Raw genomic sequence first — 71401 nt, forward strand, 5'->3', positions numbered from 1 at the left:
TCAAAATATATATAACATATGAATTTGGACATATATAGAAATGCTTATATTATGGGACAGAGGGTGTACAATTTTAGTTATATATGTCACACATTGCACATGAGTTGTGTCCAGACATCATATACCGAATCTCTATATGGCTATCACACAACGGCGTCTAGATAGTACTATTAAAGACGGTTAACTTTTAACCATATCTCTGAGGAGCATAACGAAATTAAATGCAGCATTTGATTACACATAAAGGAAATTGCATGCACCACTTTGTTAATTAGAATCAGATAAGGTTGAGTGTGTGCTAGCTACCAGACACACCGGGCCTTTTGTGCCCAGCTCCAAAGCTATGCCGGTGATCAACAAATGAAAGGTATATAGCACCCTATCCATATTCCTATCATACAAATTTAAATCATGCATGAGAAAATAATTAAGAACATATATAAACCAGCTAGATGACGTGGTACGTACTGGTGGGTACAAAAACACACAAGGGATTCAAAACTTAGAGCTTGTGCAAAGGAGGAGTCACTTTATATTAGAAGGCAAAGGAACAATCTCCCCCTTAAGAAATGTAACAAAAGGGCACTTCTTTTAATGGTAGACGAATGTGATTTAGAAAAGGGATCCCTGCTTCCTTTTGCTTTTCTTTTTTTTTCTTTTACAATTCTCTTGCCTTTGCTTTAGGTTTTCACAAGCCCAACATTCTCATGTTTGGAAAGTAGTGAGGTGTGTGAAAAGCTTAACATAGACACAGAAAAAAAATGAAGATATAAGCATATATGCCTCTTGGACCCTAAAGTCTGTTGCTTTAGGATCATTTGGAAAGAAAGATCTTCTATCATTTCCCTCCATCTGAAGATGAACCCTAAAATTAGTCTGGCAAAGAGGACAGTTGTAAATTGTTAACTTGTCGTTAATACTAGCACTTTTCACTTTTACACAATATTGTACTCAATGTGATTTTTGCACTCCTTTTTTCTTATGTTATTTATAGACGAAAGAAATTAATCCGTACCTGGTGAAACTTTGGTGATCATGTAAAGAAACATAATAGTGTTGTTGCAAATACATTACTACTAACTATCAGAATCCAAAATTTTGTTGTTACCAATTAATTTTATGGGGAGCTCAGTGGTTTGAACCGCAAATATATTAGCCTAAACCACAAAAAAGGTTAAGCTCGACGGTGCCAACCGACAATGAAAAGACGAATTGCTTGGTGGTTGGCGCCTCCAACAGGACTTATCGCACTCAATGACATGTTACCTTGAGTGTGTAATGGATATTGAATTAGTGGTTCAAAGCACCCCCAAAGGTAATGTGTATTCTTGGTGGTTTCAATCGACAAGTATTGATTTCTTGTCGTACTGGAAAGTTTGAAATGGCTATAGTTTTCTGTATCGAGAGCGGACCACCAATTAAGCTTTCCCCAATGGTTAACCGCAAATGAAATGGAATTAATTTCTTTTGCCCTCTAGACTTGGCGAGTATTCCTTGAAGATTGGCCAACAAATTTGTTTTCACTAGCGCGGTTATCATGGTTTCTTGGCAATTTGTGCCTCTTAGGAAAAAATGTGATCCTTGTAAAAAAAGTTGTAAAAAAATTGAGTGAATAATACATCTTTGAGGAAAATTCTCGTGCACACAACACAAAGGGGACGCATGCATGCTAATTAACCTAGAAACTTTAAACGACATCCATTATTTTTTAAGAACAAAACCAATTGGTATATACTTATATTTTTTTTTAAAAAAAAAAAAAAGCACAGATGGCATACTTATTAGAACGAGTGTGTTTGCTTTCTTTGCAACCGTCCTAGCTAGCTAACCATGCATATGCATGATATAGCTAGCATGGGCTAACGTTGAACAGCATCTAGCTCCTTTTATCATCAGACATGCATATATATTATGTGCCTTCAACCGCCGTCTCTGGCCTTCTGCCCCCTCCAATCTGTGATCATGAGACAAACCTGGAATGGGACTTTGATCGGCATCTCTAGGGATTCTACATCTTTTTGCGAGATGGATGATGAATTTTGCGTCTTGATTGTAAGTAGTATATATATAGTGTACTACTACTCCTGTCCTCCTGCCCTTTTCTCCTTTTTCTAAAGTGCATGTTGCAAACGCTTTTTAGCACCTCAAGAGACTCTCTTCAATTCCCTTTAGTACACTTGTGGTACATATGCTCAATTTATACGTGGAAGTTAGGAATGGGAGCAAAAGAATGTGAACCGAAAAACCGCACTAATTTAATATTCTTTCAATATATAACACACTACTGGTGCCATGTTGAAAATATAATTCTCCGTAAAAAAATATATGGTGCTTTTTATTTCCTTAGCACAAAATTTTGACCACCAATTGCTCTGTTAGAATATTTTTATGACACAAAATTGATGTTATTAGATTTATATTTAAAAGTACGGATTACACTTTTGTATCACATAAATGATACTCTTGTTTCATATTATAAGTTGTTTTGATTTTTTTAGTCAAATTTATTTATGTTCACTAAGTTCATAAAAAATTTAGCAACATCAAATTAGTTTAATTAAATATAATATTAAATATATTTTGGTAATGTGTTTGTTTTGTGATGCAAATATTGCTATATTATTGTACAAAGTTAATTAGTTAAACTTAAAAAAAATACTATAAAAAAGTCTTATAATATGAAACGGAGGGAATATATTAATTAGTAAAGCAACTACTTGTTAGTTAATTAAAGCCTTGTTATAACAAAACAAAACATGCCTTACATTTTTATATGGAGGTAGTAAGAGAAAAGATGTATAGTCCATTTGTTCAGATACACCACCTCCTTTCTCATATACTTATTTGAATATATGGTTTTATATTCATATACATATACATTGAATAGACTGTCAACATGCAAAACATCAAGTAAAAAACAACGGATGTAGTAACGATATTGTTTTAATTTGTGTCCCTGAATATATAATTCCTTCCCATTCATTACATGAATTTGTGATCGATCGCCTACTTTGTGATTAACTAACTGATATTATACTTAAATTTCATCAGTTAATTAGTTAAGCTTTATCGGTAGAGCGATATGTTTGAACAAAGCTAGCTAGCAAGCTAATTGTGAATGAAAGATATCGAGGCGTCATGGAGAGACAAAGTTTCCACAGCTCAGAGGCTTTTGCTAGAGACTTTCGAGGAGAAACTCTCTCTCTCTTCTTTTCTCTTTTGATCTGCTCCTCTTTTCATGTGTATGTGAGGATCATATGAGAGAAGAAGCTAAAGCATATATGCATTGCATATGCACATCAGAGACGATATGCATGGCAATATACATGCATATATACGTTCTGCTCTGCACTTCTGCAGCATCAAAGTGAGGGCTTTGCCTAGTTCTTGGATCTCTCGCTGCCTAGTGATCATGGCAAGCATCTTCACTGACACCTAACTGTGCTAGCTATATATATAGCTAGCTAGGAACCATGATATTCACATACAAATGCTTCCAAACTATAGTGTGTATACGTAGGCACGTGTATAGTAATATAGCTTTTGTATGGATAATGCATGCATGTAGGTGTCAAGAAATACTCCAACCATGAACCACCCCCATGAATTTGGTTATTTCTAAATGAGCCATGAATTAAGGGAATAATGAACATACCTTTTCTCCGTAATAAATAGAATAGACATAAGAAGGGTCAAAAACCGCTATTTCATATAAAGCCATCGATCGAGCCAACCCAACCAAAAACTAGAACTGTGTGCATTATATGCATCGGAAGCAATCGACTCGGATAATTATTCAATACAACATTATGAGAACAATACCAACTCAAACCCATGGGAATACTTCTTTAGCAAAGAAAAATAGACACCTAATTGAGCTATCATCGATCAAGTGGTAGCTATATAGAGAGAGTGGTCACTGATGGCATGGGGATCCAAGGTACATTGTTGGCTTTGATTTCGACCTCTTTCCCATGCATGTAGCATCATGAGCTACCATGATGCGCTATACCTGCAGCAGAAAGACCAAGATAGACAGCAAACCACCAAATACTACCCTGATGGCCTGATACCCTCTTCTTCCAAAGCATGTGCTCTCCCTTGCTCCTTTCTGTCTTTTTGGTATTCTTTTTTCTCCTTTCTTTGATGTGCTACCTTGCCAGTAAAAGAAGAGCAAATTAAAGGGGAAAGGGTTCATTTGGTCTCATAGTTAATTTGGTGTGTGTTTTGGTATAGCTAGCTAGATGCACTGTTGGACTGGTCAAAAAGAGGTGAGAGAGAGAAGGAAAAAAACAGTAGAAGGGTAGTGTTACAGGAGAGAGAGAGAGAGAGAGAGAGGAAAGAATGCAATGTGGGAGCTTTTTGTTTCATGTGAGATATGGATACGTTTTGGGAGGACAAAGCACGTAGCTTTATGCATGCATGACAGGAGAGAGGGTTGGCAATCCCAACACAAGCCTAGAGATTATATTGAGGGGGACCCCCAAAAAAAGGTGGGTATTTTACAGCTTTTATGAAAGGCCGGCTTAATAGGAATACTATTGCAACTTGCTTCTCCAACTATTGCTAAGACTTCGTTGAAGGGGAGCTGAATTCTTGTTAATTATCTCGTTTGCATCTCATTTCTTAAATGTTAATCAGACAATTATAAAAGTAGCTTAAAATTTGAATATAACCTACACACACACACACACACACACACACACACACACACACATATATATATATATATATATATATATATATATATATATATATATATATAAATACAATAGGCATGCACCTTCTTTAAAAAGTTCAAATCTAAATTCGATCTACATCAGGAGAAACAAAATACAAATTTAGTTATAAATAGCACTAATAATATTCATAGCCAAACAGGGGTGCAGCCAAAATAACCTACACATGTAGAGCTGAACTAATGGGAGTTTAAATATTTTCAGAAATTACATGGCATTTTTCAATATTACAATGAAGATCATGGAGCTTGGCATGGGGCTGCCCCATGCCTGCTTCGCCCCTTGGCCAAACATGTACTATTCGTAACCAAATCTATTTTTAACTTGTTTCTCCAAGGATTGCAATAAATTTCCACAACTCGAGTGCATGTGTACTTAACAGTTTGCTTCTCATTTATAAATGTCAATCAAATAGTTAGATTTATATAATAGAATAGGTGTCTATCTTCTTGCCTAAATCCAAGTCTAAATTCAATCTTATAGAAACAAAATAAAAAAATGTTATAAATAGCACCAACACAATTCATAGCCAAACATGTACTACGGAGTACTTTTTTTGTGGGATGTGCAATAAATTGAATTTAGCATCGCATGTTCATGGAGAGGCATAACATTGTAATATGTGTTATACTCCTTCCGTCCCAAAATAAGCACAACCATGAGTTTTCGTGTCTAATTTTGATCGTATGTCTTATTTAAAATTTTTTATAACTGGTATTTTTATTGTTATTAGAATATAAACCTAAATAGTACTTTATACGTGACATATTTTTTAGTTTTTTTAAAAAAAATTAAATAAGATGGACGATTAAAGTTAAGCACAGAAACTCATGGCTACGCTTATTTTGGAATGGAGGGAGTAGAACTTTTTTTTTCAAAAGTTTTCATAATTATTTAGATAATATGATATTGATAAGTGCACGCGCACTTGAACTGCTAATGGACTTTCTCATTTGAAGGAGCTGAACATCCTGCATTCCTACTATTTAGTGTTCAGTACTATTTAATATAATTACTCTTTAATTTCATTCTCGTATATATAATATTGTTTTAGAATACTTGTAATCAAAACCAACATCTAGATCGCAATACTTAAAATAAGTTTGATATGTGAAAAAAGATACTCCCTCCGTTTCACAATGTAAGTCATTCTAGCATTTCCCACATTCATATTGATATTAATGAATCTAGATAGATATATATGTCTAGATTCATTAACATCAATATGAATGTGGAAAATGTTAGAATGACTTACATTGTGAAACGGAGGAAGTAGTAATAAGCTGTTAAAAAAATACTTCCGTAAATTTGTATTCTTAATTTTTTATATATAAATAAATGATTAAAAATGTATGGGCAAATATATACACAATATAGACCATGTCAATTTTCTAAACGATGTAATTAAGGGATGTGTTTTTTTAGCAAACTACTCCTTCATACACTTAAATGCTACAAATACATCTACACTCGAATTAATTTGTTATAAAAAAAACCTCACAATTAATTTGTTCTAAACAAAAGTAACACACTACTGTGCTTGGTGGAGTCAGGTGGTGTTTGGGAAGGGGCTAGCGGGAGTCATCGTGATAGGGCTATTGGCGAAGAGATGAAAAGGATGGGCCTATAGGAGAGAAGACAGACGGTGGGGACGAAGATGGCTAGCAGCTAGAGCATCGAAACTCGAAAAGAGGAAGAACAAGGATCCAGTGTGAATAAAAAGAGGGAATAAAGAGGTCTAAAACAAAACTTAGATAAAACTTATATGGTTCATTATGTAATTCACTCTTTTTTTTCATTCCTGAACAAAACACACATGTTTTCTTACATATTTATCCATAGGGTCTAACCTAAATGGAAAAGAACTTAAGCGTTTCACCGGGGAAGGAAAAAGCTATTGTTACCCTTCAACATGTCATACGGTCATAGAGCCTGTTTGGTTGCTACCCTGAGCAAACCAGCCTGGCCTGAGCCCAAGCCTGTAATCTGCCTGAGACGTGTTTGGTTGCTACCTTGAGAATTTTAGCCTAAGGAATCTTGCCTGACGAAACTCGCCTGAGTCAGGCGTAGCAAAAAGGTCGCCTGAGTCAGGCGTAGCAAAAAGGCCGTCTGCTTCCTCCTCCACTAAAATCTCCTCCTCCACTAAAATCTGGTGCCATCAGTTGGAGCTCAGCTCTATGCGTGAGAGCTACTAGAAAAAAGAGAGCACTTTTTCAGAGAGCATGTTCTCAGGGCTTTAACCAAACACTACCTTAAATTTAAGCCATGCCTGGTCAGGTAACTCTTGTAAGCAAGCTCAGGCTATCCTCAAGCATGAAAAATACTCAGGCATCTTGCTCATGGTAGCAACCAAACGGGCTTACCTAATATCTCAATAATGCAAGAGTGCTGTACAGCAGTTGTAACGGAGAGCCCATTAGGAAGCTAGCATCAAATGTGATGCAGCCGGTATTGTACCTGATGAAGTGATGATATCATCGTACGGACGTACGAGCCACCACCAAACATCATCAGCTCCATTTGTTCTTTCATGTGCATTTTTTTTTAATTAACCACGATTGTGCATATGTATCTAGTTGTATCAAACGTTTCAAACTATATATATGGGCAATGTGACTCTAAATTGTACATGAAAACCATGGAGAACAGACGCCTCGAAGCTAGCGATCGAGAGAACCCATGGGCACATAAAACCTTTGATTTAGTATACCAGGACATGGGGTAACCCTTTGATGAAAAACAAACACAACATCCAGCTCTTGATAGTGTTGTATCAAGCTTAGATCGTGCTATTATAGGAGATGACCAATGGGGCAGAAGCAAATGTAAATGTAACGGGGGAAGTGGTTAGCAGATTTGCGAGAACAATATGTGCATTTTAAAGGCCCTTCTAATCTCTGTCCAGTATATTACCAACATTAGTATCATTTGTCAAAGAAAGTGACAGTATAATATGGACACTATCAAAATGGGCAGTAGTGATTCTCTTTAATCGGGCAAAATAAACACAAAGCTAGCGAATCAATACATCCCACTCACGTAAACAGCTCACCTACAGGACCCTTTGATAACTTCGCCGCAGGATTAGTTGTGATACATTCATGGTTAATCACAAGAATATTGGAGCCATCACTAATGTGATTGTAGCGAGCATCTTAATAAGAACATGGATGGAAGGCCCCGCCGTGTCTTTAAATGGATCTCCAACCCTGCAGCATAACAAACTCCTATAAGTGTATCTATCCCATATTTTTGGAGATTATTATTATTCAGAAAAACAACAAAATGGTCCCAAGCCCTGATGACAAACATTGTCACTCCCTCTGTTTCTCTGTCTTTTAGCCTTCTCAACTATTTCCTAAATCCATATTTCCTTACTTGTTTGCCCCTGCTAAGTAAATAATACACCTATCACAAATACATGACTCTTCTTGAGCTACTTTCTTAATTCTTGTGCACAAGTTTAATATGACTAACATTCGGAATATTGCTACATATTTTTGATGAAATGTGTGAACATAGTCCTAGAAACAACCCCCAAAACAGAATTTGAAAAGTAGAGCATAAAAGATAAAACACTTACGTATCACCAGTAACTGCAGCCTTGTGAGACTCACTGCCTTTGCCACCAAGAGCGCCAGTCTCGATGTACTTCTTAGCATTATCCCAGGCACCACCAGCAGTGTTCAAGAAGAGTGCCATGAGAATACCAGCAACAGTTGCAAACATAAGCATAGCGGCTACAACTTTGGCTCCAAGAAGAGGCTGGCCAGTAGCGTGACCCAACATACGGAAGATAATACCTGCAAACCATGATTGGTTTCCCCATTTTCAAAAAAAAAAAAAAAGTACCCAACGCTAGAACAAAAATGCAATAACCCCCATATCTATAGAACTTACCAACAGCCATGGGTGATATAATGGCTAAAGCCCCCGGCCTTATCATTTCCCTCAAGGAAGCAGATGCCACAATTGCAACACAACGACCGTAATCAGGCTTCTCATTGTAGTCCTGCATAACATTATATTAGAAGTTAGCATTAACTTTTATAGGCATAAGAAAAATGACAAACTTAATTATATGCATGTACTCACCATAATGCCAGGCCTCTCAATAAACTGTCTCCTGACCTCGTTAACAACTTCTTGTGCAGTTCTGCCAACAGCAGAACAAGCCCATGCACTAAACAGGAATATAAGCATTGAACCAAGTAAACCACCAACAAAAACCTCTGGGATTGCTATGTCAACCTGCAATCCATTACACAAGACCATTATATATGTTATAAGCACAGAAAGTAAGTATTTTGCGTGTCTAAGTAATAAAATACCTCTTTGAATGGCAATTGTGCGAAAGCAGCTACTTCATCCATATATGCACTGAACAGGAGAAAGGAAGCCAGTGCTGCTGACCCAATAGCAAATCCCTTTGTAGTAGCTTTTGTTGTATTGCCCACAGCATCTAGAATGTCTGTGATTTCTCTTACACTTTCAGGCTGCACAGTTTGCTCAGTTAGATGGTTGGGAGAACACAGAGATTCAAATATCACATGTAAATACAGGCTACAACTACATGTTAAATTTTATTTAATAGAAGCTTCTTATGGCGGAACAGTTTAGAGCAATTTGAAATTGCAAAGGAAAATGAGTAAAGCATATTAACAGAAACGGTATATAAGAACCTACAGCAAAGACAAAATATTGGTTTGAACTGCTATATACATGGGAAAAAATATGAGTGTATTACCTGCTGACTCATCTCCACAATACCACCAGCATTGTCAGCTATTGGACCAAACATGTCCATGGTGAGAACATATGCTGCTGTGCTAAGCATCCCCATTGTAGCTACAGCTGTCCCAAAAAGACCACCAGTTGGGTTCCCAGATTCATCTACTAATCCAGATGTATGCCCCAACCAAAATGCTGATATGATGGCTACACTTATCACTAGAACTGGTAACGCTGTTGATTCCAGTCCCAAGCTTACTCCAGCAATAATATTAGTTCCATGCCCTGTGGAACTTGAAAGAGCCAAAAGGCGGACAGGCTCATGTTTGTAATCTGTGTAATACTTAGAAATCCAAACAAAAGCATATGCTGTGATGATGCCCACCAAGCCACACAAGGCAAAATTGAGCCATGCAGAAGGTGCTTGTTCAGTGTACAGGAGCCACCGGGTAGACTGAAAATGTACACAGGCCAATTATTATAACAAACTTCAGAGAAAAAAGAATTTGATGTTTACTGCAGAAAAGGAAGAACAAGACAACACCAACATAACCCAGAGTAACTGCATTGGGAAAATGTTTTTGTGTTTCAGTTCTTTGTTACATAATTAGTTCTCTTACTTCCAACACTCCTGCTATGCATGCAATGGTTATGATCCCATGGTTTAGTCAGAACTTTCCTGGGCTAGATTTTTTTTGTTTTTTCAAAACTTTATGTTTCTATTCTCCCCCGAAATTTAACCATGTACCATCAATTTTTTACTTTTTCTGTAATTGAATACAGTAATAGAAAGACATTTCAACCTTTCATAATTCATTAAAAAATGATACTACCTCCGTCCTAAAATATAGCAACTTTTGGCCATGTATCTGGACATACCCTTATCCAGAAGTTGTTATATTTGGGGACGGAGGTAGTATTTAAAGACATGCCGATGAGAATAGTACATGAAAGAAATTACACAAACCATGCCAGACACATTTTGCATCTTCTGACCCTAAAGAATATCTACATCCAAGCCCATGGAAACAAATGAAGTATTCTCGCCAGAACTTCTACTGCACTAGTACTCAAGGAAGACACAGTAAATTAATGACAAAAATAACTAGATTTACCACTCCAAAGGTAACAACAGCGAGCAGTATAGTGATAGAATATCCTTTCTGCATGATTGCCATCGGATCTTCAATAGGGGATATTAACCCAGAGTCACGTGTTCCCCGAATTGAGAGTATTCCAACTGATGAGATCACCAGATCAAATGAATGAACAACAAGAGGAAACAGTATAAAGCCTGAGGGATCTGCATTAGCAAAGAATGCTGATTATAAAGTAGAAATATTACCAAAAAAAAGTTATTGCAGAAGAAAAGATGAATCTCGATTTTACTCAAAACCAGGCACTGCCCATGAATAAAGATTTGTTGAAAGATCATGTTATTACATAACTAAAGTATTATATATACTCATATTAACAATATCATTTGACGGCTGGCTCTTCAGTGTTCTTAGGCTGCGTTCGATTCTGTGTTGGGAACTCATTCCCTCCGCACAAAAAATGGAACGGTCCATTAGCGCGTGATTAATTAAGTATTAGATTTTTTTTTCAAAAATGGATCAATATGACTTTTTAAAGCAACTTTTGTATAAAAACTTTTTGCAAAAAACGCACCGTTTAGCAGTTTGAAAAGCGTGCGCGCGGAACACGAGGGAGAGGGGTTGAGAACACTGAGCAAAGAACACAGCCTTAGGAGCTCACAGGAATTGTCACTGGACAATTTCGCATTCTTATCAATGATGTTGCATGACAAGCAAAAGAGACTTGCCTTCAATTTTGCAGCGCTGTGCCATTGTTCCCCCGAGTATCATTGCACTGATAATTTCAGCTGCTATGCTCTCAAAAAGGTCAGCCCCTCGTGCGGCACAATCTCCAACATTGTCACCAACCTGAGTAGCCCTCTTTTAGTATACTACTGATGTATACATGTGTTACAGAGCATAATAGGATAATAATAATAATACAAAGTGATTTTCGAGATGCATCTCTAAGTTGTGAGGGGAGGTAGTGGGAGGGATGAGGATGTAGAACTTATCATTACCACCAGTCCACCACCAAACTGAAATATTTTTACTGAAGAGCATGTATAAGTAACAGATAAAATATAAGCTAGCTATAACCAGACAATTCGTTCTGAATAACAGATATTATATATTCTATGAAGAATTATCCCCAGCCTTGGGAAACAATGCTAGTCCATCACCTATGGAGGTTTTTTCTTTTGGAGTGGGGTTGGGGGAGTTACGTAATGAATTGAAAATACAAAGAAATATTATCCTTGATAGAACTTAAGAATCATATGACTTATGTCTAGGCATATCCAACAAGAAAAAATCATATGTTTATGATAGAAAATAATAAAAAAATACAACAGGCTTCAAGAGAAGTATCAATACCAAGTCAGCAATGACAGCAGGATTACGAGGATCATCTTCTGGTATTCCCTGCTCAACCTTTCCCACAAGATCAGCTCCGACATCAGCAGCTTTGGTGTATATTCCACCACCCAACTGAGCAAAAAGGGCGACAAAAGACGCACCAAAACCATATCCCACAAGGAGAAGAGGCACTACAGGAAATAAATGTGAAATTGACAAAAGAAATATTCCATTTGAATAAAAGAACTAATTGCAAACATATAACCATAACCAGTGTTATCAACCAGGAAAAGCACAAATTTGGCCAGGGCCCTAAACCTGTTATCGACCACCGACCACGCTTATATATATTTTTTAACAGAGAAGAGGACCTTAGCTTTTTGAATAAGCTGTTTTGTTTCCTCCACTTTCTGTTAGTCCCATTGTGGTCCTTCAACTTAACTAATTACTCCTACTTTTTATTGATGTTTTAGAAACTGTGGTTAGATTTTTAAATAGCGATGAACTTCGTGTCAGACAGACATTTGAACCAGGCCAACCTGTCAGTGCCATGGATAGCTTCTCCAGGACCAAGGATCAGATTTCACACGATGAAACAGCTGTTACAGAAGATAGCCCTTACAGACCAGATGTGAAAGTTAAAAGAAAAAAACAGTACTCCGTCTGTTCATCTTTATTACCTAGTACTATTTTTTCTCATGGCTGTTCATAATTATAGGTTGCACACCTCTTTCAAGGTAACTGTATTTTTGTTTCTCTGAGTCCCTAGTTGCAGCTACTAAACTGTTTATTGAATGGAAAATAAATTTTCCAACTTCCAAAGCAATCCGTATCAGATAACTGGATTCATGGAAAGTATGTGTATTGCAATTAATATCAGAGGTTTGGCTCAACATGCATATCCTTGTGGATTTGAATTGCTCTTTGATCTTCAAGCCCAAATCAAGTGAGCGTATTCTAATATAAGTGAATGGACAAAGTACTTCTCTTAAGCAGGACATGTTTTGAAAAAAGACAGGTTTAAGAGAAACTTACGATCAGTAACCTTCATTGAACCAGGTGAATCTACTTCAAGCCAAACATAGAATGTTGCATACAGTATTGCCACACCAAAAACAGCCATGCCAACAACCACAATGGCTGAGAAACCACCAGCGCGGACAGCAATCTGTTTAGAGAAATTAGTCACAATTTGAAATTCTATTGTGGAGGGACAAACACATGAAATGTATAGTATATCAAGAGTATAAAACAAAACCTGCAGTGCTTCTCTTGCAGACCGCCGAGCAGCACTTGAAACTCTAACATTTGCACGTACGGATACCCACATCCCAACAAAACCAGCAATCCCAGAACATAAAGCTCCAAGGAGAAAGGAAGCAACAGTAATATATGCCGATGTTGTCCTATATAACCATGATATTCATGAGATGTCAAAGGATGGGCACAAATAAGATTTCAGAATAAGAATGGGAAATCACCTTCCAACACCGGATGCCTCCTGCTGTGGGGTGGTGGAACGAAAGAGATAGATGCCAAGAATGACAAGTGCCAGGATACAAGCCATTTTAGAAATAGTCCCATATTGTGTCCTAAAAAATCCTTCAGCACCATCTCTTATGGCATCAGATATCTGAACATCAAGAAGGCACCCAATAAAAAATACAGCATAAATCTGACAGGTAAAGATGTCAATATACTAAGTACAACTCTCAAGAACAGTAGGATGTAGGATATATAATATCAACATCATGACATCAGATTCAGTTCACTGGTCCAAAAAAAATTATTTATATAACTGTAGTTCACTAGCTAACAACATCAGCAGGTGAGCAAGAAATACTGTAGCATTATACCTGTGTTGCACCATGCATGCCAACAAATTCATATCATAAAGCCAGTGCACAACAGCACTAGAAACATGTAAAATACGAATTCTTATACCACAACTATTTGGTCAGTTAATTGATACCCTGATTTTGTGGGTACTGGACAAGCTCCTGTGGTATGAATAAAAATTGCTCTAACATAGAACCAATGTTCACCTTCTCTATAGGAAAATTGTGTGCATTCAGGGGCCACATAGATGCCTAATTACTACATTACAAATGCATGCACCCAGATTTCCTTATTCTATATGGTAGAAAGTTGGTTTGTTTAGTTGGCTGCCTGCATTAACTCTTCTATAGTAATCTCCAGAAACTAGTGAATGGGCCCATATTACAGTAAATTGTGATCCGTCTGATATGATGCCATACGATGATGTGGCATAAGTTTCCAATTATATTGTACTAAGCAACATGCAAACATAGTAAATCAGCTAAACACCATTCTGCAACCCACACCAACAAAAACAAAATATAACTAAAAAAGAAAAGAAAAGATAACTAAACATTAAAACCATAAATGTCAAGAAGAAAAAGAAAATATGTCCAAAAATCTAGCATCCCTTTTGAAATAACAAAATATAACTAAACATTTAAACCATAAATGCAAAGCTGCAGGACAAAAGAAAAGAGCATTTACAGTCTCCTAGGTGGAAGTGTTAATTGAATAAAGCAAAAGATGCATAACACCAATAGTATATTGCATTTGCACACAACGAAATAGCTAGTTACAAAAAACAAAGAAAAACAGTATACAGCAATGAGCATATAGAAAATATGAAGCATCAGTATGTCATCACATAATTGAACATATGACATTGTAATACCTCAGACATTTCTGGAGGACCTTCATCTTTGGCAAGAACCCACTTTGTGAGGTAGAGAGAGAAGAATAAACTTAGAGTACATATGCAGAACACAAAGAGCACAATTGGTGATGTACTGGCTCCTACATAGAGCACACCACTGAATACCAAAAGAAGAAGAACAATGAAAGCACGGGGATTTATCCTCATCAACACACGGAAGATCTGCATCAAACAAAACAAGAGAATGAAGAGATGCAAAATAAGAGATTAACTGTTGCTGATGCCATGTTAAATAAACTCTACTTATAGGTAAGTAAACAAAAACATTTATCTGTTGATATTTGCAACTTGCGAAAATATTTTCATATAACAAACATATGTAGCTTGAAACTTCGTAGCATATATTATGCAGATCTAGATTGAAACGTCTAGAGTCAAACATATGAACCTGTGGGAACTAAAGTTCTTGTAGTTTAGAATTTTCTTTTAACCTCATAACAACTTTAAGCAAAATTATGCAAAACAGTGATAGAAATGTTGAATAATTTGAGCTAATAAACATATTCTTCTAGTATGAGCAGAGAGAGCTATCTTTGATTACTAATTACATGTTTTTCAATAGTGAAAAGCTCCAAAAGAGCGAAATACTACAAATGTGTGTAAAACAGATAGGAGGTGCAAAATTCGCAATGCAGCATTCGGTAGTGCTATGTTGATCTTTGGCTCTTTGCCATATATTTGCAAGAAAAAACAATGTACACAAAAGAAATGACACATTTCATCAAAATCAAAAAATACATATGTACCATACCATCGCACTAGTACAACATATAAGGATAAAACAATGAACGAAAGCTAAACCCATACTCTTCCTAGTCACCTACAAGAAGTTAAATCTATCTAAAAGGCGGAGAAATTCATACCGGTGGCAGAGATGATTTAGTTCGTACGGTAGAGAAAGTTCTGGGTCTCTCCGGATACAACCTCCCGTTCTCCATGTCCGCTTCCATCATGGCTGAATAAGAGTTCGCCCTCCTTGTCACAGGAAAAGGAGCGATCTCCCCACTCTGGGGCAGGTCGCCCCCGGATCCCGGTCGCTGAATTTTGGACGGTCCCTACCCAGACAGCTTTGGAGCCAAGAATACCAAGTGGATCCCCCTTTAGCCCTAGCTCCGCAACTTTCACTTCTCCCTTGCAATGCCACGAGATCAGATTAGTACTAAGGTTTAACACGAGGAAGGGGAAAAGAAAAAAAAAAACAAACCTAGCTTCCAGATCTAGAGGAAAGGTTCGAGGCGAACTCGAAAGGAAGAGGGATGTGCGCGCGTGCGGCGGCGCGGGTGTGCTCACCGGAGGCGGAAGCAGAAGGGCGACGTGCAGCACGGCCACCCACCGCCGCTCCCGTCGCGGGGATGGATGGATGGAAGTCGAGGTGCGGTGGGGGGCGAGGCGAGGCGGGAGAGCTAGCGAGCGAGGAGAGACCTCCGGGAGTCGAGGCCGAGAAGACGAGACTTGGGGCCCGGCGCAAGGAGGAGTAGGAGGGGGGAGTGTGTGCGGCGCAGCGCCGGCGCCGGCGCCGCTGCTCGTCGGCGGCGGCGATGGAGATCGGCGCGGCGGCGCAGGCAGGAGACGGAACGTGGGGAGATCTTCGATCCCGCGAGCGCTAAGGACCGATTTAACCTCGCGTGGTTTTTAGCCTAACACCATATAACACACGAGATAATAGTATAATATTATCCAGTGGTCACTCCTGTGGAACTACTACTGCCGTGCAAAAAGCGCAAACGGATGTCAAGAAAGTAAAGGGCAAAAAACTGGAATAATTAGAGCAAGTTTAATAGTATAGCCCACTACTACCTCTAAATCATCTATGGTCCTGTTTGGATCCGGAGGGCTATTAAATAGCTCTCCGGAATCTTGCTATTTAGGAGTATTAAACGTACATTACTGACAAAACCCATTCCATAACCCCTAGGCTATTTTGCGAGACGAATCTAACAAGGTATATTAATCCATGATTTACTACAGTGATGCTACAGTAATCAGTCGCTAATTATAGATTAATATACATCATTAGATTCGTCTCGCAAAATAGCCTAAGGATTATGGAATCGGTTTTGTCGGTAATCTACGTTTAATACTCATAAATAGCAAGATTCCGGAAAACTATTTAATAGCCCGGAGGATCCAAACAAGACCTATATCTAATGTAATAGCCAATTCTTACAATAGTTGTTTACTATACTATTAATACCTAATTTTACCTGTAATACACACATTACGTTTGGAGTCCGTGCTGCAGCTGGCTACAAATCTGTAGCCCGCTGCTATTCTCTCTCTTCCTTTATCTCTTTAAAATATTGTTTATAGCTGGCTTATAGCCTGCTATTGTACCTGTTCTTAACTATTTGCCACTCTTACGAGTGGTGATAAATTATTTGCCACTGGACCCACATGTCATAGACACATGAGGGCTCACATGTTATAGACGGCGAGTGACAAATAATTAATTGCCACATCGTAAAGTGGCATAAAGTTAAATGTCAAAAAAAAAAACTACCGTGCAAACTAACCCGATTGTACCAATTTAATTTAAAACAAGATATCGATGGAGATGGGTCATCAACATACGGCCTTATCTTCTCGCTTCTTATGCGTATCAGCCAAAAATTTATTTTTTTTCAACCTTAAATTTAAATTTGATTTTATGTTTTTTTTCATCGAAGTTTATTTTTCAACCTTTATTTTTAGATCGCTAAGAGCACGTATATAAAAGTTTTATTTACAAATTACTTTTTGTTTGTAAATATGTCATTTGGGCCGGTAGTATATCCGAACAATTTAGTCATGTATCGTGCATGCGATGTACGAAATCCACCATTACACGGTACACTCTCATTTTATTACGTAATATTAATTACTAATAACTTGACCATATAATTATTGAAATTCATAATTATTAATAGAGTAAATTTCACAAAAACTACAGATAAAGATATATTGACCAAACTATCGCAAAACTCGCAAAGTAATAATTTGGTTAAAATATAAGTACTTTATTAATACCAGTTCAGTTTTGTACCATAGTGCATATAATCAAAATTTCACCCATTCTTTCCCCTTTTTTACATCTTGTTATTTGTTTTTTCACCATTCTCCATCTTCGATAACAATAACGTAAGCTTCATTTGCCAACTCCTTGCAATTAAGTTCTACTGGCTATGTGTGTGTTGGAGCTCTCTAGTTATTAGAATTAATATATACTATTTTGGCTTTTTAATATTATTTTATCTTTTTTTTGTCAGGCCGATGGAATATCGACTGAACTATATTATGGAAAGAAATGCACAAATAATAATACAAAGATTAACAACAAACATGGTTGTTGCACTTGACTCTATGGCTTTACACCATGGTTACACAAGGAGAAAGGGGAACTATAGGGCAGAGCCTGAACTCTTACACACAGTCGAGTAGCAGTAGATAGTTCTAGTACAATCTCTAAGTCCACCATTCTTCCATGATTACTTGAGCTACTTTGCAACGCCGCTTTGCATAGACCCTGAGTGTGGCACCATCTCCACACCATCCATGATATTAGGATAAGTGTTGCATAAAATGCATGATGACTGGCTTCGGGATGCTTCGGTGAGCCTCAAACCACTAGGATGCTAAGTCATCCGAGTCAGGATGCAAGGCGATCTTCATTTTCTAGCGAACATTGTCCCATACCTGCCTGGTGTAGCAACATATGAAGAAAGGGTGGTTGCGGATCTCAGCTACCACGCCGCATAGCAGACATGTTGTCATCGAGCATGGTATGTGCCGACGCATGAGATTGCCAGCTGTTAGGCAACTTCCTCGGAACGCCAAGAAGAAGAAGAAGTACTTGCACCTAGACGATACTTTGGCTTTCTAAAGAATACAGACAGAGATTTTGTCATACCTTCAAAGAATATGTCGTACAACGAAACACTGTAATAGAGGCCTCACTTGAGAACTTCTAGATTATCTCATCTTGTGCACCGGTGTGTAGCTTGTCCTAGGTGACAATTTCCCAATGTGCAAGTATTCTAAGATAGCCCGGGGGACAGACTTCCACAGATGTCCCGCACCCATCAATTTATCTTGCAACGCCGTGGCAACCTTGCAACGACGATATTTGACGAAGGATCAGTCCAAAACGTTGTCTTGGATCCATCCCTTACCACTACTATGGTGGTAATCGTGAAACAGGGAATCGAGAGCGGAGTCCTTTGCCAGATGAAGCGCTACCCATGGCCAATCTGGTTGGGTTTATTGGTGCCATGGCCAGCAAAGCTGCAGTGCCACACCTAGTAGTATGATGTTTTTCATGCATAGCCCTCCGACCTCCTTATGCATACAGATCTATCCCATGCCACAAGGCAATTTCCCCCATTGATCTCTTCTTCCCCTTTCCATCGAAAAGCACAACACTAGCACTTGATTAGATCAACTGCCCGTTGGGGGCAACTCGAATACGGTCATAAGGTAGACCGGTAGGACCATCAAGCGCGTGTCGATGAGAAACTAGGCGGTGCACAGGAAACCAAAAGGATTCGGTTTCTAGCCTACCATCTTCTTGGAGTACCGGCCAAAGAGGGGGTAGGAGCTCTACTTTGCTTGGATGCTGCGTCGAGAGCAGGAGGCCAAGGTAAGTTATAGGGAGGTTCTTCACAGCACATTGCAATAGATCAGCCACCAGTTGGACTTGCTCCTCTGAACATGCAATAGGGGAGAGAATTCTGTTACTCCCTCCGAGCTGATAATACTTATCGTTTTAGACAAGGTGAGGTCAAACTTTACAATCTTTGATTATGAATCATTTTTAAAATATTTGTCTTTCAAATATGGTGATTACATGTATAGATTAGTTTTAAAAAGTAATTTAATAAAAACATATATTTGTTAACACTTTTATACATATTACAATGAAAAATAATGGTCAAAATTGTTTTCTAGAGACCATGCTATTATCCAAAACGACAAGTTTATCAGCCCGGAGAGAGTAGTATTATTAACTACTATCAAGCTTATAATATTGTCTTTTGGGACATTACAAATTATTTTCTTCAAGTTTTTTTAAGTTTTTTTTATTTTTTTTTCTCCGCTGCAACGCGTGGGTAACCACTAGTTTCCTAATGAATTCGTTCCTACGTGCGAATTCAAAGCCAGGCCCCAGGCAAGCATCTCTACCTTTGAAAATAGTTATGACCTGGTGGAAATAGTATATGAGCCTCCCTAATGTACAAAAAAAGAATACTGGACATTTGTTATATTGCAAAACACGGCGATGGCAATTATGCACAAAATTATTTGATCTGCTCTTCCAGACCTCAGTTGCTAACTTCTTCTAGAGCACAGCTGCTATATCGTGTATGTGCACAAGATCTAATACTCTACAATATCAACTGCTCTTTAGCATATTTAAATGTTCATAGTGAAGAAGATTTGTTCGCAATAGCAAGTTGGATTCTGCGAAAGAATTCATCCACAGGCATAGTACCAATCTCCCCACTATGCCTGGACCTGATAGTGAGGGTCCTGGCTTGAACTTCTTTAGGCCCAACGACCGCCATGAGCGGCACTTTCTTCGTTTCGGCATTCCGTATTAGCTTTGGTAGACGCTCGCCATGACATACCTCAGCTCGAATGCCTTTTGATTTCAGTTCTGAAGCCACCTCGTTACAGTATTGCAGCTGCAAATGTGAAACAAGATGCAGCTGGTTTACATCAAATACCTGGAAATATCTCCTGAATGGAGCCAAAAGTAAAAGTACAAAAAAGATGCTAGGTTGAAGTCTTAAACAGATTTAATCTACACTAATAAAATCAACCAGGATCCAGATGCAAAAGAACACTGATGTCCTGACTTCGGTTGTTCAGATAAATGATGCTGTTACGAACTGAAGTTGGGTGCTTTTAATTTAATAGCACATGTAGTCATGCATCTAGATGATCAAAGTAAATGAAGCAAACCTCATTGTCTGTCACAGGTAGAATACGAGCTTGGATTGGTGCAAGCCAAAGTGGAAAATCACCAGCATAGTGTTCAATGAGGACACCAAAAAATCGTTCCAAAGACCCAAGGATAGCTCTATGAATCATGATAGGCCGTTTCTTCTCGCTATTTGAATTGACATAAGTAATGTCAAACCGCTCAGGTAAATTGAAATCGACCTGTAATGTAGTAAACTGTTAACGTGGTCCATTGTGCTCAAAGATTTTCAATAAATATACAACTGACCTGCACAGTGGAACATTGCCATTTTCTTCCAAGAGCATCCTCAATTTTCAAATCAATTTTTGGGCCATAGAAAGCGCCTCCACCTTCATCAACCTTGTACTCCCAACCTTTGTCTTCTAGTGCATCTTTTAGTGCAAGTGTTGCTTTTTCCCATATGTCATCACTGCCAACAGATTTTTCTGGCCTTGTTGAAAGGTTTATCTCATAATACCGAAAGCCAAATTGGCCCAGTATTTGCTCAGTCAGATCAAGAACACCTCTAATTTCATCTTTTATCTGGTCCTCCAGACAAAATATGTGGGCATCATCCTGCACAAATAGACCTATTTTATAACAATAACAAGAAAGGTTATGAAATCAAAAGGTAGTACTTCCTCCGTTTCAGGTTATAAGACTTTCTAGCATTGTCCACATTCATATAAATGTTAATGAATATGTACATTCATTAACATCTATATGAATGTGGACAATGCTAGAAAGTCTTATAACCCTAGAAAGTCTTATAACCCGTTTCAGGTTATAAGACTTTCTAGCATTGTCCACATTCATATAGATGTTAATGAATATGTATATTCATTAACATCTATATGAATGTGGACAATGCTAGAAAGTCTTATAATACATATTCATTAACATCTATATGAATGTGGACAATGCTAGAAAGTCTTATAACCTGAAACGGAGGTAGTAGTAGTACTTAATGAAATCTGTTAGTACAATACATAGGAAAACTCACTAGAAAAACATGCCATAATGACACAAATCACAATGTACAATATATATTTGAATTCAGTGACTGCAGAATGCATAGAACCAGCATGATTCCATCAGAAAGAAAATAGAAGCAGAATTCTGAAGTAGAGAGGCACCTGCGTAAATCCTCTGACACGGAACAGCCCATGCAAACTACCAGATAGCTCATATCTGTAGACAGTTCCAAGCTCTGCCACTCGAATGGGAAAATCCCTGTATGAATGTAGCTTTCTCTTGTATACTAAAATGTGGTAAGGGCAATTCATGGGCCGAAGTTGATATAGCTCATCTTCAACATCCATTTGATTGTACATGTTCTCTTTGTAGAAATCGATATGCCCACTAACCTTCCAAAGTTCAGCCTTTGCAACGTGGGGAGTGTATAATAGATCATAACCACGTTGCAAGTGAATCTGTTTCCATGAGTCTTCTAAAACATGTCTGATAATAGCACCTTTTGGATGCCAGAATACTAAACCGCCACCAGCATCTTCCTGTTAAAAATTCATATTCTACAGTTACTATAAATAAAAAGTAAAAAAAAAAAGTTGGATATGCATGTAATCAGGCCTGAATTAAAGTGGCATAGGGTTGTAAAGCTAAGCCAATGGAACATGGATGATACTGTGCCATAATTGGTGGTCTGTAGCAAATACGTGTGAAGCATCAGCAGATGTTGGTGGTAGCAGACTAACAGCAAAATGAAGTTCTATGATTTGAATGAAGGTGCCACTTTAAGTTTTTAACAGTCATATCTGGTAGTGTAACAAACTAACAACTAACAACTAACAAGGCATTCTAATACTTGGGAGTCAATTCCATTACTTTGAGATGCTATATCAAAATATGGCTATTGCATTAAAGAAGAAAGGACTGACTGACTTGCACACTCTAACCATACAAAGAGGCTATGGCACACTGTAATGCTAAAATTATATAACCAATATCATGGAGGGGGAAAAAGATCAACAAGATGATATATGTTGGATATGAAGGTTGAGACTTGCCGTTACTAACAAATTACTGCCATATGGTTCTCGAGTTAATTAGTTGCAGAATTAAGATTATACCTGTATGGAGAATAGATCAAGATCCAGACCTAATCGCCGATGATCACGGCGCTTGGCCTCTTCCTTGAAGTGGATGTAAGCCTTCAATTGGTCTTCAGTCTCCCATGCAGTCCCGTATATTCTTTGTAGCATTTGATTACTTTCGTCACCTCTCCAGTAAGCACCAGCAACAGACTCAAGCTCAACAGCTCTTCTATCGATTTTGCCAGTAGACTCGACATGAGGTCCGGCACAGAGATCCCACCACTCTTCTCCTACAGTATACAGTGAATTCACCAACATGAGCACAGACTCCACCGATCAACCAAAAAAAAAAAATGCATGACGAAAATGTAATGCTCAAAATCAAACGAGATGGCACTACAAACCAATGTGATAGATTGTGATAGGTTCTTCCTTGATGCCCTCCAAAATTTCCAACTTATATGGCTCATTAAGCGCTTCAATCCTCTTTTGGGCCTCTTCCCTGGACACCTCCTCCCTCACCAATGGGAGATTCTTCCGGATGATCCGATCCTACCACCACCATAGCATGTTAAGCAACTCAAAAATTCACCCCAACAATTTAGTTCGTTCGTTCACAGAATTACAAAAAAGGAACACATCAATCAATTCGGTTACATACATACCATCTCTTTCTTGATCCTCTTGAGGTCCTTGTCCGTGAGGGGCTCCATGTCGAAGTCGTAGTAGAAGCCGTTGTCTATCCAGGGACCTATTGTCACCTTGGAGTTGGGGAACAGCTTCTGGACGGCCATGGCCATCACATGCGCACACTAGAGCAGCAAGCAAAGGATGACGCGAATCAACCAACGACATAGCAGCATAATTGGTTAGCGAAATCAACACGAAATTGGAATAAACCAGATTAATGACAGGTAGAGAAGTGAGGAATGGGAGGCAGCAAAAAGCAAGTACGGTGTGGCGGATGCGGAGCAGGCGGTCGGAGGACTCGTTGGTGGGGAGCACGACGCGCTCCTCCTCCCCAACCCCATCCCCCTTGCCGTCGGATCCCGCCTGGGCGGAAGCCGCATCCGTGGCCTCGGCCGCCGCCGCCGACGGCGCCGAGGGCGAGGCGGTGGAGCGCGCGGCGGTGGTGGTGCTGCGCGGGAGGCCGAACGAGACGGAGCTGAGCCCACGCGAGAAGCCGGCTGGGTAGCGGCGCGGCGAGGAGGAGTGGCGGAGGAGGCAGCGGTGGTGGTGGTGGAACCGGAGAAGGGGCGCGGAGACGGCGGCCGCCATTGTGGCGCGCGCCGGGAGCGGTGGGCGCGTGGTGGCCGCTGCTGTTGGATATCGTTTTTGGTCTCTCTGCTTCGAGCCTCTCTAACGTACAGATGTGTACTGTACTACTGCATACGGGGCTAATACTCCTTCCATCCTAAAATGTTCCACTGACTTTTTTAAACATATTTTAAACATATTTGATCTTTTGTTTTATTTAAAAAATTTAAGTAATTATTAATTTTTTCCTATCATTTGATTTATTGATAAATTTACTTATTTATACATATAATTTTACATATTTCACAAAAGTTTTTGAATAAGACGAACGGTCAAACATGTTTAAAAAAATCAATGGAGTCAAACATTTAGGGAGGGAGTACCTCTGTATTTTAAATATACAATTTAATAGTCCTTCTATTTCCATTTACAATAATTCCATTTTATATGGTAAGGCGTTTGATTTTTTTTATTGTCAAATTTTGTTAAGTTTAATCAAGTTTATAGAAAAAATTAGCAAGATATAAAATACTCCCTCCATCCCAAAATATTTGACGCCGTTGACTTTTTTAAAAATATTTGACCGCTCGTCTTATTTAAAAAATTTAAGTAATTATTAATTCTTTTTCTATCATTTGATTTATTGTTAAATATACTTTTATGTATACATATAGTTTTACATATTTCACAAAAGTTTTTGAATAAGACGAACGGTCAAAAATGTTTAAAAAAGTCAACGGTGTCAAACATTTAGGGAAGGAGGGAGTATTAAATTAGTTTTATTAAACATATATTTGTTTTGTATTGAAAATACTATTATATTTTTCAATAAATTTGGTTAAACTAAAAAAAAGTATATGAAATGGAGCGAGTATGCAATATTGTTAATATTTTTTGTTTTTCTATAAAACTTTGATCACTACCACCACTGTTCCAATATAAGTGTACTTGTGGGTTTCGTGTCCAACGCTTGATCGTCCGTCTTATTTAAAAAAATATGATTAGAATTTTTATTGTTATTAGATGATAAAACATGAATAGTACTTTATATGTGACTTTTTTTTATAAAATTTTTAAATAAGACGGACAGTCAAATATTGGACATGAAAACCCACAACTGCACTTATATTGGGACGGAGGTAGTACTACTTTTCTACTCCCTCTACTTCATATTATAAGTCATTTTGATTTTTTTTTCTGTCGACGAGGGATACTCGCGGATCGGATGAGTTAAGTATTGGGGTACGTTGGAATGAGGGTCTACGTAGTACGACATCAAGCAAACAGAAGACAAGGATTATACTGGTTCAGGCCCCTTATCAGGTAATAGCTCTAGTCCAGTTTATATGAGATTGATGACGATGAGAACAGATTACAAAGAAAGTAGTCGAAACAGATAGTACCGACGAGATCATAGTCGAGAGATTCGACGAGATCTCTCGGCGACTTGGCTCCGTGCACTCCGGCTTTGTAAACTTTGGTGGATGTGTGGACGGTGAGATGCGATAGCCTTCACCTCCCCCTAAGGGTCCCTTTTATACCGTGGAATACCTTGACCCCCAAGTAAGTCTTAGGGATATGTAAACTGGCACGATATAACAAAGACTTTACCCCCTTCTGAGTTGGACTCCGGCAATTTCTTAACTCATAGAGATATTTTCCATAATTTGAGATAGATTCCTAACGGCGTATACTGAAACGATCCGTACATGTGAAGGTATACCTTATTGGTATATTTCATAAGTCGTAGGATAAATGGTATGCCTTATCCGTAACCCTGACATTTTCCTAGGTAAATTTTTTATGTTTGCTCAAATTTTATAGAAAAATTTAGTATCATCCAAAACACCATATTAGTTTAAGAGTAAATTGCATCACTAGTACATGAACTTGTCATGTGGGTGCAATCTAGTGCACAAACTTATAAAATGCTCGTTTTGGAGCATGAACTTATCTGGTGCATACGAATGAAGGCGAAAAGGACATTACATGGCTAATCTTATTGATTTTGGTACTGATTAGGATACTATATAAACATATAACTGAGAAGATTGCAATTAGATATACACATTTTCAATAAAAAATAGAATATAATATAGTGATAGGGTGTGTTTAGTTCATGTCAAAGATGAAAGTTTGATTGAAATTGGAATGATGTGATGGAAAAGTTGGAAGTTTGTATGTGCAGTAAAGTTTGGATGTAATGGAAAAGTTGGAAGTTTGAAGAAAAACTTGGGAACTAAACCAGGCCATAGTAGAAAAAGATTAAAAGAAAAACCGAGCAATGATATTTTGGTCCTCGTTCGCACGAACTAGACAAGTTTGTGTACTGAAACAGACATTTTACAAGTTTATGTACTAAATTGCACCCACCTAACAAGTTTGTGTACCACCAATGCAATTTACTCTTAGTTTAATTAAATCTAAGATTGCAAATGTTTTGATAATATAGTTGTTTTGTGTTATAAATAGTACTCCCTCCGTCCCAGAATATAAGCTTTTTTAGAGTTGGACACAGTTATTAAGAAAATTGGTATGATTAAATGAGGAAGTGTTGTGATTGGAGGAGAAGTGGAGGTAAGTGGGAAAATTGAATGACGGAAGATTGTGATTGGTTAAGAATAAAATGTTAGTAGAGAAGTTGTTATATTTTGGGATAGATTCTGAAAGCTAGAAGTTGCTATATTTTGGGATGAAGGGAATATTTTTTTTAATAAATTTGATTAAACTTAAGAAGTTTAATTAAAAAAAGTCAAAGCAACTTATAATATGAACATAAGAAGTATTATATACAACAACAATATCTAACAAAGTTATAATATTGTAAAAATATTTATAAATAAAACCTACACATATGGTTTTATGCTTTCGAACTGAACATTTAGAGAGCTTCTTGATGGTCAACTTTGAAGAAAAAAATTCAGTTGTGCTATATACACACACATACACAGAAGGAGTGCTTGACATGCTAAGATTCAAATATGGAATTCCTTCTGTTGAAGAGAGTTCGGACAAAAATTACAGCTCAAGTACTTTAGCTGCAAAAATAGGCAAAAATAGGGAGTGCAGATTTGAAACCCCTATAGTCATATATGCCCCCCTATGTTTCGAAGTAGTTGTCATTTTAAAGTATGTGAGCGGATCTAGAAAATTGGTTCGTTGGTGTCACAACGTGTTTATCGGTGTCATAGTATGCTAATTATGCTTAGAGCATAATGTTATAGTATATGAAGCTGTTTTGCTATAGGTTTTGCCGAAAATCGTCAGTGTCGGCTGACACCGACGATTATACTATAGATCCGCCCCTGCTGCAATCAAAGGTTGAAAAATAGCTGGAGGGGGAGCTAATTTCTTCCTTTTCATAATGGAAATGTTTTGAATCCAGGCCTTTACCGACGCACAGTTATAAATTTTGTGGTTGAAAGGAAAAAAAAAAGCATAGTAGCGTGATATGACAAATCCCTGACTCCTTAAAAAAAAATGATCAGCTGCATTAAAATCTACAAAGAAAAATCACACAATTATAAGAAATGACGAGTCATGGAACAGCGACGACTTTGCATGGATCATGTCGTGGGCTTGGGCTTGGGCTGCGGCTGGGTGGTTTGCCCTCTCGTTTTGAGTTGAAGCGGACAGCATTACGTGGGCTTCGAGGTTGGGCTGGGCCGCTGGGGTTGGGAGTTAGATGATCTGCGCTGCGCTCCCCTTGCCCTTGCTGTCTTGCTCTCTCTCGCCAACCTCGCCAGAGTCGCCCGCAGCAGCAGCAGCAGCAGCAGCGCCGCCTCCTCCTCCCTTCCGGACCCCTCGCTTCGCTTCGCCTCGCCTGCTTTCAAGCGAGCGACACCACACCGCTTCGGCGCTCCCTCCTTCCCTCCCCAAGCACTCGCCTCCGCTTCTCCCCGCCCAACCAGTCGAGCCGAGTCCGCCACCGCCATCGCCGCAGTCGCCGCCGCCGCACTGAACGCGATGGCAAAAGCGGAGGGGAAGGCAGCGCATGGCGCCCTAGACGCCGTTTCCGCTTCAGCGTCTTACGCAGAGGATCACGGTCGAGTCGAGTCCGCCACCGCCACCGCCACCTCCACCTCCACCGCTGCCGCCGAACTGAGCACGATGGAAACCGCGGAGGGGGAGGCAGCGCATGGTGCCCTAGACGCCGCTGCCGCTTCAGCGTCTGACGCAGGGGATCCCAGTCGAGTCGAGTCCGCCACCGCCACTGTCAGGAACCAAACGATTTTGGTTCAAACAAATTTGGGGGAAAAATTCAGATATGGCAAATAGCTAACTAATGGGAATCCTAACACAGCAAGAAATGAAATTGTAATGCTGAAATCAACTAGAATCGAAGGAAATATATGTGTGCGCCGCAAGAACAGGAGGTGGAATTATATTAGGGTTCAAGTTCGATAAAAGTTACAGCCAGATCGCATGGGCTTATATGGAGTGTGCCCTCAGCTAAACGACAACAGCGATGACGTCCATAGGATGACAATCTCCCTCTCTGTAGCGCGTCGCGGCGAAGCACAACCCTCCGATCTTCATAACAGCTCAAAACAAAACGGTATTAGCGAATCTCGACCGTGGATTCATTCCACTCATAAATAGAGCCAATACTGAACTCTGAACTCTGAATACTCTGAATATTAAGCACTCTGAACTGAACAATCCTCACAATGCTCCCCCCTTAAGATCCATGTCCTCATGGATGAAAAGAGGGAAAAACTTTAGTGATGAAAGCTGCATCCTCCCAGGTGGCAGTAGACTCTGGAAGATTAGCCCAATGCACCTTCCACTGAACGACGGGCTCATTGTTTCGCGGGATTAAGCGACGCTCCAGAACTGCTACAGGTTCAGATAAAATTCTGCCTTCATCGTCAATCAGAGGAAGACCTTGTTCAGGAACAGCATGAGAGCCCAGATGTTTTTTGAGTTGGCTAATGTGGAAGACTGGATGGATTTGACTACTTGCAGGCAGCAATAACTTGTAAGCGACCTGACCAACACGATCCAGAACTCGAAATGGCCCATAATACTTAGAATGGAGTTTAAGAGAAGAATGAAGACCCAAAGAATTATGCCGATAAGGTTGCATTTTAAGGTAAACCATATCACCAACCTCCAATGTGCGTTCTTGGCGATGTTGATCAGCAAAATATTTCATGCGAGCTTGAGCCTTAGCTAGATTGGACTTGATTGTTTCCAGGACAGCATGTTTTGCTTCTTGTGTGTTTCTGGCACCCTCCAGCAAAGAACCCGGTAACAAAACTTCAGCTAACATAGGTGGTTTGGTGCCATAGAGAGCCTGGTAGGGAGACATGCCCAAGGACGTGTGGAAGGTGGTGTTATACCACCATTCAGCATGGGCCAAAAGAGCCTTCCATTTCTTTGGTTTGGTAAAAGTCATGCAACGAAGATAGTTCTCGAGGCATTGATTAACCCTCTCTGATTAACCATCGGTTTGTGGGTGATGGGCAGTGCTAAAATGAAGTTTAACCCCAGCCTTTTCAAAGACTTCCTTCCACATGTTGCTGGTGAAGATGCGATCTGTATCACTGACAATGACAGTGGGCAAGCCATGGAGTTTGTAAAAATTCTCCAAGAATTGAGTGAGTATTTGGTCAGCAGAAAAAGGGTGGCTGAGAGCAATAAAATGAGCATACTTGCTGAATCTATCAACAATGACCCAAATAACATCCTTGCCTTCAGATTTAGGTAAACCCTCCACGAAATCCATAGTAATGTGGGACCAAGCCAAATCTGGGAGAGGAAGAAGTTGGAGTAGGCCTGCTGGCATTTGGTGTTCAGTCTTGTTCTTTTGACAAACTGGGCAAGCTTTGACAAACTGAGCTACTGCGGCTTTCATTCCAGGCCAATAGAAGAGTTGTTTCAGTCGTTGATATGTTGCCCTTTCCCCAGAATGGCCTCCCATGGCAGAATCATGAAAGGAAACCAGTAATTGAGTTCTTAAATTGGTACCTGCCCCAATTACAAGGCGATCTTTGTACCTGAGAATGCCAGCCTTCAGAGTATATGGGGATTGAGGTTGAGGTGCTATGTGTAGGTGGCTCTCCAATTCTTGGCATTTAGGATCATGACTGTAACTAGCAATCACCTCGGTGATCCATTGAGGCACAATAACTGTAGTAGTAAGAGCATTACTCTGCTGAATTCTGGATAGTGCATCAGCAACTTTGTTTTCCTTGCCTTTCTTATATTCAATCTTATAATCATAGCTCAACAGTTTGATTAACAATTTGTGCTGAACACCTTCTGTTATCCTTTGTTCATTAATATATTTCATGCTTGCTTGGTCAGTTTTGATAATGAGAGAAGTACCCAAAAAGTAGTGTTTCCATTTCTTAAGAGCCTCCAATATAGCCAAAGCCTCTTTGTCATAAGTGGATAAAGCAGCAGCTTTTGGTCCTATGGCTTTACTGAGATAAGCAAGGGGTCGTCCATTTTGCATCAAAACAGCTCCGATCCCATGGCCACTTGCATCAGCTTCCAACACAAAGGGAAGAGAGAAATCTGGCATGGCCAGAACAGGGGCTTGAGCAAGGTGCAGCTTGATGGTATCAAAGGCTTGTTGCTGTGTTGTTTGCCAATGGAAATTGTTCTTTTTCAAAGCATCAAACATGGGTTTGCAAATAATACCAAAGTTTTTTTTATAAATCTTCGGTAATAGCCTGCCAAACCCAAGAAACCTCGCAGTTGAGTGATAGAAGTAGGAATAGGCCACTATTGGACTGCTTGAATTTTAGCTGGATCAGTAGCAACTCCTGATTAACTGATGATGTATCCCGAATATTCCACTTGAGATTGCCCAAAGGCACACTTGCTTAATTTGGCAAATAAATGATGCTGTCGCAATAGTTGGAGCACTAGGCTCAAATGCTGGACATGATCTGTGATTGATTTGCTATAAATAAGGATGTCATCAAAGAAAACAAGCACAAATTTGCACAGATATGGTGCTAAAATCTGGTTCATAAGGGCCTAAAAGGTAGCAGGAGTATTGGTTAACCCGAAGGGCATCACTAAGTATTCAAAATGACCCACATGAGTGCTGAAAGCTGTTTTATGTATGTCGGGTTCATGCATGCGAATTTGGTGATACCCAGACCGAAGATCAATTTTGGAAAAGACTTGAGCTCCCTGTAATTCATGCAACAAATCTTCAATAACAGGAATAGGATACTTGTTTTTGACTGTATTGGCATTGAGTTGGCGATAATCAACACATAAACGCCAAGTGCCATCTTTTTTCTTCACTAAGATAGCTGGGGAAGAGTAGGGACTCATGCTTGGCTGAATTGTGTGAGAGGTTAAGAGTTGCTGAACTATGTCTTCAAGGGCATTCTTTTTGTGATGAGGTAATCTGTAAGGCCTGACAGTAACTAGTTTAGCTCCAGGTAAGAGTGGTATTGTGTGGTCACAATCTCTTTTGGGGGTAGGGTATCAGGTTCAGCAAAGACATCAGTGAACTGCTGAAGTACTGCAGTGAGAGCTGGTAATGGAGTTGTTGCTGTCACTAGGGCAGAACTTAAGGAGTGACAATAGAGAACAGCTCCCACCACTTCCTGGTTGAGCAATTTTTCCATAGCATGTGCTGGTACCACAAAGTTGGATGAAGGGACATTGATATCTGGCAATGTGATTTCCAACAAGCCATCTTTAAGAATTGTCAATTCTCTTGTTTTGAGATTGAGAGTCAAAGGGCTGTGGAGAAGAATCCAATCACACCCCAAAATTATATTATAACCAGTAATGGGAAGTAGCCTGAATGAATTGGTGAATTGATACTGCTAAATAGTATAAGAAACATTGACACATTTAGCTCCAGTATAAATAGTGCCCCAATTGGCCACCTTAACAGGAATGAGACTATTGTTAACTATCTCCAAGCCAGCTTTGCTAACAAGTTTAGGGGAAATAAAGGTAGTAGTACTACCACTATCAATCAATGCTGTGGCAAAAATTGTGCCAATGCACACATGAACAGTAAAAGTGGTAGCAGCAGTATTTGTACCCTCCAGAGCATGCAGGGACAAGTCCTGATGTGTAGTGGCCACATGTTCAGGACTGCCTGGTGGTGTGGTAAACTTGGTGTCAGCATTATCAGGTGATTCTTCCCCATCATCTTCCAATGTAACCAGATAGATCTGTTTAGGTGCTTTGCATACTCGACCATGTCCAGGAACCCAGGGTTCTTGACATTTGAAGCATCTGCCAAATGGCTAGGGTTCTTGACATTTGAAGCATCTGCCAAATGGCTTAGGTGCAGTGGTAGGATGAGGTTTATCGTCCTTCAAGACAGGTTTTGCCGGTATCCTGAGAGTGTCTTTGTTCTGTGACAATGCCACTGTGGTAGTACTGCAAGGAGGAACATCATAATTCCTTGCATGTTCATAAGCATCAACCAAGGAATGAATGTGTAAGGATTTCAGTGGCCGTTTGATATTGATCCTTGAGGCCAGAAATGAAATAATCCAAAAGGTACTGCTCAGTTAGATTGGGTCTATTTCTTTTCACCAGAGCCATGACTTTCTCAAACTTGTCTATATAGACATCAACAGAGCTGTACTGTTTCAAGTTCCTGAAGGTATCAGTGATTTCAATGTTGGATTTGGCTGCAAATCTTTGACAAATCATAGTCTTGAAATCTGGCCAGGTCAACCTCTCAGTGGGAACATCAGAGCTGGAAATCCACTGATCAGCACGACCTGTAATGTAAATTTCAGCCACTAAAACTTTCTCTTCCTCTGGTGTTTGGTTTAGAGCGAAATGCTTTTCAGCTTTCCTTATCCATGATTCAGGACTTTCACCATTGAAAATAGGAAAATCAACATGCTTGGATCTTCTATGTGCATTCTCGGCATATTGATTTCGTTCCCGGCCAGGGGGTTCATGGTAATTAACAAATCATCTGTCCCAATTCTGGTGAGGAAAAGGTTGGTTAGGTGGTGTATGGGGTGGTGGTGGGTGTTGGTAAGGAGGGATGTTCCAAGGTGTGTTATAGGGAGGGTAGGGAGGGTAATAAAAAGGTGGTATATACTGGTGGTTCACATTATAGGGATTGTAATTTGGGATGTTGGGCAAGTTGTTTTGGTTAGGTGGTGGAGGTGGAGCTGGTGGAAATGGTGGTGGAACTGTAGGTGTGTTAAAGTAAACAGAGGTATTCCATTCAAGTGGTGGGGGTGAGACATGTTTGGGAGTGAAAACAATTGGTGGTAGGTCTGCTGTTTCTATGGTATGGGTCTGAATTGGGCAGCTAATGTTTCTAGAATCAAAAAGGGGTTGTCTGCTGGTACTAGCTGCATTAGTGTCCACCGCTTTTCCCCCCTCCTACAACAAACTGTGCAAAACCAGGTGTTTTCGGTGTTCCCTTGATTTCCTGCCCCATGCAACTAGTTGTTCCCCCTAACATCTCTTGAGTTGACAACAAATTTTGCATAATCTCATCCTTGTGTACCTGAGCCTGGACTGCTTGGTTTTGAAGCTGCTCCTGGACCAGCTTATGGTCTTCTTCCACCTTCCTTTGCAAGTCCACCATGTGCAGCCTAAGTTCTTCCACCGCTGTCTCCCATGGTTGAACCTCCTCTAGAACTGGCTCTTCCACTCGAGGTCCCCTTGGCATGGTTGCAAACACAGATCTAGGAATTTCACAGGGGAACAACTAGTTAGTCCCCAAACCCTCACTGCTCTGCTAAAGTTCTTGCTCCCCTGATTTGATTCCTTGGCCTCGCTTAGGAATTTTACCAGGAAAACGAGTTTCCCAACCCTCACTTGCCTGGACTATCAGATCCGGAGTGCTCCCATTAGATCTGAAGCTCTGATACCTTTTTGTCAGGAACCAAACGATTTTGGTTCAGACAAATTTGGGGGAAAAATTCAGATATGGCAAATAGCTAACTAATGGGAATCCAAACACAGCAAGAAATGAAATTGTAATGCTGAAATCAACTAGAATCGAAGGAAATATATGTGTGCGCCGCAAGAACAGGAGGGGAAATTATATTAGGGTTCAAGTTCGATAAAAGTTACAGCCAGATCGCATGGGCTTATATGGAGTGCGCCCTCAGCTAAACGACAACAGCGATGACGTCCATAGGATGACAATCTCTCTCTCTGTAGCACGTCGCGGCGAAGCACAACCCTCCGATCTTCATAACAGCTCAAAACAAACCGGTATCAGCGAATCTCGACCGTGGATTCATTCCCACTCATAACTAGAGCCAATACTGAACTCTGAACTCTGAATACTCTGGATATTAAGCGCTCTGGACTGAACAGTCCTCACAGCCACCGCCTCCGTCGCCGCACTGAGCGCGATGGCAACAGCGGAGGGGGAGGCAGCGCATGGCGTCTTCGCCTTCGCCGCCGCGGCCGACTCAGGATCCGCAGACGACCCAATGGCGGTGAAGATGCTGCGCGACGCCGCCGCGGATGTCGTTAGCTCCTCCACGGCAACGCGCATCCACCTCTTCCGCGAGATCCTCCCGCCGCTTCTCAGCCGCGGATCTGGTATGCTCCTCTCTTTGCTCTCACGCGAGATCACTCACTCCCTTAAGCACAACGACCTTCTCCCGCTCCTCCATAGGCCTCATAGAGCACATGTCTCACGGAGACACCAAGGACACCTCCTCTGTTTGCCTCAGGGTGGGTCGACATTTCACCGAACAGGTTGCAGGCACCAACCACACCCATGCCTTGCCAGATGCCACTGCCTACTTCATGTCATGTTTGCTGCAAACATCATGCACACACCGGGCCTGCATATTTGCAATAGCTCTTGCCGCTTCAAGACATGAATATCTCTTGTTGTATTTCCACACCTTCACAACACCATAAGGATCAAACACCTGATGAAGCACCATCTCAGTGATAGGATATAGGACATGTGTAGTGGTGAACCTGAGGACACGATTTAGGACTGCCTTGAGCGTTTTGCTGAGGCCTGGCGTTCCATCAAACACTTGGTGGGCGCCTGTTTGCTGAGTATAATCCAGTCTGACCACCGGTCGCTCCTCTGCCATCTCTGGTCTTCCTATCCACTTCCATGCTCCCGATCCCATGAACAGTAGGCTCTGATACCATATTATCATGAAGCAAGCACAATAACTCCAATAACATATTGACATGAGTCCCAGTTTCTATGCAGATTTTGATTGTTTTGTGCCAGCATTTTGGTCACATATGCAAGAATTTCATGTATATATGCCCTATGACCGACTTTCTCATATTCCTTTGTTTCCAAATGCAGATTCAGCATTATTTGTTGCACAATTGATACGTTTCATTTTCCGAACGTTGCCAGTGTATGATGATCAAGCATCTAATAATGCAGTAGATGATCTTGTTCAATTGGCTTTGAGAAAACCAACCTTGTTGGGGCATTTTGCATTTATGCTTGTTGAGACAATGGAGCAAAACATGAAGTTTAGCAGGCCTCCACTTGTATGCTTCAAATTACTGAGATGGTCGATCTGTCTTTTGAAATGGAAACAACAAGCAGAGCATGATTTCTCAAGAATATTCAATGCACAAGCAATCTTGTGTCAAACACTAATGACTGAAAACTTCCGTCACATCCATTCATGCAGACAGTTATTTGTTCGTCTTTTTTCTGAGGTATTTTACATACATAACTGCATCAGATGTAGTTGCTATAGTTGTCTTAATAGTTATTTCATATTTAATCTCTTTTCCAGCTCAGCGAAACTAACAGGATTACTTGTTTCATATTTTGTTTCTTTTCCAGCTGAGTGATGTCCATAAAATGTATGTAGAGAAGGTCAGAAATTCTATGTTTCATGTCAGGGAATCTCCACAATTCTTCAAGTTGATACTAGATTTTGCGATGACCTCTTCATCCTTGTCTTCAGAATACAAGGTAAATATTCAAACCCATGCTTGGCTATTACTTTTCATTTGTTTCTTGTGCGTTCCACATATATTCACAAGAGTACAAACACCCTTGCATGGATTACACACAGAACAAATATTACTGTGGACCTGGCTTCCTGGGTACTTCCCTTGTTAAGTTTTTCTCTAACATTGACAATCTGTTGCTATCCCTTTCAGCAAGCTTTCCTATATTTATATGTTGGAGCGATCATAAATTCGAAAGATCAGCCGTCACAAGAATCAAGTCGAGCTTTTGTGTATCTTTTATCACATATTGGGTGTGACGACTTTGAGAAGGTTGTTCTTCCATCATGCTTAAGTGCCTTGAAAGAGAATCCTCAAGGAGTGCTCCAATCTATTTGTTACCTTCTGAAGATTATCTGTCTTGACCTAAGCAAGTATTGCATGGTGTTTATGCCAGATATTCTACGTCTTGTTCAGCATTCTGATGAACAGATGAGGGCGGATGCTTTGATGATTGTTGGGACATTAATTATAAAATCCACTGATCCTGAAACGCTAACTACTATGCTGGATGCTATTACAACAAGTCTAGGAGGTTGTACATATATATTTTCTATTATCTCAATAACTCTTATACATTGTGAATTTTGATTTAGTCATCTGATACATTCTATGTGATCATATTAGCAGTACTATTTGTAATGTTTTAGATCCTGCTGGTTTGATTCATTCTTGACACATTCAAAAAATTTGCTATAGAAACTCATGTAGCTCTTAAAGTCTTGACAAGCTTGTTCTATGCAGGTTCTAAGGAAGAACTATCAAACACATACAAGAGAATTGGAATGATAAATGCATTAGCAGAACTGTCAACATCTCCAGCTGTTCACCAAATAAACACTATTGCTGCCTCAATATCTGGTTTCCTCATGACATGCTATAAGGATGATGGTAAAGTTAAAGTGTTCCTATCTATGCTTGATGCTCTCATCCAAATGGATCTCTCCATAGTTTTGCCAGCTATTGACAGGTATAAAGCAGGTCAAAATGGCAATTCTCTCAGCTTTGGGATCCTTGAGTTCAGCATCAGCTGAAGCTGTTCAACCAGATCTTGTTTCATTCATAACTACAGGCCTGAAAGATGAAGTCTATTTAAGGAAGGGTTATCTAGAGTTATTACGAGCTGTATGCAAAAATTCTGCTGCATTAAGAAAGGTAAGAAATATACTTGTAATATTTGTCTGAAAAAAAAAACATCTAGCCTTCCTCCAATCCACCAAAAAAGTAAGGGGTTTCGGTGCATGTTGGTTATGAAAACATACTCTACTGTGCAGATCACCAGTTTGTTGGATCAGCTGGTTCAGTTGCTGATAATTAGTTTCACAAGCACAACACAGCGATTGGATGGAATTTACACACTCTTTGCAGTATCAAGAATTCTTGCCGTTGATACAGATGCAAGTTTACCTACAATTTGCTCTGCTATCTATGATGCTTGTGGGCAAGTGGACCTCTTCACATTGATTTGCCAAAATGAACTATCATCGAATTCTGCCCTATCGGTAATTTGGGGTGCCTTGAATTTCTACTGTGGAAGTTTTTACCACCTGCAAAATAATTTAGACTGCACATTTTATCTCCTTTGCACTGCTGGTTCATATCATGTCATAAACGTTGGAGTCATTTTCTGTGTCTATTATCGATTGATGTAATTAAGGGGTATGTTTCACCATATCATTCCCATTTTGTTTGTTTTTCTGAATATGATGAAAAGCTGCATGTATTATCATCATGATAACATGCCTGTAGAAAAATAAATTAATGTGAAGTAATGCTGTTCTTCATGGTAATTGACAGCAATTTTACATTTGCAAGTTAGTACAGTTCTTTTGATGCTATCATAGGAGTTAATTATACTATGGTGTATTTAATACCGATTTTCTCCTGGCAGCTTTCAGAACTGTCAGATGAAGATTGCTTGGTCGCTGTGGATCTTTTTCAATCATTAATTGTGGAAAATCTTTCTTGGTATCTCTAAGCATTCCCCTTACATTTATCTGCATTGCCTTTTATGCATTATGTTTGTTGCATTAGCCATAACCACTTAACCAGTGTCCTTTTTGTCTTGCACCATTTTTGAACTGCAGGGTTAAGGAAAAAATCTCTATCCAATCATTACTACAGGTATGCATGGAGTAATGTTCCAAATTAATGATTTGTGTTGTGGCCCCGAACTTCTTTTGAACCCCTTGTATTGACTAGTAGCGTCTGTGGAGTATGGAAAGTAGAGTAGGACGCTTCAAATATCATATCAAATTGCACTAATTATCTTTTATTACACAGCTGCTAATTCATCCGGCGTGCCACCCACATCGTGAAGTTAGGAAGTTAGCTTATGTTGCTACCGAGAAAATACTTGCAAGCACTGCTGTTTTAGGCCAAGATCTTCTCCTCTTATTCAATAACTGGTTGTCATTGATTGGAAATAGAACATTAACTTTGGAACAAAGGTACATTATTCTTGTCTTATCAATAATTAATGCTTCTTTATTAGTAGTTCTTCACTATAGATTTCCACTTCCTGACACCTCTCCTTTATAACCAATGACGTGGATAGGTCTACTGCTGCAAATCTGTGTCCAACACCTATTCCTTCTACTGGGGTCCTTACCAGGTTCTTGTTTTTTATTGCACCTTATGCGGTTGGCCACAGCCCAAGATCATATTCTCAACTTATATTGTGCTCCCACCACCCTTGTATTTCCAACTCCCGCCCTGCTGCTGTTTGGAAGGTTTGCTCTTGCTAGCTATCTTTTGTGCTCGTTTCGTGGCTAATTGGTTTGTTTTTCTAACTTCAGAGGTTGCAGAGAGTTTTGAAGCACCACCAGATCGTTTTTATTGATTTAATTGCTACCAACATGTCGGCAATATTCATGGTAATTATTATTTTTAATTATTTTTTACATGTAGCGTCTTTATTTGCCGGCTGAGAGTATGTTATATTTCCTTTTGATATACTTTGAATATAATAGATCATTGGGTTTTCTGTACCTCGCACCAAATGTAAAGAGGTTCAAAATGCTTAAGGAAAAAAAAAGCTGAACGTATACTTCTGCTTAGCATGTGTATATTGTTACATACTGCATTTCTGAATTTGGTTGTTCAATGGCAGTCATTGGCCTGGTTACAACATCTTCTGTTTTGCTATGATTCTAGGACATGATTAAGCTAGAATAAGCTGTGTTTGTACTGTGGTGAAGGCTACTTAGTTTCTAGGGTTGTTTGTTAATATTTCACATCCCTCTATGTACCATATACCTATCCAAGCAGTTGCTTGCAGTCCACCTGCCTTTTGTAATCTTTGTTTTTGAGGTCAGCATGTTCAGGTCGGTCATCTTGACCCCTTGGAACATCCTTAAGAAAACATGATACATTAATGAAGTGAACACATCGATTACTGTTTTCTTAAAGTATGTCAAATAATCATTATACCTTGTAAATATGATTTCAAACAGTTTTATTAAAGTTATGAACCAATTTCAAATAGTTGCATAAGGTTAGGGCTATTTTCACAATTTTCTTGGTTGGGTTATTTCAAGCAAGATGAATGGATGGTTAAATCTGCTGAGAAAAGGATAAGGTACCTAATCTATGTGTTAATTCTGTCTATACTCTATAGAATACCATACAATTCTTGTCCTAATTGGCCCAAAACGCGTGCATTCTGATGACATGCCACTTGAGAGATGTTGTAGTTTCATTTGAAGGATAAAAAGAAGGGGAGATATGCTGTTGTATTTTAGTAGTATACATTATAGTGCATATTCTATGTTACATTTTGTCTGTCTTTCCTTATTCTCTTCTTAATGCTGGCTCTATAGCATTATTTTCAGAATATTTATTATTCACGTTTACTTCTAATAACCTAGAATATCTGTATCATCCATAATCTAATTTACTATTTGCCATGCATTTAAGAGAGAGGGCTAGGCATAGAGGGTCTACCCGTTGCGTGACCCTCGTGTCGCCCTCACGCGGGCGGCTCGGGGGAGAAAACCCTAGCCGCCCGCGCCACCACCTCGCCGGCCTCTAGCCGCCTCGCCGCCGCCGGAGCCAGCCGCCGGAAACCGCGCGGCCGGCCGGGAAGGCGGCGGCGGGGAGAACATCCCCGGGGAGCCCTTCCTCGGCGTTGGAGGCGGAGCAGCGTCGACGGGGCGGTGGTCGACGGAGGCGGAGGTCGATGGAGGTGGCTGCGACGGATCCGGGCACGCCGGAGACGGATCCGACCCCCCCGGGCGTGGATGTGGCCGATGACGGTGCTCTGCGTCCGGCTGCCAGTGGAGGCGGGCAGCGCGTCGGCTGCAGCCGGTGAGCGGAGGTGGTGTGTAGACCCCCGATTTTGGAAATCGGAAATCTTCTGTGTTTATCCGTACCAATCCCTGGATCAGTAGTTGGTACACACATACATAGTTGGATCACAACATATCACGAATGAATTCAAGCTAAAAGAGTTAAATACTTACATTAGGGCCAGGTAGGCCAACAACTATCAGAGAACAACAGCGGAAAACAAAATAATATAAGGGCCCGTTTAACATGCCACAGGCAGTCGACTGGGGAACAAGACCTAGAACAAGACCGCACTCCGATCATCTTGTTGGATACGCAAGCGTACCGACAAGGGCTTCTCTTCAACACTCTCCTAAAAGATATATAAATAGCAAGGGTGAGTACCAACCGTACTCAGCAAGCCACCACAACAACAATGCACATGATAAAGGTATTCAAAGGATGGCTATGGTTCTTCTGCGCAAAGCAAGTTTTTTAATTCTTTTCACAAGCCTAAGACCTAGCATAGACTGATCAAATTTTAGTACCAGTATTCACATTAAACAACGACGGTTCTGTCCACCATCCATTGTGATCCCAAGGATAGCTTCCCGCCATTGAGTCGTCATGGTTTTCTGAGGACGTCCACCTTCCCTCCTCTCAGGAAGTGGCTCCATCAGCATAAAAATCATCATGCAATAACTCATCCCACACAAGTTAAGAATTTAGAGTCTAGCCAAGTGTAATACACGTCCCGGTGCTCAATAACCGTGAGCACGGCTATTCGAATAGATTTGGTTTACTCACACTGCAGTGGATGTACACTTTACCCGCACTCCGCAACTGCCCAACACATGAGCCTCGTCCCAACACATGAGACGCGTCACGGCAAAGCATTTCGATAACCTCGCATTGGCAATACCCGCTCCATGAATTTTACATCCTCATACACTCTAGGCGTACACGGTTTCTAGCAGTGAGAGTAGTTCTGGCGCACCCGGGAAGGGAAGACTCACACATGCATTAAGTTATAATTATGTTTTAAATTCTCACATGGCAGTCCTACCGATGGCGACACCACTGTAGACACCCGCCCCGCGGTCCTACCAATGGCTGCCCCACCGTAGAGCCCCTGCCTCACACATCAAGAAACCACTATGCATGGATACTGCCTCCGCTCAGCTATCTACTCCGCTAGGTCTATACCCATTCGAGAAGTACGGTTGTACGGGATCGTTTCATGCTTAACTCCATGGCTCGGTCCTTAATTGACCAGGGACGGCGCTAGCCTTTTTCCGGATACCACCCAAATCCTCCATCCGCCCCAGTCGAAAACATTTGTTTAGTTTCATTTTCCTTTCACAAAGCATGTCATCAATATCATGGCAATGTGGCGCTCATGTCTCCACATGCCGCATCTCAATTACCTTCCCAAAGGTAATTGCCCAAGCATATAGCATTTGATAAATATGAGCATGCATAAATCTAGAGTAGCATTTCTAAGCATTTGTCATAGTTGACTAGGGACTTATACGTAAATCATGGTTACAAGGGTTTAAGGGTAAACAATAATCATGGCATGGCATAATCACAAGTAGGATGTTCATTATTGCATGCAATTTTATTTGTAAACAAAATAATTTTTCACATGGGATCAACATGTTCAAAGAATAGTGATGACTTGCCTTGCTCAGGATAATCCTTATTATTGATATAATCTTGATCAACCTTCACCTCCTGGAAGTTGCAAAGTTGCAGACGTTACCTCACGACTAACCGATACACAAGGTCTATAATACGCGAGAAAAACCAATATTCAAACAACAATCAAATATGCGCAACAAAATGTACTATTCGTGTTTGCTAATGGATCCCAATCATGCTAAGGCTAAAGTTTCTTAATCTTTCTATTGTCATCATGGCCTATTTAGGAGTTAACCAACATAGCATTTATGGGATACATATATATTTGGCTAATCGGTGGTTTAGTCTATCAAATGGCTATGGAAGGGTTATGGCTATGTATGCATCTATCTAAATAGGACGGTTATATACTAGAGGTTCTGTTGTTAGATGGATTTAGGATCAATCAAACAATTACAGTGAATTATTTGTATTATTATTTTATTGATGGAAGCTTTACTTTAATTATGAACATATTTTACTTGCCATTATAAATTATAAAAGGGCTAATAATTATCCATGCTCTATATGTTAAATTCGGGAAGTTTATAATATTATAGTTACAGATTATCTCTTAATGAACAATCCGGAGTTACAATTGAACTATGAACATATTAGGTCAAGATTTATAATTAGTACTTATCTACTATTCATGTTTGTTATATACTCCCCAGTTTAATATATGAAAAAGATAAATTAATTGTATAACTATAATAGGATGTACAATATATGTGTGCAACAACGTATAAAGTTTTGGTCGCCTACTGTACATGAGCTTATTTAGAAAGTGTACTACCCAATGCTCCAAGTGATTCCTGAATATATTGTAGTTTAATTATACATTAGCTAGTTTCTATGAGTGATATTGTATATGTGATGCGACAAGTTTAAGCACTGGTTCTATTGGGTTACTAATAAGTGGTAATCAATTTAGGCATATATATGCTATTCTATATGGTATTGCATTGATTAATTTACTTAGTGATTCCTCCACATCTAGCTCTGTTATTATTCTCCTAAACAGGTTAAAGATTCATCTATGTGTGTTTATATTTTAGTTACATAATTATAAGGCTACACTTGATTTAAATAACCTATAAGCCATGGATTTAATTATATGGCCATCGAATATTAAATAAGTACTAGTATTTTCCTATACATCCATTCATTTGAGACATCACATAAAATTAGTTTGTGTGGTTGTTACAGTGGCAAGACATGTTAGAGACAAATATTATTACATCCACTCTACTGTACAATACTAATTTTATTTATTAGCATATTTTTAAGTTGACTATTATGCATCATCTTGATATTAATTATTTAATATTTATAAATATATTTTATCAAATAGTGAATTATATATCATTGGAAAGCTTATGAATTTAGGTTCAAGTTTCACTCAAATCGGAGCTGAAATGAATAAGTTATGCTAGTGTAAAGATTCAAATTTGAATTAATTCTAATAATTGCGAAATGGTACTGTTCCTAATTAATTTATTTATAATACAACCTTATCCACAAGCTATAGTGACTGACAGGTGGGGTCAAGGTCTTGATTTTCTTTTCTACAGAATTATTTTTCTAAGGGAAATTGGATGGAATTAATGACAGGTGGGGCCCACTCTAACCTGTCTCCTCCATTCTCTTTTCTCTCTCTCCTCTCTGTTTTCTCCTCTCTCTCTCTCACCGCCTCGGCTAGAACCGGCGGGCGGCACGGCGCGACAGCAAGCGGTGGGGGAGGGGGAGGCTCACCGGTTCGGCGGCGGGGTCGACGGAGACGCGGCGGCGAGGTCGACGGCGGAGCACGGCGCGGCGACGAGGCACATCGCGGCAGCGGGGCGCGTCGGCTCAGCGGCGGCGGCTGCTTCCAACGAGGCGGCAACGCCGGGGATGGGAAAGAGAGGGAAAAGGGAGGGGAGGTGGTGGGGGTAGTGTGGGGAGCAATGGGCAGCCGGGGAGGGGCTTATATAGGCGCGGGGATGGGTGGCCGGCTTTAAACAACGACGGGACGGCGCGGCGGCGGGGGACTCGGGGCGACGGCGACGCGCGGCGGCGGGACCGCGCGGCGCAACGGCGACAGTGCGCGGCGCGGGCGGGGCTCGAGGCGCTGATGGCGACGGCGGTGACGCGAAGGCGTGGTAGCGGCACGGGGCTCAGGGCGCGGCAGCGGCTCAGGGCGACGGCGACGGGACGGCCGCGCGGCGGGGAGCAGGCGCGAGGCAGCGAGAGGACGGGCGTGCGGCGGCTCGGGGCGCAAGGCCGACGGCGACGGCTCGCGGCGCATGGCGATGGCGACGCGACGGGCGACACGACGGCGGCGACGGGACGGCGGGCCGCGCGGCGTCAGACGGCGAGGGCGACGGCGACGGCGCGCGCGGGCACGATGCGGCACATGATGCGGCAAGAGCGGATGCGGCTGGGTCGGGTTGGGCCCAGATCGAGCAGATGGCGGACGATGAACAGTGATCGGCTGGAAAATCAGGGAAAAAGGAAAAAAAGGAAAAAGGGAAAGATGGAGGGGCCAAAGTGAAAAATTGCTGGATTGGAATTTTGATTTGAGATGCAATCTATACATTTTGGTTTTGGGCATTCAAATATTTTATTTGAATATTTATTTATTTATTTGTTTGTTTCATCCTAAATGAATTTGCTTTCAATTAATTTATCCTAGAATTATCCTATATAACTCCTAGGCTTTGATAGTTATAGAATTAACTAAAATATTTTAATGTGATCCATATTGACATAATAGCACATTGGTTGAACTTATTTGCATAGCAATATATTTTACACGGATAGGTTGAATCTATTTATTTTATAAACATAAATTGAGACTCAGTACGACATTAATATAATTGTTTAATTAAACACCAACACATTCTTATTTATATATAAAGCTTAATTTGTTTATACGACCATTATTTTATATGAGTGATTTTCATGTCATGAGGAACTCGGCGAAATGTTGTAAGTATCAACCTATATATTCCGGTGAATTACTTATTTACAAACACGATCATTATAGTGGTGATCATCATTTCATGTGTTCTTATATTTCATGTGAGATTGGATTCAAATGAATTAGATCTAATCTTGCTATTTCTTTAGCTAATTGTGATATCAAGCTATCAACCATGGTTCGAACATTTAATGTCTGATTTGTAATTTATAATAGAAATTAATATTTGACTTATACTTGATTTGGCTTGCTTTCTTGCGCACTAATATTTGTATGGTTAATAATAAATAACATATTCTCGTAAATTATATTTATTGCTTAAATGTAGATCCTTTCTTTACTTTCCTTGTGATCATTTACGGATTGGCAAGCAATAGCAATCATAACAACCAGCATGATGAAAAAGTTTTAAAAAGTTCAAAATTTTAGTGATTTTTATTGTCAGGAATTTTCAGGATGTTACATGGTGGCAGCTCGCGGCGACGGCGGCCGACGGAGGCGCGCGGAGGTGGCTTCCGCTGTGCAGCGGCGGAGCTCGTACGAAGGTGGCTGGCCGGCAACGGCGGAGGCTGGCGGCTGCGGAGGCCAGCACCGTGGTAGAGGCGCTGCGGCGGCCGGCAGCACGCGTACGGCCAGGCGTGTGCGGGGTGGCTATCACCAGCGCTGAGCAATGCGGCTGAGCTCCCTCGTCGCCGTGGTGGCCTATGCGTGGCTAGGTGAGGCAAGGAGGCCGGACAAAAGTGGCACCGGAGCCGGAGCGGCAGCGTTTCCGGCGTCGGCGCAGGCCTAGATGGTAGTGCAAAGGGAGCTGGCGGCAGTGGGTCGTCTTCCTCGTTGCCGGTCGGCACCCTCGCCCTTCTTGGAGCTCCTCCCCTTCTTTGTGGGGAGTTTCTAGGTTGGATTGAGGCGGCAGCTTGTCAACGGGGGAAGCCCAGGTTGCTGAAGCAATGCCACCCAGTCCAGGGTTCTCCTTTGGCCAGATTTGGCGAGGAGATTGGCGGGTGGTGGATCGGAAGGGTCCTGAGCCAGTTCTCAGGGATGGAGGTTCGTCGAAGTTAGTCGATGGCGGGGCGTCGGTGCTGTGTGGTGGCAGTCCTGTCGTTGGCAGGACTGGAAGCTGGCCGGCGGAGGGGCGTCGGTCAAGTGTGGCGGAAGCCATGTGCCGCCGATGTTTAGATGGTGGTTTCGGATTGGGCGACGGACAACGGCGGTAGGGGGTTCCGAGTGAAAGCTTAGCCCAATTTCTTTGGGCCAACAGTGACTTCGCCTTCAGGCGTGGTAACCCTCCTGAGGGCACTGTTGAGGTACCCATCCTCCCTCGGCAAGGAGCTCTGGGTGAAAACCTTGTCCAGTTCCTTGGACGGATGACGACGGCGTCTTTCGGCGTCGCAACCCTCGTGAGGGCGTCGTTTTAGAGTATTCGTGTCGTGGTGGTGTTGTTGGCCCGGTGGCGATCGGTCTCGCATAGCGATGGCCGGTTCGGTGCTTGGCTTCCCTCTCTGTAGCGTGTGTTTGGGCGGTTGGCATATGGTTCGGGGCGTGTGCTCTGGTGCACATCCTTCCTCGACAGCCAGCTGTCGATGTAAAACTTTTCTTGTAACATTTTTCTTCCTATCTTAATTATATTGAATGACCTCCTTCGGTCATTCCGGCAAAAAAATATTTGCCATGCATTTCTTTGTTGGGGAGCACTGATTACCAATAGTTTTATTTCCAGGAATTACTTAGACAGGATGACTCCTTAACCTGTGATGAATATGCACTTGAAGCAAGATTACATTCATTACGGACAGTAGCAGCAATATTACCCAACAACGGACTTCCAGAATTCGAGGTATGTTTCTTGATTTTTCTAATAAAACCTGTCTATTTTGTTTACACTTTCTTCTACGGTTGTCTTTTGAGAACCAGCACATTAGAGTTCAAGTCGTTCACATGACCTGTGATGTTTTTTGTTGTTTCTGTGACTAAGCTAAAATTTGCAACTATTGTTTGGTGAAAGGGTGGCAACAATCTTCAGCAGGCCAGAAGTGCTGAACCATCTGAAGCAGCAAATGCACCACCCACGGTCTCAGTACCAGCAGGAAGTAATGCAACACATCCAGTCACCCCAGTACCACAGCCACCAGCACCAGCAGCTGATCAGCTGCAGGACATGATTCCTATGCAAAAAGAAGTAAGCAAATTTGTTTGTTCTTATTTCTTCATTGATTAAACACATCCTCGTGAATAACATGTACCACCAATGTAATCGCAGGCTTTCATTAGCCTGCTAAAAGCAATCTCCACTAGTGCTGCTTCTGCCACCGCAACAATCGCCATCTTTGTAGTAAGCTACCCCATTAAATGGCCAGATAAAGTGTCAGTTAATTACCAGATGATACTGGAGGCTCTCCTCTTTGTTTTCTTTCCTCTGGCCCTTCTTGCCACGGGCTTATCCCATGCTGCTGAGAAAGATGAGAGGTGGCTTGGTCTTGCTTCTGCCTTGGTTTTATTTGAATTCTTTTATGCTTTGGCATTGGGGGGAGGGATATCCATCGCTATACAAGTGAGACCAAGAATTGCAGTGTGTGCCGCAGTATTCTCTTCTATGGTGGTGATTACTTTTGCGTGGAGCTTAATGTTCTCGCACCCGGAGGTATGTTAATAGACCTTAAATATTTTAGTTTAGGTTCCCTCGATCTTTTTGTATTTTTTATGTTTTTCACTAGAATCAGGTTGTAACTATTGCTGGTTACTATTCCAAACAACAGTTCTTAAAGAAGATGCACTTTTGGGCGCGCCACCCAGACATGCCAACAGGAGACATGCCCCAGTCTCCCCGAAGTTCTCTCTCGAAGCTTTTCAAGGTATGGTTTTTAGGCATTCATACGGGTTATGGGTATTCCTTTTCGTTGGTTCTTACATTAGCTTTAATTGGCTTACTTGTAAACCATAGTGGTTCAAGAAGGAGTCGTCTGCGCCTAGTCAGGAGCAGAACAAGTTATGCCCCAGCCAAGTTTTCGGTCCAAGTTCATCGAGGTATGGTTTTTAGGCGCTCATACTCTAGCATGATTATTCCCTTCTGTTGGTGGTTCTTACAGTGGCTTTAATTGGCTTGTATCTAAACCATAGTGGCTCAAGAGGTCGCCGCCGCCAGTCAATTTGTGCGGTATCAACATCGATAAGACCTCTTCTCAAAAAAAAAAAAAAAAACATCGATAAGACCTGATGACATTTGGATTGACATGATGATACCTGATGGATATCGAGCTGTATAGACGCACTTTTCTCGTTTGCTTTGGCTGTACCTGTAATTAATGAATCCTGTGTAGCTGTATGGAGTGCAGTTGTTTGCAATTTGGACGCCGCTTTTTTAGAAAATTCAAACTCGGGTAATAATTATACTAACTATATTTATACTACGTATTATACATGTTATATCACTAAATTCATATTTTAAAATACTTTCATCTGATGCTAATTTCATATTTATTGGGATCATAAAATGAAATAAAATACTAGTCAAATATGTTATTGAAAACCGTGTAAAAAAATATAAACCTTATAATATGGGATAGAGGAAGTACCACGCAACATTTCGTGACTGGGAAAAAAAATTTGATGGCATGAATAAAAACATTTTGGAAATTTGACTTGAGCGTTACAAGTACAAGTATAATTTTGAATTTTTTTAGTTGAGATTGAAAGATTTTGATTCGAATTTGAGTTGAAAGTTTTAAATTTGAAATCAAAAGTTTTAAAATTTAAGTTCAAACTTTTACAATTTGAGCTGAATTTTAAAAAAGTTTAAGCTCAAAGTTTAGTCCGGTCGGCGTCCACCGCACATGTGCATGAAGTCCATCGCAACCCAAGATTCCTAATTCGCGCGTACGCGCCCCGTGCGAGCACTTCGGCCCATATGGCCCACGACGTACGCGTGGCGGCACTGCGCTGTTAGATCGATAATTTTTTTTATAATAACGTGTTTAACAAGTTTGTTAAAGATAATGACAGTAATTAAGGAAAGTTTTTCTTTTTTTTGAGATATTTTACTAATAGATTGAAAATTTTCAAGTTACATTTGAAAACTTTGGACTTAAAATTTAAACTTTGAAGTCAAATTTTGAAAACTTTCAACTCGAGATTTGAAAACTTTCAACTCGAATTTGAAACTTTCGACTCGAGATTTGAAATTTTTTTACTCAGATTTGAAAACTTTCAACTCAGGTTTGAAACTTTCAACTCGAGATTTGAAAACTTTCAACTCATAATTCAAAAACTTTTAACTCATATTTGAAAACTTTCAAGTCGATATTTTGGAAACTTTCAAATTGTATTTTCAAAATTTTCAAGTCAATATTTGAAAACTTTTAACTTATTTTTATTGAGAAATTATTGCTCTAACGTCACGCGTGCTGTTTTGTTTAAGAAAAGCACTACTACTGAGGCAGAGGCCCGCGTGCTCGCTGACTTCATGTCCTCGCGCGTGCGCGCGAGCTAGCGCCCCCCGCCGCAACCTCGACACCTCGTGCACCACTTGATCGCGTGGAATTGCTTTCTTGGGCCTACAGCCGTTTCCCTTTGCAAAAAGTATACTTTGACTCCCTCAACTATTGCCCGAGTATGATTCATCTCCTCCAACCATAAAACCGAGTATATCGACTCCTCCAACTATCAAAATCGGTGCAAACAATGCCCCTCGTGGTTTTGGAGATAGTTTTGGCTGACGTGGCGTCTACGTGGCAGTCTTAACCGAGTCTTTGACCCATGTGGCGCTTACGTGGCATTAGAACAAAACCAAAAATTAAAAAAAAATGAGACCCATATGTCATCGACACAAATAAAGTATTGGGGGACCCACATATCATCCACCCTCTCCTTCCCTTCTTCCTCCCCGGTCCCCACTCTCTCTCGCTTACTCCTCTCTCTCTCTCTCTCTCTCCCCCGGCCTTCTCCATGGGCGGCGCGTCTGGTGGTAGACTGGTAGGGGCGGCACCGTCGGGGGCTAACCCAGAACGACCGGCCGGGGCCAGCGCCCGTGCCGTCGTCGGCCATCGACTCGTTCCCGACGGTGCAGACCTCCGGAGCGCACCTGTCTGACGGCTCGCAGTGCCCCGTCTGCAAGGAGGACTTCGAAGGAGGGGCACTTGGCGCTGTAAGCTATCCTGTGCATGGCGGCGACCGTGTCGATCTCTGCGGCGGCGGCGACCTGTACCGTCTTGCGGCCGCTTGCCGGCGTCGGCTTGGGTTTGGGCTTGAAGTGATCGACGTCGTTCTCCTTGCTGCTGGGCGGCGGGATGGGGAGGAACATGAACTTCTCCTTGCCGTCGCTGTGGCTGCGGCCGACGACGAGCTCGCTGATGCGTGTTGATAAACTTTGTTGTGTCCTCGTCTCCCTCTCATATTTCTGTTAGCTAGTTGTTAGACTTAGCGTTTTTTCAGTTCCCTCTGAGTCGGAGTCTGTTAGCCCACGACGCCATGCGCGTGGAGCATTTTCTTTCTGTCCGGGTCGCTCGCCTGTATCGCCGGTTCGTGTGGGATGGCACGCGATGTAGTGGCGTATATATGGAGCGCGCATATTGCATCTGTAATCGCGTGAATAAAAGGAGAAGAAAACCCGAAAACCCGCGGTGGCATTTGCAGCACAAACAGCCTCTTTTCTGTTCGTCATCTCAGGTTAGTTTCGTTCCATTGAATCTCCAACAATGCGGCGCCACCGCGCCATGGAACCCGTTGAGCCGCTCTTCCTGGGCGGGCGTGGGGAGGCCGAGGCCGAGGCGGGGCCGGCGCCGGGAGTCCAGAGACAGTAGCTCTCCGGCGGCGCGCCGTCCAGGCCGCCCTCGTCGGACGCCACCGCGGAAGACGACGACGACGTACGTGGAAGAGGACCACCTGTCGAACGAGCCACGGGACTCCTCGAGGAAGAGCCGCCCGAGCGGGGCCCTCGTCCCGTCGTTCGCGCGGCTGCACCATCGCCGCAGCGTCCTTGGCCAGCTACTGCTGACGATCGCCTCCTCCCCCGGCGCCGGCACGGCCGAACACCGGGTAGAACGGCTTGATGCAGCCGTCGGCGAACAGGTCGTCGGCCACGGCGGCGGTGTCCGCGGGGGATTTTTTTTTTCCGACAATACTTTATTTGTATGAATGATGTATCGTCCCACATATTTTTTATTTTTATTTTTGTTATAATGCCATGTAGGATAAAGAATCGGTCAAGACTGTCACGTAGCTGCTATGTCAGCCAAAACCATTATGTTTGGAGGACATGAATCATACTCGGGCGATAGTTGAGGGAGTTAAAGTATACTTTTTCCTTTCCCTTTTAGGCTTGACCCATCTTCCTTTTCTTTTGTAGAGCGGCCCAAATCCGAAAGGGTGGGGAGATCAGATGGGCTTTTGTGGCCCACATTATCATTTTGTCTTTTTAGATTGTTTTTTTTTCGAATCAGTTCGATTTTATATTTAAAAAGTTTACAAGTATAAAATTATATGTACAAAGTTTCTATATATAAAGTTTACGTGTATAAGCGTTATGTGTGTGTATGTATGTACGTATATATAAATATGAAAAATATAAGTTAACACAAGTATACTAAAAATATTTAAAAAATAAAATATTTTAAATAAAAAGATTTGCATATTACCATAGTTAGTTTAATAATAAATCTAGTAATATTATTGTTACATGATTGCTTGTTTTTAATTTTTTAGCTATTAATAATTAAAGTTAAAATTGCTTGACTTAGCATTATTTTGGAGGGAGTAGGATTATGTCACCAAGGTGTGATATTTGACCTAATTACAGGTTAACACTACTCCGTTTTACATACGTTCTGTTGTTTTCAAAACGCGATTTATCTAATACTCCTACATTTGGGATTTGGCCCACACGGGCACAACAGCGAGCCAGTGAGCGGTGCTAGTATAGCTAGGCATACTATCGGAGCCATCGTAGCTAAACGATATATTTACAAATGAAAATAAATTTATAAATAAAATTTTTATATACGTGTTTCTAGCTAGCGATTTAAAAGTAAATGCTGAAAAATAAACTTCGATAAAAGAAAATCTTAAAATCAACTCTAAATTTAAAGTTAAAAATTTAAATTTTAACTGATAAATATAAGTATAAGGGAAAAGATAGTCACTATTAAAGTACTAGTGTAGGATTAGTACTACGGAATGATGTGGATGCGTGGCCTAATGCCACTTTCGTTTAATCTAAAGTACGTGCGCTGTTGGGTGGTTGTCCCCCATCACCCCATCAGCGACCTTTCTTTTCGGTGTACTTGCTCTTCTCTGAACTTCATCAGTTCATCCATTGCTTCGTCAACAACTATGGTTAATTAATTTCTCGAGAAATATTACCTGAATATATATTATTAACAATAATTCAAAAATTACAGCAACGAAATTATACTAGTACACTTCATATAGGAAATTAAATGTGTTGCAATGGTATACATATGAACGTACGTAACTTTATTCTCTCACATAGAGTATGCATGAGCTACATGAACACAAAAAAAAAAAATAACAGCTTGCGGATTAACGCGACCGATGAACTTAATTAATTACCATATTGCCACTAGCCGCTACTCAAATTTGTGACTCACACCTCGACGCTGCACCCTGTCGGCTGCGTGAACCTGAGCGACGCGACGGCGCCGGCGCCGGTGCCGTTCACGACGGCGGCGGAGGCGCCGCCGAGAGGCATGGGGCCGACGCCGCCTGGTCCGGCGGAGGCGAGCATGGCGGGGCAGCTGACGAAGAGGTGGTAGCTGCCGGAGACCCAGCTGCCGACCTTCCACTTGACGCGGCCGTCGACCTTCACCTGCAGCGCGACGTACCCGGCGGCGACGTCCTGCCTGAGCGCGTCGGCGACGAAGCCCGCCACGGGGACGGACTCGCCGGAGAGCACGGGCGACCAGATGGTGACGTCGCGGTGGCCCTGGTAGGTCGGCGGGAGGGAGACGGGCACCGTGACGGGTTCGTCGCGGTAGGTGACGAAGACGTCGAGGCGGCGGTAGTGGACGCCGACGTGGTCGTTGGGGTTGCGGGAGGCGAGGGTGACCTGCGCGGTGGCGGAGAGGGAGGGGTCGCCGAGGTCGACGGAGCGGAGCTGGAGGTCCTGCAGGTAGAAGGACGGCTTGGAGGGGCGGAGCGCGAGGTAGACGACGAGCGCGATGAAGCCGACGACGAGGACCAGCGCCAGGATGCACGCCGCCATCCCGCCGCAGCATCGCCGGAGGTGGTGCTCCCGCTTGTGGTGCTTCTCCTTGCTCATGGCGGCGACGGCGGCGGCGGCGGCGGCGCGAGCTAGCTTAGCTACGAGTAGTAGAGTGAGAGAGTGAGCTGCGAGCTGTTGCTGAGTGAGAGAGAGAGAGGGGCGTTAGATATGAAAGCGAGTAAGAAAGTAATAATGGCTTTTAAGATTAGTGGAGCGAACGAATTGAATTTAAGTGTCCGTGCTCAAAGAAAGAAAAGGGTTTTAAAATTTCGCCTTTGAAATTTGAGTAAAGTGCACGTGCAGTATTTAAACTTGTAGGGGTGTGTCATGTAGGTCCCTAAACTCTCAAAATGCATATCTAAGTACCAGAACTTGTTATAGTGTGTCATCTAGGTCCCAAATCACCACAACTCCTTTAGGATCCTACGTGGCGTTGACGTGGCATGCCACATAGATATGACGTGTTTTGAGATAAGTTTTGGGACCTGGATACACTTTGACAAGTTTTGGTACCTGGATATGCATTTTGACAATTTTTAGGATCTATATGACATAACTGTACAAGTTTAAGAACTGTAAATGCACTTTACTCTTTAAATTTTGAAGGGAATTGAAGCTAGCTAGAGAGGCAGAGAGCTCTGGATCGAAAGCTACGTCTCAACCGAAGAAGATTCTTTGGATCGTTGTGCTTGGGGTTGTTCTTTATGCTATGCTATGCTAGGTAACCTCTTGTAGATGATCTGATGGGCCATCGGTTACTGGTTTGGGGGCGATTTCTGCATGATCGATCAATCTGCCTTTAGATTTGTGCCCCACTGCATGTGTGTTTCCTTTGCGCGCTTAGGATGGATCGAGGCTCGATCGTGTGCTAATTCGGTGCTTTTAAGTAAGTTTTACTCAAACTTGTTAATTTGGTCAACGTATAGGACGGCAATGGAATTATGCTATTGTTTCCAACTTTTTGGGTTGGTGATCTCAAGACATGCACGCGCACCCACCACTTAATCTGAAAACTCAATAATTTTCAGCATGCATATGAAGAAAAATGAGAGAACTAAAATTTTACGCATCTGTCATATATATATACGTTGATATATATATATATATATATATATATATATATATATATATATATATATATATATATATATATATATATATATATATATATATATATATATATATAGACACACACACCATGCATCTAACTATAGTCTCACACTCTCACTGTGTGTGTACATATTATTTTTCGATAATGTAATTGGATCCAATTTCACTGCATATATGAAATTGTTGGAATACGAAGTACCCATTGTATCTTACTATTTTCACTGCATTCATTATTAATAGAGAAGAAAATAGTGAGATAACCTGTATTTGTACGGATTCAAACTCAGGATGACGCATTGCTCATGCATGGCATCCCCTACAAGCAGAACTAGCGATTGTTCATGGTAACACCCATTATTGATAGAGAAGAAAACGGTGATATAAGATGTGCATATATGAGGGCATGTATTGTGTCATACACCTATGGAATAATAATGACACGAGACCGCTTGACTATACTAGCTAGCAAGTTCACCGTACTTGGTTTTCATAAAAAAACTTTTGTTTTAGACAAGATCTGGTCAAGTTTTTTTTTGAAAAAAAATCAAATCCATTTTTAAAATTTGGACAGAAAAGCGAGCAATTTATATTCTCGAGCCAGTCAAAAAGTTGAATTTTAACTAAAAATTAATCCTGTCTTCGTAGGTGAACCAGGACGGCTCCCCCCTAACAGACTTCAGTACAGGCAGTCGTGGAGTTACCCACTCGGTCCGCTCGTGCAGTAGGAGTGCCTGTAAAAAGAATCATTTTTCAATAGTGCGTCCGGTTTTCGTCGGTTTTGTAAAGGAAAAAGTATGAATTACCCCCGAACTATAACAGTCGATCGAATTACCCCTTAAACAACAAAACCAGATATTTTACACCTTCAAGTATTTATACCGGACAAATTAACCCCCCCCCCCCCCCAAGCACTATTCTGAGTGGTTTTGGCTTAAGTTTACACATGTGGCGGCAACATTGCAATCCAGTCAGCAAATAAAAAATAAAAAAGCGTTAGGGCCCACCTATCATCCCCAAATCTCTCTCTCTCTCTCTCCCTCTCTATCTCTCTCTCCCTCGGGCGACCAGCGGTTGACGGTGGAGGCGGACCTCGCTCCGCACGGGGATGGGAAGCGGATGGCAGCGCGTGGGAGGCTGCGGCGTGGGCGCGCGAGGACGGGCAGTGGGCGGCAGCACGTGGAGGCGGGCGCGGCTGGGTGGGCGAGGTGAGGATGGCAAGGACGGGAGAGGCGAGCGCGGCTGGGACGGACGAGAAGAGTGCGGCAGGGACGGGCGAGGCGAGCGCGGCGGCGGGGAACATCTGCACTGTATCGGTCGAAGACGATGAACTCTGATTTCTCTCTCGCAAGCGCTCAGGTGGCCGGCTGTGGTGGTGGAGGCGGAGTCGCCCAGGCGGTTGGTGGTGGCGGCGGAGGTGGACCGGGCAGTGGGTGATGGTGGCGGAGGCGGACAGGGCGGCCGGTTACGGAGGCGCGGCTCGCCCGGGCAGAGAGAGGAAGAGGGGAAGGAGAGATATGACAGGTGGGTCCCACATCTATTATATTATTAAAGGAATAGAAAACGGAGCCTCCACGTTCGCTCTCATGGCGTAGAAATTCGCACATTAATCGGAGAAAAAGAAAAAGTAGAGTCCATATAGAAATACTATAATTTAGAAATAGTTGAAATTCAGAATTAAAAATAAGGAATATTAGAAGTAGAGTATAGAGTCCATATAAAAATACAATTAGGAAATAACTGAAATTCAAAATTAAAAATAAGGAATATTAGAAGTAGAGTATAGAGTCCATATAAATACAATTAGGAAATAACTGAAATTCGGAATCAAAAATAAGGAATATTAGAAGTAGAGTATAGAGTCCATATAGAAATACAATTAGGAAATAGCTGAAATTCAGAATTAAAAATAAGGAATATTAAAAGTTGAGTATAGGTATTATTAAAGGAATAGAAAAAGGCGCCTCCACGTTCGCTCTCATGGCCTAAAAATTCTCACATTAATCGGAGAAAAAGAAAAAGTAGAGTCCGTATAGAAATACTACAATTTAGAAATAGTTGAAATTCAGAACTAAAAAATAAGGAATATTAGAAAAGGAGACTAGAGTCCATATAGAAATACAATTAGAAAATAACTGAAATTCGGAATTAAAATAAGGAATATTAGAAGTAGAGTATAGAGTCCATATATAAATACTATTAGGAAATAGCTGAAATTCAGAATTAAAAATAAGTAATATTAGAAGTAGAGTATAGGAATTTAAAACTAACTAAAATTTAAAATAAATATAATAAAATTAAAAGTAGAGTTTAGAGTCCGTATAAAAATACAATTTACAAATAACTAAAATTCGAAATTAAGAAAAACATGGGAAGAAGTCAATATAGTAATACAATTTAGAAGTAACTGAAATTCGAAATTAAAAATTAAAGAATATTGAAAGATGAGTTTAAAGTGCACATAGAAATACAATTAGAAATAATAAAAATTCAGAAATAAAAATAAATAATATTGGAAGAAGAGCATAGAGTCTATATAGAAATACAATTCATAGAAAATTCAAAATTTTTTAAAAAATAAATATTAAAAGACGAGTCTACAACCCATATAGGAATATATATAATTTAAAAACTAACACGTATATAAAATACAAAACGGGTGTTATACATTAGTAGTTTTGTAAAGTTATTGCAAAATTTAAAATTATGTTGTCATTTTAATATATTTGAATAATATAATGAAAAAACATATTCTGCTATTATATGAGAGAAAATATAATGATATTAGCCGCGCAATCTGCGCGGACCACCATGCTAGTTTTTTTTTAAAAAATAAAACGCTGACTGGTTTGCCACGTGTGCGCCACGTAGAATGAAACCACTCTAGATTGGGTTGAGGGGGGTAATTTGTCCTGTATTGAAAGTTTGGGATGAGAAATGTCTGGTTTTCGGGTTTAGAAGAGTAATTCGATCGACCGCGATAGTTAGAGGGGTAATTCGTATTTTTTTTTCTTTTGTAAACCCCTGCTAGCCAGGGTGCCAAAGTATGTACAGTACTTGGAGGAAGGAGGTTGTTGGGAAGTACGTAGCAGGGGGCAGGCAGGGCAGGCACAGGAATGATCGCATGGACCGGGCGCGGCGGTTGTGATGTCGCCTCCGGCACAAAACGCCGCGGAAGCAGATGATCGATCGATATAGGCCAACCCAAGGGCATGATGCGCATGCCTACTGTACTCATGTGTAGGTGCATAATATCTTTCGATTCCCACCGACTCTCCGATCCGGCCGCACGCGCCAGGGGTGCACTACTGTGCCCTACGCACTGCCTACGGCCAGATCCCATCAAAATTGCAAGCCAGATGCAGCTAGCAGAGAGTCTGAGTACTGTGCACATACAAGTGCACATGCCTAACCGTGACTTTGTAGCTTTCCTTCTTCTCTATGTGTGTAAAGATATACTCCAGTTTAGTACAAAGTAGTACGTAGTATATGTTAATTTCTGGTATATACACGTATAACTAACTCGAATCTTAGATGCATCATGTGGTACTACGTACGTGCACCGTCTTTCATTTCTGTAGAACGAGTTAACGGTTCATTAATTTTGATTTGGATAAGCCTGCTGGATAAGTTTTAAAGTATACTCCATCCGTCCTAAAATATAAGTATTTTTAGCATAATAAAAAATCAAACATTTTCAACTTTGACTATTAATAACAAGAAAAATAATGTAAAATTGATGTTAGTAGATTTATTACTAAACAAACTATTATAATATGTAACTCTTTTTATTTAAAACATACGGATGGAGCTAGCTAACTAAACCCGTCCCTGGAGTAATTCCCTGTCCTCACCTGCACGGTCTTCATCTCCCTTTTTTCCTCCTTTTTCTACGAGGTAATGAGACATGTTACTTTGCATATCTCTCACCATCCTCATCGATCTTCCACAGTTCACGTTGCCGTGCTACTTCTGATTCCAACCAACTAGGCATGCATGTTGTTACATTACACCCACCAAGGCACCAATTACCATCACTTGCAAGTAGTAGTTGCAAATCCCTCTATGGCTTTGGTAGCTAGCCATATAGTATGTGTGCATGCATCACACTCTTGGTCGCCCTGCAGGCCACTCTCTGCGTAATGAGCTCTATGACAAGAACAACTAATGTCCGGGGAGGAGGCCATTGCGATTCAACAAATTTACAAAGTGACTACAACTTTTATTTTATATAGAAAAAAAAATCCTACTTTATTTGTAATTGTATGCCACTGATGTATGTTTGTAAGAGGCACTTGGATTTGTAGCACTGAGACGATGTCACTAGCCAGCTGGGCTTACCATAGAGCTTTCATATATCAACATGCTAATTATAATTATATAGCTTGATTATGCTAGCTTCTTATATATAGAATTTTAAATGTAACGGTGCAAAAGCACTTACAAATTCAACGGTCTTATAAGAAAAAGGAAACACATACGACCCAAATGACGTACTCTTGGACATGCATATGTCACCTACCGATACAGTTTCGTTTTTTAATTTTTAAGTTTCGTCCTTTGGTTCATGACCAAACCTATCGTCAGCACCAGCTGCTAATATAAGCGTGATGAATCATTCGACCTACCAAATGAGCATTTAGTACGTGCCCATTTCCAATATGATCTTTTCCTCCGTATACGTAAGTGCTGCAATTGAACAGATCAACTGGCACATCCAGTGTTATTTGGTCCAGTGGCGACGAAAAGTTTGATCTCAAGATTACAGATTAATTTACAGAGTCTGATCGAATACACACAAATATATACTACAGTACTACATGACTTGTTGATTCATTCATGTGCACATATATACTGCTGATCAAACTTAACCAGCAAAATGTTCTAAATCGTACTCACTGATTCTATGTACGTACATGCATGATTAATCACGTCTGTTGCACCAAACAGTTTACTTAATATACTAGTACAAGTGCTTGAAGTTATATATGAGATTGTGGTATATATATATTACTCTCTCGGATCCACTGACTACGAAAAAATGGTGTCCAGGCTAACTATCGGTTGTTAATTAATTTGTGTGAAATTAACAACCCAGTGGCGGAGTCAAGAATTTTTACCCTGTGGGGTACCATTGCTTCATAATTTAGTGGGATCATTTACATAAATTTTAGTGAATTTACATGTATAAATCAAGAGTTACAATTGTGTATTGGTGTTTGTGAAAAAGCTGTGGGAACAAGCGATCCCACAGCCTCATACATAGCTCCGAATAATTAATTAACACCTGGAAATGGTATAACTAGTTTTTGTGTGGAGAAACACTAACCTGAATTTATATTAATTAGTACCTATTTAGGATTCATTACAGTATTCACTTCGATAGTAAATATCGTATGTATAAGATTCAGTCAAATTTTTAAAATCATTATTATAATATTGTGACATTACTTCTTAATGCAAATTTACGCGTACCTTTTTTTAAAGGAATTATCAAGTATTTAGTAAATAACATATAGAGTTTTAGAGGTTTGACGAAATCTCTGTCTTACTCATATGATCAGGTATAGCATAACATAGTATTAGTATCAAAGTCGCACATGCCATCTGGTTGGTTGGCTTTGAAAAGTAAAAAAGGAAAAATATACTATGTAGTTTCATAATTTTGTTATGTGGAGAGGCCAAAATAGAGCATCTTAGTTAGTGACTAAATTATGTACCTGCTTTGTAACAATATATAACGATTAGGTTTTCTATCCATTCAAAAGTTCCTAGAGTTGTTAAATTTAAATTTAAAATTATGGGCCCATCAGATCCGTTAAATACCTTATTAGCTGTTACATTCCTGACAATTGCACAGATTAATTCATTAAAATTTGCAAACACCATTACTTCATAATTTAGTGGGATCATTTTCATAAATTTTAATGAATTTACATGTAAAAACCCAGAGTTACAATGGTGTGCTATGTGGATCGGGGTAGTAGGGGGAAGTCGACCATTGCACAAATTAACTGGGCCCATCTTTTGCCCACAAAACACAGCACAAGATGGCCCAAGTTCATCGCATTGTCGATTTGATCATTCCGCAGATTTAGGCCGTGTATAGTTCTTTTCAAATTATTTTTTTGAAGTATACGGACACATTTGAAGTATTAAATATAGACTAATAATAAAACAAGTTATATATTCCGCCTGTAAACTGCAGACGAATCTATTAAGCCTAACTAATATGTTATTAGCAGACGAATCTATTAAGCCTAACTAATATGTTATTAGCAAATGTTTACTGTAGCACCACATTGTCAAATCATGGTGTAATTAGACTCAAGAGATTCGTCTCGTGATTTACATGCAAACTGTGCAATTGTTTTTTTTCGTTCATATTTAATATTTTATGCATGTGTCCAAACATTTAATGTGACGGAAAAATTGTAAGTTTAAAAAGAACTAATGCTAAAACGAAAAGGAAATGGTTTTTTTTTTTTGGGGGGGGGGGGGGGGGGGGGTTGGGTTGGGGGTGTGCTGACCTTCTAATAACTAATTACAAAAACTAGTAAAAGAATAGAATAGAATATGCCGTGCAAAGGTACAATTTTAGCGCCAAAAGCGACCAAAACAAGGATAATCGGAGGATCATGGCCAGCAAGCATTGCAGCTTCAACTGCAGAGAAAATAACACCAAAGCACAAGCTGCAAACTCTGACGCTAAACACAGCAATTTAAGCAATGCAAAGATTGCTTCATCTCATATGTGTTCGATGGAAGTCATTGCAGAATTCTACAAAAAAGATAAAACTTGCATGATAACCTCAGCAAATCTTCCGCGATAACGACTGATGTTCTCTCAACTCTCTCCCTCTCTTAATCTCTCTCCTCCTAAAAGATGGACCCATAATAAACCTATGGTTGGTCAGGTTAGTGAACTGTTAACCACAAACTAATGATATTGCAAGCAATTCTGTCACAGGTGAAGATCAGTGCAGGCAATGTTGGTTGTTGTTGTTGCTGTCAAATTTTCACATGCCGTAGCCGCCTCTAGGAGGAACAACAGCGCCGCCGTTCAAGCTGAGCTTTGACATGTCGAGCATCTGCCAGTTGATCGCAGATGGGTCTCCTCCTCCAAACGAGTTGGCCTCAAAGCAAGAGGTGACGCTCCTGCTCCTGCGGTGGCGCACTGAGAGCTGCTTCAGCCTCTCGGTTTCCTTCTTCAGCATCTGCGTTTGGCCTGCGAAATTCCGTCGAAAACCATTCATTGCGATGCACGAGATGATAACATGATTTTAACGCGATTTAACATATAGTTCAAGCAAGGCATAAAAGTTGGCATTGTCACTTTCATTTACAAATGTTAGGACAGCCAAACATGGAAGATCAAACCTACGGCATGAATGGTGCAAACTAATGCTTTCGCAACTATTGACACAACTGAAAGCTTTTGAAGTTAAGATATCAAACTGACACGAGCTTCCAGGTATTTATGAATACAAATCCAAATTTTATTCTATGTTGATTGTATCATAATGATTTAATTGGTATCCGAACTGAAACATGCTGATCATCAAACAGTACATCCAACAAAAATCCAGCTGGATAGAAGGTTACAAGGCTTGCCCCTGCCCTAACAATTTGGTAAGTGTATTAGGCCACCAAATAACTTAGAAGCAACAATAGAAGACCTCCAGAATCAAACATAGTAAAGCATGGAAATACAAAATCTGGTGGCCATTGTAACATTTATTATCAAACTAGCATTGCATGAAGCTGGATGCATAAGAATTGCCTTCATGGCAGGATGAGCTATTATATTTCTGCTAGGAAATTATAAGAAGGTAAACTTTCATTCTGTATGATTCAGGTTTTTTTTCTGACACATGCGAACCTTGTGCACATAGCTTGGCTAGCTATATCTACGAAACAGTAACAATCCTTCAAATAACCCGCATTCAACATCTGAGCATAGCTTGCATGATAGCAAAAGCATGAAACATTATATAGACCAACAAAAAATAGTCACATCATCTTTGCTACAGACTGAATTCACCTGTCATCTTATTGAACAGAACTACAATTTATAACCAAATGATAGGTGTTGTTTCTGAATTGTACTTAGGTATTGATTAAAGAGCACGCAAAATCTATGTAACTAAACAAGGATGCATACTCGAACAGGTTTAATTTGTGCTGGCAATTTATGAAAGGGCAAACAGATTGACATACCATCCTTAATTAGTTTTGCCTGCTGAAGACTAGTGATCTGCCTCCTCAGTTGCTTGTTTTCCATTGATAGAGCATTACGAAGCTGGAAAAGAGATGCCACCCTCACAGCCAAATCAGCCCCTATGTTCTGAAAATCAGAAAATAAATTTATGCCATTAAAGAGTTAAGCACTACTTAATCCAAAATGGAGTAATAATAAGGATTAACAGCACTACCTGAAGTGAATCAACAGTTCTCTCAAGATCAGCAATGTATTGAAGTTTTCTGACCCTTGATCTTTGGCCTGAGCGCCTGCACAGATGTTAACATGTCATCTCAATATTCAGACACATTCTATTGTTCTTAATATCTAGAGCAGAATTTTCAACAGTTGACGAAATTCAGTTTCATGTATGAAATATGATAATAGTACATGAAAAGAATCTACAGAGATAAGATGGTCTTGACTTGGTAGCATCATGCTTCATAGAGTTAAAAACTTAGTAATGGATTTTCATCAGCAGAAGTGTGGGCATCAAGATGGTCATACTATCAGCTCCTCAACCACATATATTATCTAAGATCTGTCAGTGTTCCAACAGATACAATGGGATGCCCTTGGTAACAGGATTCTTGCATAATTCACCTGTCACAGTTAAAAAGCCTTAGTGCGAGAAATAAATCCTTTTTTTATTCCGAGAACTAGAACCCAATTAATAATCTTTGAAGAATACATATATCAGTCCTGATTTCCAGATTTTCTGCAGTGCTGTTTCGATTTCATGACTGCAAGTTCAATGAAAGTTGTCACATCATTAACACAAGGGCACTCTTTTAAATGAATTTCTTGTCAGTGTCAATAGCTGACACCGTTATCTTTACTAAGCTCAACTAGTGCCACTAAACAAATAAACTGTGAACCAATACCAGACCAAATTTCTTTAACTTTCTGAAACTTAAAAGACAAACAAAATGAACCACCATATATGAAAAATTTGTGAGAAATGGTCCAAAAAGAATCCTAAAATAGATCTTTCAAAATCCAGTGCCCGCTTACATATGAGTGTTCAATGAGCCCAAAGTAGAGAATTTTGGTCATGCTCCAAATTGAATATTTGTGTAAATAAATATTATACCAACAAGTTCACATAAAATTAAAGGGCATGGCTAGTCACGTCATATGCCAAATGCCTCCTCCCTGGTGCTCATCACCGACCGCTACTCCTCTCATCCCAATGTCCCTCAAAACCTCCACCCCATGCTCCTTCCAGTAACAGCCCACCATCCAGCCTCACTCACGACTTCAGATATAGGTGTCAAGCTCTCATCCCCATTTCTTTGCTTCACCTCCTGCAGTACAGCACCACCCTCACCATCCTCCCACTGCCTCCTAGCCCCACCCAACCTAACTCCATGAGATTCCCTTCGTGCCACTTTCTTCCTGATGTTCAGTGGCTAAGTTCTCCACTCTCCACATCCTGCCCAATAACTGCTTCACTGTCATTGTCACTTCCTGTGACCAGCAGCACCTCACTGCCTCGCCCTCACTCTCCTCCCATGGCCCCCTAACCACACCCAACCTAACTCCAGCGAGCTTTGTCCGCAACACTACCCATCTTCCTCATATCCGGGTGGCAATACCCACCACTTGCTCCACGCACCCCCCCCCCCCCCCCCTACTCCAGAATGACAGGGAGCTCCCCCACCCCCCACCCACATTGAACTTAACAAGGCCACAGGAGGCAGAGGTTGCATATACCCAATGTGCTATAGACTAAGCCAAAAATATCTTATATCTGGAGTTGTTACTGCTGAATAGCTGATGATAGAAACCTTAAATTGTTAGTGGCAAAGACAAAAGGCAAACAGAAGTCACTAAGATTAGCGTTCAAGCTTAACCCTCCACTGCAGAATACTATAATATATCAGATATACTGGTACATTGCGTCAGCATTTGCCAAAACAGCCAACTGTACTGATTCTCTTTGATATAATACTACCTAGCAATACATTCTTTTCACCTGTACTCCCACTTATATATATGAAATAGTGGGAGCATATTACATTGGTTACTGTTGAATTTTGATTTCAGGGAATTGATTTGAAAAGACTTGGAATCACAAACGCTATGAACAATGCACGGCAGAGAATCATAAATATAAAGCGGTGTACCTTTTAAGTGACTTCTCTTGATCAGCGTGGCATACAGCATCACCTGTGTCTCCAGTTCCATTGGCTGCACCAACATTACAGTTCACACCACTTGTGGCATCAATCATCAGGTACTGCAATGGGTTGCTAGGGACATTCTCCAGGACAGCGTTAACCATGGAACTCTCTGAACTGGTCAGCCTAGTCTTCTGTCTCGGCGAATTTGGCCCATAAACACAGCTACCTTCGATGCCAGCACCACTTCCACCCCCTTCCGCCGCAGCATTGAACGACTCCCCAGCTTCGCCAACCGGCTGCGGATCCCCTTCATCGATAGGGTAAATTGGGCTCTGGAACGTCGTCAGCACATCCAAGATAGCATCAGAATCGCTGCAGGCTCTCCTGAGAGGAGGAAGGGTGTGGCTCTTCCCGGAGTCCGCGAGGAGATCATCGAGCCAGCACGGCGGCTCACCGACAAACGGATCCTCTGACGGAAACCTGCAGCTCTGCGTGAACAAGCTGTCGTCCCTCCTTGTGATCTGAGGACCCAGCGGCGGGCAGCGGGGAGGGAGGTGCGGCGACCGGGACATGGCGAGAGAACACGCTCCGACGTCTGTTCACCTCTCTTGTGCTACTTAACTACAGCCCCTCTAACATCATCTCCTTTATCCCGTTCATCTGCGAAAACCAGAAACACATATAGCACATAAAACATGTGACAAGAAACACCAAAAACATCCAGCAAGTACTAGAAATCAAGGCCCCCTTGTAAACTACATTGCCGCAGAAACATTTCCTGTTGCAAAATAATAAAAGGATCGATCTTCTGTGGGATCAGAACCCAGTAAGTGAGGACAAACATCAAAAGGGTGCAACATGTAAAACAATTGCAAATTAATCTTGAAGCGCAAACTACAGAAGCAAGTGCAGAGGAGGAAGACCTAATGTGTGGAGGTGGTAATGGGGGGTTCGGATGTACACCCAAAAAAAAAAAACCTTTTTGTTTGGAAACACGAGCATCTATCAGTTAAAGGACATGAAAGAAATCCCAGAAGAGAACCGGGGCTCGGTTAATTGCAGGGAAAGCAAAGGAAAACCAATCCCCCAAGTCCTCCGGATGGACTCCCAAAACCCACACCACGCCCGGATCATCGAGCCGCGCGGCGCCGCGCCAAGGAGAAAAGAGAGAACCTTCGATTCGATTCGGTTCGGTTCGAACCGAGGCGGCGGCGTCAGGTAGGTGGCGGTGGAAGGAGGTCGGCGCCGCGTCGCGTGCTCGTCTGCCCCTGCTCGCCGGCAGCGAACGCGCGTGGAGGAGGAGGACGTCCGGCCGGCCGGCCGCACCGTGCCTACTGTCTCCGGCGGCGGCGAGTGGGAGGGGATTCGGGCGGCGGCGCAGGGTGGCGGAGGAGGAGGAGGGAGAGGAGGGGTTCTAGTAGTATAGGAGGAGGAGGAGGAATTATTATATATTATTATTAGGAAGGGAAGAAAAAGAAGAAGGAAAAAATGATTTTATGTCCCAAAAAGACGGGGCTAGTACGCGGGATGGGCCAGGCCCAGCAACCACGCCCCATGCGTGTTTACTCCTCCCCATTTTTGGCAACCAAATATCTCTCGCCTCGCTTTTTTGGGGCAGAAGAGAGATGAAACAAAAATAATAATAAAGAGAAAAATATCTGTCTTGACTTCTCTTAGTAGTTTTTACCAGACGAGGTAAGATTAAATTCACGCCAGGTTCGCAGAAAACACCACGAAATTACCGTGTTTGATGAACGCGGGTGTGTTCGGGAGGCGGTTCCCAACCTTTTATCTCCTGACATGAAAAACAAACCTAGGTTAATTGAGTATTGGCCTTAAAACACTTAAAAAATAGATTAATATAATTTTTTTTGAAAAACTTTCCTATAGAATACTTTTATAAAATACGTATTATTTAGCATTTTGAAAAGAGTGCGTGTTGAAAACGAATAAGATGAGTTGGGAAAGAAAGGGGAAGAACACACGGGTTATACAAAGGTTCACAATTTTGATATCTGATCAAAATCTGCTCACAATCAGGTATTACCGGTTTTATAGAATCCGTTGACAAAAAAACCGATAAAATATGACTAAACTTTGTTAAAATTTTAAATTTTATCTTCATTTTGTTTGAACTTGATCGAAAAACCAAGTTGTTTTGTGTTTTTGACCTGGTCCGGAAATTCGGATTCCACTGAATTATGAACCCTGATTGCAATCGAATTTGGAGCGGAGTTTTACTTAAAAAAATGACGCGCAGAGTGGATGCGACGCAAAGCTTCTAGAAGTTTCCGTTTGCTGCACTCCTCAGTTTGATCACTGCTCGCTCACACACATGCCATCCGGCCTTCGAAGTTTTGGAGTCCTCTCCTCTCGAGTGCACTGCACACAAGGTAAGCTATGCTCAAGGTTCACCTTTTCGATTCAGCCTTAACTGTACGATGGTTTCTGAACAATTTCAATACAAATTTTGGTCGAGTCTACTGTTTCAAACTTGAATACTCGAGTATTCAATCGTTCGAAATAGTATTTAGGAATCTGCTTTCGTCCCGCGTGGAAAAGCACACCGAGTGGGCCTCGAAATGCTTTCCGCTGATTCCAGTTCACTGTATTTTTAACTGAACTTTAGGAGCTTTTTAACAGCTCTACGCCTACGATCTACGAGCTTAATTGGCACTGGATTATTGCCAAGATGCTGCTAGCTGACAGCCCGATTCGTAATTTAACTCCAAATGGTTGAGCGGATCGACGACGACGCTGATGGTGGAGTAAAGAAAAGAAAGGGAGGCGATATGTCCGTTGGATTCCGGGCAGGGCAGACTTGTTCAGTTGCTGCTACTGCAGACTATTCCAGACTTGTGTTTTGTGTGTGCCAACTGCCAACGTGGGTACACATTGGTCTTTGTATTTACTTGGAATCTTCGGTCACTCAGGGCTGTTCAGATCAATACCAAAATTAACCTTTTCAAAATTTGACAATACCAAAAATTTGGTACGTTGGTAGTATTAAAGATGATGGAGGGATGGAGCCAGGAATTGGAGCTACCAAGGTCGTATCATAGCTACACTGTACTATACTATACCAAGGTCATAACGATGTTTTCATGAGCCTAACGGCCCCAATATTTTTCTTATTCAGGGAATAAGCCAAATGACATATTTGCAAGCGAAAAATAAAATTTATGAATAAAACTTATATATGTGTGTTATTAACGATCTAAAAGCAAATGCTGAAAAATAAATTTCGATGAAAAAAAACCCAAAATCATCTCCAAATTTAAGATTGAAAATTTAAATTTTAGCTGATAAACATAAGAATAAACGAAAAGATTAGGCTGTAAATGAGACACTGCACTTTCTACTGTCAGATTATGGTTTTCCTCCTTGTGATTTAACAATACTAACATTGAAAACATATTGAGAGAGATCACTAATAAATCATAGTATCTTACTATACTATCTACTCCAGTAGTAAGAAAAGTTATTCTTATGCAAACATTAAAGCACATAGAACTGCTTTGAGTTTTTTACACCACTATACGGTGCTACGATATAAACCTAATGAAAAAGTAATGCTGCTAACAATCCTTTTCTCTAGCTATATTTCTACTAATTATTTAACTGATAACAAAAAGCAAATCAGCCGAGTGAAAGTAGGTTGATTCTACCAAATTATTGGCAAGCAAAACTATAAGAAATAAGTTGAGTAACCAAAGAAAACTGGGTTTGTGTATACGTGATCCTAGCTAATGCGTGAAACAATATTGCACCTTTCCCAAGACAATCTATTTTTTTACGCTGCAATAAATCGTTACTTCCTTCGTCCCAAAATATTAACATTTAGAAAATTTGCCACAGGACACCCAAATTTTATGTAATTAGCTAGGAGACATCATAAAATCGCGTCGCTGCTGATGGACGCCATAAAATTCGTAAAATTTGCTGTAGGACACCCGAGACAATATTTTATTATTTCCGAGCAAAAACATGAGAGAGAAATTTTAAAAAGACAAAATTGCCCTCAGCCCTATCTAACCCCACTAGAGTCACACTTTTGCCCCTCACGCCCCCCAGCCGCCCCGTCCACACCCCTAACCCGGCACAGAGAGGCCCGGTGCTAATTTCGATGACTACCGGTGAGCCCCGGGGTAGCGGCTTCGGCAGTGGTTGGCGAGCTTGGCGATGGCTTTGATGATGGTCGACGAGCCCGGCAACAGCGGCTTCAATGACAAATGGTGGCGGCAGAGGCCACGGCTTCGACGATGGCCGACGGTAGTGGCGGGTTCGACGGCGGTTTGTGAGTAGCGCTGGGAAGCGCGTGGCGATGACAGCTTCAATGACAGTCAGCAAGCCAGGTGGCAGTGGATTCGACAGCGGCGGTGATGGCGGAGGCAGCAGCGCTGGGAAGCGGGCGATGGCGGCGGTGGCTTCAATGATGTTCGGCAAGCCCGACGACAACAATTTCGACGGTGGCGGTGATAGCGGAGGCAGCAGCAAGCAGCGTTGGGAAATGGGCGGCGGTGACAACTTCGATGACGGTCAAAAAGCCCGGCGGCGGTTGGCGAGCAGAGCTGGGAAACAACTGCCGACAATGGGGAATAGACAGGGCTAAGGGCGATTTTGTCTTTTTGATATTTCTCTCTCCTCTTTTTGATAAGAAATGATAAAATATTATCTCGGGTGTCCTACAGCAAATTACACAAAATGTCTCCTAGCCAATTACACAATTTTTGGGTGTCCTAGGGCAAATTTTGCCAACATTGTTGAGGTTGGCAAGTGTATTAAGAAAGTATTATGTGAAAATGATTGGAGAAAGTGTATGCTTGATTGAAAAGAAAAAAATATGTGAAGGTTAATGATTGTGATTGGTTGAGAAGAGGAGGTATGTAGAGAAATAACTTTATTTTTATGACAATATACTGTGATAGAAATAGCTATATTTTATGACGTAAGTAGTAGTTTCCTGGGGAGCAAATATCAGAGAACCCCATGTACATGGGCTTTTGTAACAAAAACCCCATGTCTAAGCTATAAGTTTCAAAGTACCCCAGGCAAATGAACCATGCTTCAAAAACCCCCCTATTCAGTCACACCATACCAAATAGGTCCGTCAACATGGCCGGTGGCCCATTTGCAAGCACCATGTGGGCTGCTGCCATGGCTAGGGCGGCGCGGCTGCGAGGCGTGAGCGCGGGAAGCCTTTTAGGCGGGACAACACGCTCCCAGAACCATCGAGCGGGATTGGGGGCGCCTCCTCGTCTCCAGCGCGGGAAAATGGAGAGAGGCGAAAGGGAGGCAGAAGCAGGCAGAGACGCAAGTAGCGAAGGAAGAACTATTGGTAGCAAGATCGCCAGTGATCAGCGGTAAGTAATGAAGTTAAACCCATAAGGATGGTTGATTAGATTGGATTAGAGTCGATTTTGATTAGGGTTGATGGAATTGGGACTCCCTGTGTTCTGTATTTTGGAATAGTATGTGTAGTTGCAGTTTATTTTCATAGTGGATTCTTGACTGAAGGTTATTTAATTTCTTGGTAGGGAGAAGAAGGGGAAGATCATTGCTGAGGTTGATGAACTTGGTTATATCGAAGCCCTCGATACCGATGGCACTAGAGATGATTCTGAGGAAGATGATGTTAACGTAGATGAGATATTAAAGGAGATGAGAAGAGAACAAGAGGACCCGCTTTTGCATTGCGAAGGAGATACAGATGTTGAAGACCTATTTGTTAGGCCCGAGGTAACAACAAGATGCATACATGATAATTTTGGGGCAGGTTCAAGTTATTTGCTAAACACACAGAATTTTGTTGGCCCATCAAAGTGTAAACCAAGGAAGAAGAAATCTAGTGTTGTTGGTAATGATGCAGCCCCTAATAGTGATCAACACACTTTGTATGATGTTGGTGTTGAACTGTGCTCCGATGAAGATGATGGTGCTGAAGTGTCTGCTGCACCAAAAAAGAGGAGGAAGAGGCCAGAACAGCTTGCAGTTGCAAGAATATGGTTTGATGAGTCCAAGATTTTAGATCAAAGTCAACTATGCAAAGCTATGTGTTTTCAGAATGTGACGCAGTTTAGAAAGGCATTGAAAAGCTACCATATTGTGCAAGATAGAGACTACAGGTACTTAAGGAATAATCCTGACAGGGTGAAAGTTGTTTGCACTGATGAAAGATGTCCATTCTCAATGCTTGCATCGAAGATAGCCGGGGAGAGTACTGTGCAAATTAGAGAGATGGTTGAACCACACAGATGTGGAACCATTAGGAACAACACAAGAGTTACTAGCACATGGCTCAGTGAGGTTTATTCAGAGGACATAAGGAGTGATCCGGACTGGAAAGTGACTGCATTGATGGACCAAGCAATGAGAGAGTATGGGGCTGATGTTAGTAAGATTAAGGCTTACAGGGCAAGGAGCAAAGCATATGAGAAAGTCCTTGGGAACCACAAAAAACAATATTTAAGAATCAGAGATTACCTACAGACTGTGATTAACACAAATTTAGGTAGCAGATGTGTGGTGACAACACAGCAAAATCCAAAGCCCGGTGTAAATCCAAGGTTTTGTGGACATTTCATATGTTTGAATGCTCAAATTGAGGGTTTGAGGCATGGATGCAGGCCTTTTATTGGTAAGTTTGATTATTTAACTTTACATAATATGTGTGGTTTTGTACTTATATGTATGTTGACTATAGCAATAATTTTGTAGGAGTGGATGGCTGTTTCGTGAAGCTGACAAATGGAGCACAAGTTCTTGCTGCCAGTGCAAGAGATGGAAACAATAATTTGTTTCCACTAGCTTTTGGGGTGGTTGGTAAAGAGGATGCACATAATTGGACATGGTTCTTGAATCAGCTCAATTATGCACTTGACGATAATGGAGATAGTGCCGGATGGACTATAATGTCAGACAGGCAAAAGGTACTGCACTAAATCACCTTGATAGTCATGT

General features: G+C 41.0%; 5 protein-coding genes across 8 annotated transcripts; 1 reads left to right on the forward strand and 4 right to left on the reverse strand.

Moving 5' to 3' along the window:
• Positions 1 to 7611: 7611 nt before the first annotated feature.
• LOC127762353 (pyrophosphate-energized membrane proton pump 3) lies at positions 7612 to 16281 on the reverse strand. Of its 4 annotated transcripts, XM_052286843.1 has the most exons (15): positions 15951 to 16280; positions 15524 to 15791; positions 14619 to 14822; positions 13387 to 13538; positions 13164 to 13311; positions 12941 to 13073; positions 11924 to 12096; positions 11296 to 11416; positions 10586 to 10773; positions 9487 to 9924; positions 9071 to 9235; positions 8835 to 8990; positions 8640 to 8751; positions 8323 to 8542; positions 7612 to 7948 (listed from the first exon to the last, which is right to left on the reverse strand). In XM_052286843.1, the coding sequence occupies exons 2-15, from the start codon at positions 15611 to 15613 to the stop codon at positions 7849 to 7851; spliced, it is 2400 nt and encodes a 799-aa protein (XP_052142803.1). In that variant the 5' UTR covers positions 15614 to 15791; positions 15951 to 16280; the 3' UTR covers positions 7612 to 7848. The 4 variants fall into 4 exon arrangements, with proteins under 4 accessions (XP_052142803.1, XP_052142802.1, XP_052142800.1 ...); XM_052286842.1 differs by having other exon boundaries at positions 12941 to 13311; positions 15524 to 15784; positions 15951 to 16281; XM_052286840.1 differs by having other exon boundaries at positions 12941 to 13311; positions 15951 to 16281.
• Positions 16282 to 19753: 3472 nt separating this feature from the next.
• LOC127764610 (threonine--tRNA ligase, chloroplastic/mitochondrial 2) lies at positions 19754 to 24010 on the reverse strand. Its single transcript, XM_052289509.1, has 8 exons — positions 23610 to 24010; positions 23321 to 23467; positions 23060 to 23207; positions 22692 to 22945; positions 21738 to 22115; positions 20869 to 21177; positions 20601 to 20801; positions 19754 to 20320 (listed from the first exon to the last, which is right to left on the reverse strand). The coding sequence occupies exons 1-8, from the start codon at positions 23931 to 23933 to the stop codon at positions 20057 to 20059; spliced, it is 2025 nt and encodes a 674-aa protein (XP_052145469.1). The 5' UTR covers positions 23934 to 24010; the 3' UTR covers positions 19754 to 20056.
• Positions 24011 to 34195: 10185 nt separating this feature from the next.
• Positions 34196 to 48105, forward strand: LOC127763981 (protein ILITYHIA-like). Its single transcript, XM_052288784.1, has 19 exons — positions 34196 to 34433; positions 35173 to 35540; positions 35671 to 35802; positions 35994 to 36113; positions 36238 to 36375; positions 36585 to 36731; positions 36811 to 36995; positions 37115 to 37342; positions 37732 to 37808; positions 37928 to 37964; positions 38124 to 38290; positions 38398 to 38572; positions 38639 to 38716; positions 46472 to 46588; positions 46757 to 46930; positions 47012 to 47392; positions 47508 to 47603; positions 47693 to 47775; positions 47869 to 48105. The coding sequence occupies exons 5-19, from the start codon at positions 36273 to 36275 to the stop codon at positions 47963 to 47965; spliced, it is 2145 nt and encodes a 714-aa protein (XP_052144744.1). The 5' UTR covers positions 34196 to 34433; positions 35173 to 35540; positions 35671 to 35802; positions 35994 to 36113; positions 36238 to 36272; the 3' UTR covers positions 47966 to 48105.
• Positions 48106 to 52086: 3981 nt separating this feature from the next.
• On the reverse strand, positions 52087 to 53195 carry LOC127761374 (NDR1/HIN1-like protein 1). Its single transcript, XM_052285657.1, has one exon. It carries the CDS (start codon positions 53021 to 53023, stop codon positions 52349 to 52351), a length of 675 nt encoding a protein of 224 aa, XP_052141617.1. The 5' UTR covers positions 53024 to 53195; the 3' UTR covers positions 52087 to 52348.
• Positions 53196 to 60794: 7599 nt separating this feature from the next.
• On the reverse strand, positions 60795 to 65892 carry LOC127764511 (basic leucine zipper 34). The gene is made up of 5 exons (XM_052289400.1): positions 65615 to 65892; positions 64445 to 65101; positions 62509 to 62584; positions 62294 to 62420; positions 60795 to 61301 (listed from the first exon to the last, which is right to left on the reverse strand). Exons 2-5 carry the CDS (start codon positions 65011 to 65013, stop codon positions 61093 to 61095), a joined length of 981 nt encoding a protein of 326 aa, XP_052145360.1. The 5' UTR covers positions 65014 to 65101; positions 65615 to 65892; the 3' UTR covers positions 60795 to 61092.
• Positions 65893 to 71401: the final 5509 nt, after the last annotated feature.

The sequence above is a fragment of the Oryza glaberrima genome, chromosome 2 (genome assembly GCF_000147395.1).
Source record: "Oryza glaberrima chromosome 2, OglaRS2, whole genome shotgun sequence".
Classification (NCBI taxonomy): domain Eukaryota; kingdom Viridiplantae; phylum Streptophyta; class Magnoliopsida; order Poales; family Poaceae; genus Oryza; species Oryza glaberrima.

Bases quoted from the DNA above. Each gene is read 5' to 3' on its own strand.
- LOC127764511 (XM_052289400.1), bottom strand. From the start codon at position 65,013: ATGTCCCGGTCGCCGCACCTCCCTCCCCGCTGCCCGCCGCTGGGTCCT. The intron at 62,585-64,444 runs GTACACCGCTTT...ACATCTGTGCAG, and splicing joins CAAGAGAAGTCACTTAAAAG to GCGCTCAGGCCAAAGATCAA. The intron at 61,302-62,293 runs GTATGTCAATCT...GGAATTTCGCAG, and splicing joins GGCAAAACTAATTAAGGATG to GCCAAACGCAGATGCTGAAG.
- LOC127762353 (XM_052286842.1), bottom strand. From the start codon at position 15,613: ATGATGGAAGCGGACATGGAGAACGGGAGGTTGTATCCGGAGAGACCC. The intron at 10,774-11,295 runs GCAAGTCTCTTT...TTGCTAATGCAG, and splicing joins ACAGCGCTGCAAAATTGAAG to ATCCCTCAGGCTTTATACTG. The intron at 8,752-8,834 runs GTGAGTACATGC...AATGTTATGCAG, and splicing joins TTGAGAGGCCTGGCATTATG to GACTACAATGAGAAGCCTGA.
- LOC127761374 (XM_052285657.1), bottom strand. From the start codon at position 53,023: ATGAGCAAGGAGAAGCACCACAAGCGGGAGCACCACCTCCGGCGATGC.
- LOC127763981 (XM_052288784.1), top strand. From the start codon at position 36,273: ATGAGGGCGGATGCTTTGATGATTGTTGGGACATTAATTATAAAATCC. The intron at 38,291-38,397 runs GTACATTATTCT...TGACGTGGATAG, and splicing joins ACATTAACTTTGGAACAAAG to GTCTACTGCTGCAAATCTGT. The intron at 47,393-47,507 runs GTATGTTAATAG...TCCAAACAACAG, and splicing joins TAATGTTCTCGCACCCGGAG to TTCTTAAAGAAGATGCACTT.
- LOC127764610 (XM_052289509.1), bottom strand. From the start codon at position 23,933: ATGGCGGCCGCCGTCTCCGCGCCCCTTCTCCGGTTCCACCACCACCAC. The intron at 22,946-23,059 runs GTTTGTAGTGCC...TGTATACTGTAG, and splicing joins TATCACAATCTATCACATTG to GAGAAGAGTGGTGGGATCTC. The intron at 21,178-21,737 runs GTGCCTCTCTAC...CTATTTGTGCAG, and splicing joins GTGTCAGAGGATTTACGCAG to GATGATGCCCACATATTTTG.